This window comes from Polypterus senegalus, chromosome 7, assembly GCF_016835505.1.
Source record: "Polypterus senegalus isolate Bchr_013 chromosome 7, ASM1683550v1, whole genome shotgun sequence".
Classification (NCBI taxonomy): Eukaryota; Metazoa; Chordata; class Cladistia; order Polypteriformes; family Polypteridae; genus Polypterus; species Polypterus senegalus.
The window spans coordinates 116,779,976-116,852,064 of NC_053160.1; the positions used below are offsets into that span (position 1 = coordinate 116,779,976).

The 72,089-nt window shown below is 39.7% G+C and overlaps 3 long non-coding RNA genes across 3 annotated transcripts; 1 reads left to right on the forward strand and 2 right to left on the reverse strand.

Moving 5' to 3' along the window:
- Positions 1 to 15,213: 15,213 nt before the first annotated feature.
- Positions 15,214 to 42,188, forward strand: LOC120532181. Its single transcript, XR_005634240.1, has 3 exons — positions 15,214 to 15,283; positions 29,754 to 29,859; positions 41,985 to 42,188. It is a non-coding gene; the product is annotated as an uncharacterized LOC120532181 (long non-coding RNA).
- Positions 42,189 to 56,082: 13,894 nt separating this feature from the next.
- Positions 56,083 to 57,133, reverse strand: LOC120532182. Its single transcript, XR_005634241.1, has 3 exons — positions 57,109 to 57,133; positions 56,256 to 56,340; positions 56,083 to 56,139 (listed from the first exon to the last, which is right to left on the reverse strand). It is a non-coding gene; the product is annotated as an uncharacterized LOC120532182 (long non-coding RNA).
- A 1,234-nt stretch (positions 57,134 to 58,367) lies between these two features.
- LOC120532183 lies at positions 58,368 to 58,940 on the reverse strand. Its single transcript, XR_005634242.1, has 3 exons — positions 58,877 to 58,940; positions 58,541 to 58,683; positions 58,368 to 58,436 (listed from the first exon to the last, which is right to left on the reverse strand). It is a non-coding gene; the product is annotated as an uncharacterized LOC120532183 (long non-coding RNA).
- Between the last annotated feature and the right edge of the window lie 13,149 nt (positions 58,941 to 72,089).

Below are 72,089 nucleotides of genomic sequence, written 5' to 3' on the forward strand. Positions count from 1 at the left end.
AGAGTCCCGAGGCTTTGGAAAACATCTTGCATTACCCCAGTACCAAAGGTCCTAGTGAGCAGAACGACTTCCGGCCTGTCGCCCTGACGTCACATGTGATGACCATGGAGCAGCTGCTGCTTCACCACATGAGGCCACACGTCCGCCATGCCCTTGACCCTCTGCAGTACACATACCAGGAGAAGGTGGGAGTGGAGGATGTCATCATCTATATGCTACAACCGATCCCTCTCCCACTTGGACAAAGGCAGTGGTGTTGTAAAAATTATGTTTCTGGACTTCTCTAGCGCCTTCAACACCATCCAACCTCTGCTCCTTAGGGACAAGCTGACAGAGATGGGAGTAGATTCATACCTGATGGCATGGATCCTGGACTGTCTTACAGACAGACCTCAATATGTGCATCTCAGGAACTGCAGGTCTGACATTGTGGTCAGCAACACAGGAGCGCCACAGGGGACTGTACTTTCTCCGGTCCTGTTCAGCCTATATACATCCATCCATCCATTTTCTAACCCGCTGAATCCGAATACAGGGTCACGGGGGTCTGCTGGAGCCAATCCCAGCCAACACAGGGCACAAGGCAGGAACCAATCCTGGGCAGGGTGCCAACCCACCACAGGACACACACAAACACACCAAGCACACACTAGGGCCAATTTAGAATCGCCAGTCCACCTAACCTGCATGTCTTAGGATTGTGGGAGGAAACCGGAGCGCCTGGAGGAAACCCACGCAGACACGGGGAGAACATGCAAACTCCACGAGGGAGGACCCGGAAGCGAACCCGGGTCTCCTAACTGCGAGGCAGCAGCGCTACCACTGCGCCACCGTGCCGCCCGAGCCTATATACATTGGACTTCCAATACAACTCAGAGTCCTGCCATATGCAAAAGTTTGCTGATGACACTGCTATCGTGGGCTGCATCAGGAGTGGGCAGAAGAAGGAATATAGGAACTAGGATTGGGTGGTATCTAAATTTTGATACCGTCAAACCTCCTCCCTATTTTACCTCGGTATACTGTATTACCGTGAATAATAAAAAAATTGTGACGTAAGGCTCAGACAGCGTACCAAAATGTTGGCTTGTGCCTAAACCGTTCAGAAACTGAATATCAAACACTAATACTGAAACAATAACAAAATAACATGCAGAACAATATTAACAACTTTTATTAGCAACAAATAGCAGTTTATAAAAAGTGCAAATACAACAGTCAAACAGAATTAAATTAACATAAACATCCAGAACAGTTTTCGCGTGGAGACGTGCACACAAATCAATTAAATTAAATCACACCGCCTGAACAACTTTTAATAACAAAGAAGAGCAGCTTATAAAAAAGTGCAAATAGACCCACAACAGTCAACCAGAGTTGAATTAACATAAACATCATCCATATTATAAAAAGTATTGCAAAGCAATGGTCCTAAACAAAAACTTCTTCCAGTCTTCTTTCCAATATCGTTTTAACGTAAACCAAATAGAAATACCTGAATCAATTAAATAAATAAAAATAAACACAGTGCGAATAGGAATGAATGGCAAGTGGCATCAATCTATTCAAGATTTCTTGCTAGAAAAACCAGCATGTTTACTTTATCCGGCTTTAACAGGGCACGTTGTGGACCGAAAACTTTACCTGCGGTGCTGAAAACCCACTCCGATGGTGTGCTTGTGGCACAGACGCACGGGTACTTTCGTGCCACTCGCGACATCTAGGGAAAACGCCCGGCAGCATTTTTCCACCAGAGAAGTGGGTCCTCGTCTCCTTGAGTAACTGGCTCCAAACAGTAGGCTGTTATTTCAGCTCCGACTTGGTCCTCTACGGTGCCGATGCCGACGGGACCTGCCACTGCATCAGATTTTTTTTGCAGCATACTCCCCAGAGTCATCTTTTTTCGTGAGGGTGCAGGTTGCTCCTCTCCCTCTTCCACTCTGCTGGCCACTGGACCTGCTGCCTCTAAGATCACGATCTCAGCCTGTAATTCAGCCTTGGTCTCAGCCAATGCGTTGTCATCCATCTCATATCCTCCACAGTAACGAGGGTCAAGGAAAGTGCATTTTCTCAATATTTTGCGCACTGAATTGGATTCATACTTGGTCTCCAGCTTTGTTAGAATTCCAGTTTTGATTGACTTTGTTAGCTGGAGGTCATTTTCTGACGCAGCCAACACATTGTCCCTGCAGAGCTGTAGTATGGGGAGGATACAGGAACTGGTCACATAATTTTCTCCTGACAAAATATCAGTGAAGTCACCGACTGGTTTCAGTGCTTCGTGAACAGTTTTCAAGACGTCCATGTCCTGCCAGGTCAGGGACAGGCTGCTCCTTCTGTCATCAGACAGGACGTGTCTGATCGCTTGGGCCTGCTCGAGGATTCGCTCCACCATTGCCAGTTTGGAGCCCCAGCGAGTTGCGCAGTCCTGTCGACGGATGGATGGATGAATTAATTAATGAATGATGAATACACGATTAAATGAATGAATAGGCCTAAATAAACAAGTGAATGAATAAATAGGCATAAATAAACGAATGAATGAATAAATAGGCATAAATAAACGAATGAATGAATGAATAGGCCTAAATAAACAAAATTCATTTTATTTAGGCCAATTCATTCATTCATTCATTCGTTAATAAATGAATGAATGAATAAATAGGCCTAAATAAACGAATGAATGCATAAATAAATAAGTCTATTAATGTATATTATTCCATTTAGTCAGATTTGCATGCACATTTATTTTAGGCTAAATAAGTCCCTTATGCGCATCAAGCCTTACTTGACAAAAAATACAGGAAAAAAATTACAATTTAAAAAATGGTTTTCTATTTTAATATAGCCTACTTTTCAATATAATTTATTTATGTGATGCAAAGCATATATATATATATATATATATATATATATATATATTATGCCCCTTTTTTATATTTGAGCCCCTGCCCCTGAGGAACTCTCTGCACGTTTTATGTTTACCTTTATGAGACTGTGTTTTGGGAGTCCCAAGTCCACTTGCTTCTTGTGGAGTTCATGCTTACGTTGCCAGCTGTGTGAAAAGGCCCCGACAATATTACGGCATAGTCCGAGGGTGCGCTCGGTTTTTTGCCTCTGGTCATGCAATCCATTTGCGACAGCCAAGTTTAGATTGTGACCGAAGCAGTATAGCCACGGCCAATGCAGGGACCTGATTGCGGCATGAATGTTGGCAGCGTTGTCTGTGGTTATGGCTGAAAGTTTTTTCTCATCAAGTTGCCATTCCTGAAGTGCAGCTCTGAGCGCAGCAGCAAGATTGTCCGCTGTATGACTCTCAGGAAAATACGTAGTTTGGAGGCATTTGGATTCAAGTTTCCAGTCAGGTGTAATAGTATAGACAGTCAGAGACATATATGGTGTCATGTTAACTGACGACCACATGTCAGTTGTTAAGGAATAACTGTCTGCCGCTGACAGCTGCACTTGAACATTGTCTCTAACTTTACTATATAAATGTGGGACGGCTGTTTGTGAGAAATATTTCCGTCCAGGCAGCTCATACTGGGCATCTAGGACCTTTACCATGTCCGTAAAGGACTTTTTTTCCACTGTGTGGAAAGAGACCATTTCCTTCGCCAAGTACTTTGTCACTGCATCAGTACAGGTTTTCCAACGGACACTGTCCCTTTTGTACTTTGTTGCTTTCCCGAAGGCCCCCATTATCGTCGGCTGCGTACTGGCGGTGGACCTAAATGTTGTTGGTCCTGCATCGGGAGGCATTGAAACTGTTGCACTGAGTGAACTCGGGTCCATCCTCGCAGCAGTGAGTGGATGGTAGTTTCGTATATGCGACCTTAGGTTCGAGGTATTTCCATCTCTCGCGGTCACCTTTTTGTTGCACAATTTGCAAAATGCCTCGTCCGTATTTACCGCCTCTCCCTTCTCGTTCGGTCAAAACCCAAAATACTGCCAAACTGCAGAAGTTGTGTTCTTTTTTGAGACCAAGTCACTTGGTGCGCGACTCGCCATCTTTCCCCACCTCTCTCTTTCTCCTCCACGCTGTCACGTGATGACAACCACACATCGCATACGCATTTTTAGGCATTAAATAAATTATATTTAATATTTAATCCTTGTCTCCTATATAAGTGCATTGTTTTTATGACGGTATAACGGTATTGAAACTGACACCGTTGCTATTTTTAGATCCCGCGTGATACCATATTACCGTTTTACCGCCCAAGCCTAATAGGAACCTAATCAAGGACTTTGTTAAATGGTGCGACTCAAACCACTTACACCTGAACACCAGCAAAACCAAGAAGCTAGTGGTGAATTTTAGGAGGACCAGGCCCCTCCTGGACCCCGTGATCATCAGAGGTGACTGTGTGCAGAGGGTACAGACCTATAAATACCTGAGAGTGCAGCTGGATGATAAATTGGACTGGAATGCCAATACTGTGCAAGAGAGGACAGAGACGAGTATACTTCCTTAGAAGGCTGGCATCCTTCAACATCTGCAATAAGATGCTGCAGATGTTCTATCAGACGGTTGTGGCGAGTGCCCTCTTCTACGCGGTGGTGCGCTGGGGAGGCAGCATAAAGAAGGACGCCTCACACCTGGACAAAATGGTGAGGAAGGCAGACTCTATTGTAGGCATGCAGCTGGACAGTTTGACATCCATGGCAAAGCGACGGGCATTGAGCAGGCTCCTGTCAATCATGGAGAATCCACTGAACAGTATCATCTCCATACAGAGGAGCAGCTTCAGTGACAGACTGCTGTCACTGTCCTGCTCCATTGACAGACTGAGGCGATCGATTTTCCCCAACACTATGCGACTCTTCAATTTCACCCGTAAACGTTAACATTATACAAAGTTATTGTCTATTTTACCTGCATTTTTGTCACTCTTTAATATTGATTTTTATCAGTATGCTGCTGCTGGAGTATGTGAAATTCTCCTTGGGATTAATAAAGTATCTATCTATCTAGTGTAATATTCTGAGAGGATGCTGAGGACATTGGTAAGTATCTTTTGGATATCTTGGAAGGAAACAGACTGGGAGAGATCATCTGCGGAAATGAACCTCCTAATGTTGGTGAACACAGGCTGGTCATTGGTATAGATACTGAAGAGGAGCCAGCACTGAACCTTGAGGAAATCCATTTTTCGGATTCCTCCAGTGTCTCTTTTTACTGTCCATTTCTACATAGAACCTTCTGTTGACCAGTAATGACTCGATTATATGAATCAATGGACTGTTTTGTATGGTTCTAGCAAATTTCTTAAGAAGTGCTCTGTGGTTCTCTATATCATAGACAGTGGAAAGGTCTACAAACACTGTCCCGTAATTAGTTTCTGCTGAAATCCATCTTCAATGTATTGAGTTAGGTTCAAGACATGTCCACAACAAGACGGGGGCGAAAGCCCACTTGGTCTGGTGACATTTGATCCGCGATGGTTAGGGATATGTGTGCCAGTATCATCCTTTCATATACCTCATATAAGATGCATGACAGTGAAACTGTGTGGTAAGTTTTGGATATTCTGGGTTTTTTTCAGGTTTCAGTAGTGCCACAACTTTTGCTGTTCTCTAGATCTTTGGGATGCGATATGATGCGCCACAGATTTAGTTTTATCATCGAAGTGTAGGATGATCTCTGTCGTAATCCCGTCTAATCCATCATCTTTACCAGGCTTCAGTTGTTTTAAAGCGTTGTTTAGTTCTTCTATGACAAATGGATCAAAGTGGCCGTCACTGGTGGTCATGAGTCAACCCATGTCTTTTTTAATTTTTTTGATAACCTTTTTCCTTACTTGGTGGTTTACCATTGAGTAACAACTAGTGTGCCACCTCATTAGGTGTTACAGCTGCTGCTAGTTGCAATTGACCGGTCTTTTTTGGGTAATCCTGAGAAGAGTGCATTGCAGTAATCTACTCAACCAAAAACAAAAGCATGAATTAAGTTTTCAGCAACTTGCAAAGTTATAAGGCATCTAATTTTTGCTATATTTCTTAAGTGAAAAAATGTTGTGATTTAAAATTTAGGTCATAGTCAATAATTACCCCTAAATTCTTTACCTCTGTCTTAACTTTTAAGCCTAATGGATCAAGTTAATATCCATTTTTACCAATCACTAAGATTTACAATTTGTCCTTATTTAGAGAAAATTACTACTCATCCATTCAGAAACACTAGTAAGACATAGTGCCAGTGAGACAAGAGAGTCTGGGTCATCAGGCACTATTGATAAATACAGTTGTGTGTCATCAGCATAGCTGTGGTAGCTCACGTTATGCCTTGAGATAATCTGACCTAATGGAAGCATGTAGATTGAACAGCAGTGGACCCAGGATAGATCTTTGTGGAAAACCATATAGGATATCATGTGTCTTTGAAGTATAAATACCACAACTAACAAAGAATTTTCTACCTGTCAAGTAAGACTCAAACCAATTTAAGACACTGCCAGAGAGGCCCACCCGCTGACTAAGGTGATGTACTGTATAAGAATATTGTGATCAATGGTTACAAATGCGGCACTCAGATCTAAGAGGATGAGAACAGATAAACAGCCTCTGTCTGCATTTACATGCAGATCATTTACTACTTTAACAAGTGCAGTTTCTGTACTGTGATTTGTTCTAAAACTTGTCAAGAACAGCATGTTTATTCAAGTGATCATTTATCTGAATAATGACTGCCTTTTCTAGCATTTTACTTAAGAAAGGTGGGTTAGAAATAGGTCTAAAATTTCAAAAACAGGAGTCAAGATTATTTTTCTTGAGCAGGGGTTTAACTACAGCTGTCTTAAGCCAGTCTGGGAAGACCCCCATATCTAATGATGAATTTACTATGTCAAGAACACTCTCAGTTAGCACATCAGATACTTCTTTGAAAAAACTGGTAGGTATTGGGTCAAGGACACAGGTGGAGGGTCTCAGTTGAGAAATTATTTTATATAAATCGGGTAAATCTATCCAGGTGAAAGAATTTAATTTGCTTAAAATGGAATACCAGTGTTTAAGAGGATCATTATTGGGGGGATGTACTATATTATTTCTGATATCATTCATTTTGTGATTAAAAAATATAGCAAAAGCCTCCAGTTTCACTCAAGGTTTTTCGGAGGCATTCCATTCAGTAACCTGGGTTTAGCAAATGATCAATTGTAGAGAATACAACTCTGGGAATACTAGCATTGTTATTTATAATTTTAGAGAAATAACACTGCCTCTCAAGACGGACTATGTTGTGGAATTCTGTAGCCTTCAGTATCTCATAGTGGATAATCAATTTAGTTTTTCTCCATTTACACTCAGCTCTCCAGCATGCTTTCTTTAAATCAGACACTCTTTGGGTCTTCCATGGTGTAACAGTGCTGGAGGATTTTTTTAACTGTCTTTTCAGGAGTGAATATGTCAGCAGTAGCTCACACTTTAGTATTAAAATTTTCCGCCTTACTATTTACATTATTTTTCACTTTTGTAGTAAGCATTACAATCGGACTGGTTGCTTAAAACGTTTGCAAACTTTGAAGCAGCAGATGAATTAAAGAAGTGTTTTTTAAAAATATGTTCTTATAAATTCATTATCAGTACTTCTATATTAAATAGTAAGAGAAAATAGTCTGATAAACCGATATCCAAATTCTGTCTCACATTAACTTTAGTCCTTTAGTAATCACCAAATCCAATGTGTACCCTCCTTTGTGTGTTGGCTAACTAACATGCTGGCGCAGATCAAAAGAGTGTAGGAGTTTCATGAATTCTTTTGCTTTCGGGTGACACTGGTTATTGATATGAAAATTAAAGTCGCCAACTATTAGGAATCTGTCATAGCTGGTAATTATAATTGACACTAAATCTGAGAATTCCTCAAAGAAAGACGTATTATATTTAGAAGGTCTATACACGGACAACGTTAGAGACTGAAAAACTCCATGAATAACAACAGCAAAATACTCAAAAGAGTTGAATGTATCAAAGCTGACATCTTTACACTTTAACCAGATCGAGTAAATATTTGTTAAACCACTGCTTTTCTTACCTTGGCAAGCCGCATGAGTAAAGCTGTAATTCGGAGGTGCAGATTCAATTAAAATAGCCACACCATTAGAGCTAAGCCACGTTTCACTTAATGCAATAAAATCGATTGTCCCATCACTAATAAGATTGTTGATGGAAAACGTTTTTTTGTTTAATGCTATAACATTTAATAAGGCCATATTTGAGGTCTCGGAAGAGCAGAACTGAATTGTCGGAGAGTTACAGTTCAAAATGGTAATTAAGTTATTTATATTAGCACCGCTTTGTTCGATTTATTTATTTAATCCATAGTCTGTTTTTATAGTTTTAGTAAAGTGCACATTTAGAGGTGAAATGGTAATTAAATTATTTGCATTTATGCCACACTGTCTAGATTTTATACATGAACTTATAAGTTCTTATGAACTTCTTATTTGTAAATGGAAAACTACTTTAAAACGATACCATCATCTTTTGTTTTCACAGCAACTGTGGCTTGCCAACCTTTAAATCTGCTCAGACTTTCTCCTTTCTCTTTCTCATCTTTACCTTCTTTTAAATTAAACTAGCAAAATACCCGCGCTTCGCAAGCGGCGAAGTACTGCATTAAAATTTTTATTAAGAAGTAAATTAAACCTTTTTAAACTGAGTGAAAATATGCCAATAATTATTTGTTAAGGATCTCTTTGTATACCATGGTGTCAGTTCACTCCAGTTGTAACATGACCAAGCTGTGCGCTGAGCTTACTCTTGAGCATGCAACTTACAGTTGGCCATGTGAACAGTAATCTTGTCTCAAATCTCACAGCTTGGATTGCTGCTGTCTTAATCGGTTTGAGTTTCATGGTTTGTTTCAATTATGACAGTATTTGCAGGATTTGTTGTGTTAAAGTGACATTCGGCATCTGTCAAGCATTGTAAGCACACAACCAGTTTCATCGATAACTTCACATCCAGCTTTTGAGAGTTTAAACATTCATAAACATCAAAGTGTCCACTACTGAAATCGTCACCTGTGAATCTAAGATGTTTAAGAGGCATTGGCGGTTGTCGAAAGGTGTAAAATATTTGGCCATTTCGGTACACTTGAAAGCGACAACCGAACAATTCAGCGGCAGCCATCAACTCATATGCAGAACCGTAGGTGAAGGGCTTAAGCATTTCACACTTATAGTGTTCCTGTGTAGTATAATTATCTCCTGTACCGTCATCAGTCCACACCTTGAACCTGTCCCAGTCATTCAATACATAAGACACAATGTTCTTCCGGATATCAAGAGTGAGCCTGATATGGCCGTGCAATATGTAACAAAGAGAATGGAAAAGGTAGGTGCCATCTCCGGGCATGGAAACCACTCGGTAAGTGACAGTTCTTTGATCGATAGTGATCACCTTGATAGACATGGTAATGGGGGTTGGAATGATAAAGGAAATGGGTACCTGAGCAATGTAAAGTAAGTCTAAAATACCTATACAATAACTATAATTGTAATAAACAAACAATAAAACAGCGGAGAAGCCGCGGATTAAACAAAAAGGCTGTAGTTATCATTAGGGAGATGTGAATCCCAAGCAAGGAAGGGAATGTAGAGACCGGAGCGACGGACGGTCTTATATAGGCAGGCAGCCAACAACGTGGGAGGCGTTGGGATGGGGGACCCAACACCAGCTCACACGGTGACTGAGCTGCAGGCTATGGATGTATATATGTACGTAAGTAGGATTCAGTTAGCGTTGGGAACCCGTGTACCAAATATCTTGAAGATGGGCCCATAAGTAACAAAGACTGTTGAAAAGTTCGATATGTCGGCCGACAGTGGCATCATACCATCAAAATAAGTACGTACATTGGTTTCGGTTAGTGCAGGGAAGCCGCCTACCAAATTCCGAGAAGATCGGGCCATAAATAAGAAAGTTCAACATGGAGGACGTTGTTGACCATTATGACCATTACGCGTAGAATTTCAAAATGAAACCTGCTTAACTTTTGTAAGTAAGCTGTAAGGAATGAGCCTTCCACCTACACGGAAAGTTGGAGAATTAGTGACGTTGGAAAGTTCAATATGGCGGCCAACAGTGGTGTCATACCAATGAAATAAGTACGTACATCGGTTTCCGTTAAAAGTTCAAAATGGCGGCTGACAGTGGCGTCATACCACCGAAATAAGTACGTATATCGGTTTTGGTTAGCGTAGGGAAGCCACCTACCTAATTTCGTGAAGATGGGGTCAGCCTTCTACCTACACGGGAATTGGAGAATTAGTGACGTTGGAAAGTTCAATATGGCGGACGACAGTGGTGTCATACCATCAAAATAAGTAAGTACATCAGTTTCGGTTAGTGCAGGGAAGCTGCCTAGCAAATTACGTGAAGATGGGGCCATAAATAAGAAAGTTCAACATGGCGGACGTTGTTGACTGTTATCGACTGTTATGACCGTTACGTGCAGAATTTCAAAATGAAACCTGCTTAACATTTGTAAGTAAGCTGTAAGGAATAAGCCTGCCAAATTTCAGCTTTCTACCTACATGGAAAGTTGGAGAATTAGTGATGAGTCAGTGAGTGAGTCAGTCAGTCAGTGAGGGCTTTGCCTTTTATTAGTATAGATTTAAAAACATTTTTTTTTTAAATGTCTTGTCACTTCTTTGAGTTTACTACAGACCTTATGGGGACAGATTTGGAGAGGACACAGGAAATGACTTGCATATTTGTTCTTTTCCCCTCCAGCCAGGAACTTTATAACCAGGATAAAGAACAGTGGTGTTAAAAAGTGCATACCAGATTATGAAGACCGATCTGCACTTGCCTATGTCAACCTTACAGGCAGCCTGTGATAACCACTGCAGCAAAATCATAATCTTACCAAAGAAGCCCTATAAAACATAAATATTTCAATTCAATGTAGGCTGCAGAAATGCAATTACAGTGGTGTGAAAAACTATTTGCCCCCTTCCTGATTTCTTATTTTTTTTGCATGTTTGTCACACAAAATGTTTCTGATCATCAAACACATTTAACCATTAGTCAAATATAACACAAAATGCAGTTTTTAAATGATGGTTTTTATTATTTAGGGAGAAAAAAAATCCAAACCTACATTTTTTCACACCACTGTATGATCTCAATATAATCACAAAATTCTGTGCAATCAATATGTATCAAAATTGGTTCCTGTTAAAATATGATTATTAATGTTCCTTGCACCATCACCTTCTGCCTCCTTTGTCTTAGTAAGTTTTGCCCCAGTCTATTTACTCTGTCTTGAAGTGTCACTTCTATCTTTCTACACAATTCCTACTTGCAATACCCTTGTCAATGTATGCAGAGAATGATATACCACCCACTCAATGCACGAGTTTTTCAAAAAACAAATCTACTAAACAGTACTTTTAATGAGCCATGAGTGAATGTAAAGAATATCATCATTTCATGGATGGTCATTAACAACAGAGGATGATATTTGCTTAACACAATTTTTAAAGTCAATTTAGGAGACATTTATATTTTGACTTTGAATTAAGGAAGTGCATATACTCACATTTGACATTTTTCAAAAGTCATTGTGCACTGAAATTCTTAAGGACTTGGAAATAGCAGACAAAAAGAATGGTCAGGCTGATCCAAGTAACTATAGGCCAGTAAGCTTAGCATATATAATGGTTAAATTAATTATTAAGGTAAAGATTAAGAAGTACATGGCAAGAACAGAAATATTCATGAGCAGTCAGAATGCATTTAAATAGGGAGGTAATTTTTTCCTAATATTCTAAAATTCTATTAGGAAGCAACAAAAGGATATGGTTAGAGAGGTAGTTACTGTATGATATTTATCTTAATTTTCAGAAAGCATTTAATAAGGCCAAATGTCAGAGATTGGGAATAAAACTAAAAGAATTGGGAATTCTGGGTGTAGTGTGTTGATGGGTTCATAATTGTCTTAAACAAAGTAAGCAACAGATTTTGATGGCAGGGACATTATCATAATTGAGTGGTGTTCACTCAGGACTCTGTGCTGGAGGCTGTTGCTATTTTAAATATTTAAATGATCAGAGTAGAGATATACCTCGATCGGCCACAACATTAGAACCACTGACAGGTGAAGTGAATAAAAAAGGTCATCTTGTTACAATGATGCTTGTCAAGAGGTGTGATATATCAGGCAGCAAGTAAACAGTCAGTTCTTGAAGGTGATGTGTTGGAAGCATGAAAAAAGAAGCAAGCATAAGGATCTGAGTGACATTGACAAGGCTCAAATTATAGTGGCCAGATGACTGGGTCAGAGCATATCCGAAATGGCAGGTCTTTTGGGGATGTTCCTAGTATGTAGTGGTTTACTACCAAAGGAAAGTGGTCCAAGTAATGATAACAGGTAAACCGGCAAAAGGATCAAGAGTGCCCAAGGCCCATTGATGTTCTTGGGGAGCTATGGCTAGACTGTCTGGTGAGGTTTGCAGATGATATCAAACTAGGTGGAATGGTAGATAATCTAGAATCAACTGAATCATTACAGAGATACTTGAACAGAATACAGGGGCAGATTTGTGGCAGATGAAATTTAATGTAAGTAAGCATATGGTATGGCATGAAGGAAGTAAAAACGTTATATTTGAATACACACACAATAAAAGGCATGAAACTTAAAAAGTATCCCCTATGAGAAGGACAGAAGTCACAGTGGATTTATCACTATCTATCTACATCCATACAGTGTGCATAGGCTAATGAAATGGCTAACAAAATAATGGTGCATATAGCATGATGTATAGAGTATGAGTCAAAGGAGGGTTTTTTAAACTTTAAGCACTGTTGAGGCTGCTTCTGGAGCAAAAAAGGTCGACAGATGAGCAACTAGGCTAATTCTGAGAGGTACAGTCATAATGAAAGATTGAAGGTTACATTTTATGAAGAATTTCCTATTGGATTTCATAAATATTTGGCAACAGAACAATTAATTAAGCTTTCTGCCAATTAATTTTATCTTTATTAATGGCTCTCTATAAACTATATGCTCTTGGATTAATCTAATTTAACTCTTTGAGGGCTGAATATTTTTTCCAAAAAAGAGAGTTTTCTGAAAAGCACACAAAGCAATAGTTTCATACATAAATCAACATAAAACTGCGATGCTGTTGGTGCAAGTTCGTCATCTCTGGCAGCAGTGGCTGCGCAGGAGCGCTTTGATGGCCAGCAGGAATGCACGATGGGCCGGCTACCTGGCTGTCTTCGAACAGCAGGTGCACAGTGGTGTCAGTCGCATTGTGACACAATATGGTTTGTATCTCTTGTCACCCAGGTGAATGCTGCTGTGGGCGTATCAGCACCACGGTCAGCTGGGGACTGATCAGCCAATGCTTGTACCTCACTTTCGTTTTTGATCTTCAGATCACTTGCATCAAATTCCAAGTCCGACAAGTCAGAGTCCGGTTCAGTGATAATATGTGAAGCATCCATGGAGTATTTTAATTTGCACATTTGCATTAGTTTCTCGCCAGATGCTGATGCCATTTAAGAGGCTGTTTGCTGTTCGCTACTCATGCATGCACAGGGAATCAAGGTTAAATCAGCGATGCTACTTAACTTTCCTTCTAGCAAAGAGAGTCGAACTAAAACATAAGGGCGTGTTTTCTCACAGTTTAGAGCCGATTACCATCGTCTACCCCTGAATTTCGACAAAAGTCGACATCAGCCCTGAAAGAGTTAATAAAATGCATATGAATCTTGGCAAAATATTTACATTTTTGTTCCAGAACAGAGTGCCAATAAATAGGAAGGCTTGGAACAATTATATAAGAATGCTTACATAAATAAGTTTAGTGGAATACCATTTGAAACAAATTCTGGAAATGATCCAAAGAAATCATATTTTGATATAAATTTGTGGTAATCTAAAATACTGCCACCAATATCAAACATATCCCAAATAGAAATAACATTATTAGCCTAAGCATTTAAAAGTACAGACTTATTTATATGCAAAATACATCTTATATTCCAGTCAATTTATTTTATTATGTGAAAGCACAGTTTTGCTGCCATTAGTGCTTCAGCATTAAAATCTAAAAAAGGACCTGGGAGTTTCTTACATTTAAAGTCTCATTGAAGAAAGATAAGGCCCCTATATCTCTTATTATTCCTGGAATATCAGTCTAATTTGACTCATTATGCAACAATATCTTCTTGATCCACATAATTTGAAATGCACTAAAATACTGAAACTTATAGGTTAATCCCTATAAAAGGAGTTTTAGTTTTTGCCCAAAAAGTTTTCTCTTTATTATAATAAAAAAATCTTGGGAAGAGAGATGAGACGAGACTTTCTCAAAGAGGCACTTTCATGTCCCGCAAGATGAGACTTTGAGACAAAGAGCAAATGACAAAGTAGAATGTTGTAAAGAATTCAAAAATGTTGGCACAATACACATGCAGAGCAGGTTAGAGATAATGAAAGTACGAAAATTCAAAAGTCTCAAAAAAATAATAGTAAAGATAGCATTAGCGCAAACACACGGAAATTACTCTGAAATAACGGAGCAGCAAAAAGAGATCGAATATATTGTTCAGATTTAAACTTTAAGTTGGAGACTTGTAGATCATCTAATTTGTGTTGCCATCAGGAAAAAGTAGCATTTCTTCCCAATGAAGAGGTGAATCTGCGAGAATTAAAAGATTTGTTGTTTGGTGAAAGTGAAATCCACATACACGAGCAACAAAGACATGAAGTTGCCGGCGCGTAGCACAGGCAGGAGGGTTGGCAAGCAAAGCGAGCAGGGGGCAACACCCCCTACTAAGTTAACATTAAAAAGCTGTCTACCATTAAAACCTTTTGAAACAGAAATGTGTTGTTTTCTTTTAACTGTGATAAAGCACATTTCTTGTGAATTATTTAATAAAAAAAATATGCATCCATGACTTATTCAAACTGGTTTTTAATTAGCCATTTTGATCTTTTGGTTCATGGGTTAGGTAACAAATGATTCTGCAAACCATTTTGTTTCAGCATATATGGAGAATGGACTAACGTTAATAAACTGACCTTTCCCTGAGAAAAACTGAGTGACCTACTGCTACAGCTTCCTTGTTTAAAGTTGCCTTTCCTTTTTTTCTGGAACCAGGAATTTGGCTTTAACATTTCAATTTAAGCAAAACATGCATCTAATGCTACCTAGTAAGTCTGTAGAACTGGATTTTCCAGTCTACGTTTCAGACAAGTGAAGAACATGCCTGAGATTGCCTGGATTGTTACTTTTGGCAAAAAAGTTTCTAAATTGTAAGTAAATGTAACTTTAATAACAGGCTTGTAAATATGTGTAGCTGCGTTTACCTAAAATTATCAAATTTCTGACGCTTTAGTTTGTTTCATGGGACTCTGGCAATAACCTGACACATTGAAATGATTCCACAGACAAAATATTTTGGTTTTTAAAAGCTTTAGTAAAAATGCAAAGTAAAACAGTTCACACAAAATTAGAGAAAAGTTGGTATTGTGAAGTATAGAAAAGTTTTTAAAAAATTCTATTTAAACCTTTTATATTTGTTTGTTTCTTAAGTTTTCTACAGTTGAAACATCTAAATGATCAGAAAACTGTATGCCTATCACATTTGCAAACTGCCAATGGGTCCTTCAGTCCCTGCTAGCAGTTGGACCTATTCCTAACATACTGTATTACAGATACAACTTACAGGGGAGAAAGGTTATACCATAATCTATAGCTACTGTATGAGAGAGAATTATATTCTCTTCAATTAAGCAAACACTAATATTACTTTAACTTAAAGCATTAACTTCTAAGATTGGCTCTTACAATATTTTTGAGGGCCTCTGTCAGTCACAGCCCCATGAAATCATCATAACAACCCCCTTTATTATAGCACTTCTAGCTGTATATTCTTTCTCCTGGTAGACCCTAATGAACAAACTGTCTTATTCTTTTGAAAGTACTAGGCATATTTTGTCTGTCCCCAGTAGTGGTGGATCTGGGGCTTGGGATCTGCACCAGCAATCGGAAGGTTGCTGGTTAAAATCATGTAAATGCCAGAAGCGGCTCTACTCCTTTGGGCCCTTGAGTAAGGCCCTTAACCTGCAATTGTTTTGTTCTGGGTATGATGTTAATCTGCATCCAGCCCTACAAGCAGGTCCTCCAACTTAAAGGGAAAACTTGGGGGCTGTTAGCAGGATTGGTACTCCAGTGTGGTGCTGAGATGTCACCTGCTGCACTTGGGTCCCGATCCAGGTGGTTCATTATGTGGTGGTTGTGGCAACATGCTGTAAAATCAGTGTATGCTCCCAACCTATCTCCCCAGAATTCATAACTTTTCTACCTCTAAAAGCCATATGAGAGCCAGACAACCTCTTACAATAGACTTTTTCCTAATATTCCTTAGACGTAATAGTATAATTAACTTTATCTTAGTTTCATGCAAAGGTAACTTCATTTTCATTGCTATATGACATTGCATAAAATGTAATACATTTATCCAGTATTTTGGATAGCATATGGAGTACTCTTTAAATTTTGTGCATCATATGAGAAGTGGACAAATTTATTTTTGAAACATTATAGCAAAGTATGAATGTATTGTAACAACTTCACAAGATCTTGTCTTCCATAATCCAGTTTTCATCTAGAATATTTTCATTATGTTAAAGAAGGCAGTCTATAATTCTTTAATATACAGACAAATAAAATTAATTTAGAATCAATTTATATTACACTCCCATGTACAAAAGCATAACACTGTATAGTCAAAATAAAATTGAAAAGGGAAGAAATAATAAAAAATAATGTAATATGTTCACACCAAAACAACTAGACATTGATTTAACTGTAGACATTTTCAATACATTCTTACAACTTTCCAGATTAATAATATAAGCAAATATGTACAAATTAATTAAGCTATAGACCTTGGAGAAAGGAAAATAAAACTATAATCCATATATCTTCCAAGGAATGTAAACCTCTAGGGTCTGTGATCAATAGCTAAAGGCAAGTCGAAGTCTGACCTAAGCCAACTAGGCCTTCCTTAATATATGATACAGACTAAAACGCATGATTTCAGAGATTGGGTCTGCTGCTTGAAATGTTAATGTCTGCCATTCAGTCTGAGACTTAGAAACTCAAAGCCTAGGCAAAGTCACAATGACTTAAAAAAAAAAAAAAAAGTGTTATACAATGAAAAGGCTCATCAGCAGCCCAGTAGGAGTATGCTACACTGAAATAATGAGACTTCAGTTTTGAGTTATATGATGATGTGGATGGGTATATCTTATTTTAGCAGACGGGTGCATTTGACTTCTAAGTTAATATTACATAAACTAGGAATTTAAGAAAGGCCTATGTTTTGTTGCAAATATGCAAATGATGATCAGTTTTTATTTATTTGTTTTTGTTGTTATAACTGAGAACTTTTTATTGTAACTTTTATGAAGTAATTTTAAGGGAAGTGATAGAAATCTTGCTTGTTCTGCAAGGGATTAAGAGTAGTTTTGTCATACTAACTGCAGAGATCAGTAGCCAAAGTTCACAAAATAGCATTATACTCAAAGTAAGCCTACATTAACACTCACACAAGCTCCTGGATTTTTAACTCCCTAACAGAGAGTTTATGATACTTTTAACAATGTATCATATGGACATCTGGTAGTTTAATGCTGTGTTATATTTCCCAATATTGTGTTCAGAGTATGGATACTTGATAGTTTCATTGTGTTTGTGTAACTGTGATACTGTTGGTCAAATCCCAGAAGCTTACTCAATTTCACCAATGATTTATCAAGCAGACTTCATTAGAGTTGCCCTCAGTGGTATTATGATTTTTGTGAGAGACAGAATACTTATTAAAGAAATTTTAGAGAAAAGGACAAGGAAATTTAAGATTTAAGGCAGGGATGTCGACCTCTGGTCCTGGAGGGCTGCAGGTTTTCATTCTAAGCATCTCCTTCATTAGTGACCAGTTTTTGTTGCTAATTAACTTTTTTGCCTTAATTTTAATTAACTTGACTCAGACCCCTTAGTTGTTTCTTTTTCTTTAATTAGCAGCCAAACAATAATGAGACATAAAACCAGCTGCCACATGTCCAGCACACCTGTGCCCATCTCACAATATCTGAAAATAAAGAAAACTGAAGGTGGTCTCAGTAAGGTTGATCTCTCAGGTCACCAAAACATTTTAACAGTGGTCTTAGAAAAAAACAGAAAATCAACAGTTTTGGAAATGTCTACTGTGGCAGAATGAGAGCAGCAACAAGCTTTCGAATTAAATAACTGCTTTAATTACCAGCAAGAATTGGCTTCTCGTTAAGAGATTGGTTGGAGTTTGAAATCCCAGTTTAGCTGGTCATCTGTCGGCTCATTTCACATCTCATTTGTGTTTGGCTGTCATTTAATGAAGAAAGGAATCAATTCAGAGGAATGAATCCGTAAAAACAGGTCTATTAAAATGAAGGGAAAGGAAGTTAATTGGCAATGAAAACTGGTCAGTGATTAGGAAAAGGGTTAGAATGAAAACCTACAGCCACTGCGGCCCTCCAGGCCAGGAGTTAGACACCCCTGATTTAAGGGACAAGACACAATAGTAGCAAAGAACATTGAGCAGAATTGGTACAAATGAAGGCCAAAGTTCTAACACCAAAGCCAAAACAAGCAAGACAATTCTTGTCATGGCCATTGACCCCAAGTACTTTTAAGAGTGCACTCATGAAAAGTGACCGAATATAGAGGAATATAAAATATAGAGGTATGACAAACGTCAATAACCGGTTCCTTGGTTTTGCTGATGTTGAGATGCAGACATTTCTCTTTGCACCTAGAAAGTAAGTTCTTCACCTGACTCCTATACTGTGTCTTCCCTTGTCAATACACCCCATAAGTGCAGAATCATCTGAGACTTTCTGAAGAGTAATTTGAGAATTTTCCTGATGTTCTTTATAGTCAGAGGTGTATAGAGTGAAGAAAAAAAGTAGACAGGATTGTTTCTTGTGATGCTTCAGTGTTGCTCCTATCCATATCAGAAACACAGTACTTGAGTCTCTCGCAGATAGTCCATTATCCAGGACAACATAGACTTGTTCACCTGCACCACAATAGGATTCCTATATTCCATGACAGGTACCCTCAGAGGTCTTCATGATATGAGACGCTAATTACCACTGGTTTGTAGGCATTAAGGAAAGAAGTGCCTGCCCTCTTTAGAACAGGAACAATGTTTTCCCAAAGAAGCTGCACTTTCTGAAGCCTTAGAATCAGGTTGAACAGGTGACAGAGGATACAACAAAGTCGGACAGCACAGGCCTGTGTAAACAACAATTATGAATAGCTACTCTCACCATCTGATCTCTTCATTGCTCAACAAAAGAAAAATCTTCAGATTTTTTATTAGTTTGGATTTTGATAGAACATACTGTACAATCTCATCTCTGTCGAAGAAGGGGATGAATGGAAGACTGCATGTAACATATCAGATATTTATTATCCCAGTCTTTGTGATTTAATCAGCTTTTTCTAAAAACTGTGGGGAGTGATTGAAATGGGGAAAGGTGTGAGGTTTCTTCCTCTGTAGGACTTTCCCTTGATTGGTTGCATAGGCAAAAGTTGTTTTTAGTTCTTTCCAATGATGCCAGGTTCCCCTTCCACCAGGTAGGAGCATGGGAAAGGATATACTGATATCACAGTCCCTTGGGACTCTCTATCAGTGACCCCACACCTCCTGCCTTGTCAATTGTGAACTCTAACTTCATGCAAAGGGGTCTCTTGTTAACGACACATCTCTCTCTTTCTCCTGTCTCTCTGTGTTTGTTGTCTTGTCTACCGCCTATAAATCTGGAAGTTCAGGGACTGAGCACGGCTGTAAACATTGGTCATTTGGGTTGTTCTATATACAGAGAGAGCCAAATAAGAATTTTGTGCTTTATTGAGCATTCTTTTGATTGCCTGGAAATGATGATCTGCCACCCCATTACTATTAGTAAACTTTGGGCAACCAGTGATTTGTTAGAACCCATACGTATTTGTAAACTGAGCTAAATTATGTCCAAAAAAAACCCCAGGCACATTATTGAATAAAAGAATTTAAGGAATACCATGCCTTGTAAAATAAACTGGTAAAATCTTCTGATCTAGTGGGAGCCAGTTTGACTTTCACAAATTGTGAGAAATAGTCAAACAATATTAAGCTGCTGTGACCATTCAGTGAAAACATGTATGCAGCCGGTTTTTGGCAAAGTTTCTCTAGTAGTTCACCAGACATCACTGTCTCTTCAGTATTGACCCACCCTTGACACAAACTCTGCAGTTCCACACCTGTTTATTTAACTGCTTGCTTAGCTGAGGCCACCACACAGTCTTAAACCTTCTCCCTACATTTTGCAATTGATAGCCTTCATGCAGTTTCTCTAAGATGTTATTCTACATGGCAAAGAGTATAGTTAGTCTTGAGCCTTTTAGCAGGAGGCCCTGATGAACTGTAAGGGGTGACCCATCTGGGCAGTACAATTTAATCTTACTTTTAGATTTATTGCAGTCTGGCATAATGCCACTACCTAAGAACATTCACTGTTATTTTGGAGCTGCTTACAAAGCTCATCCAGATATTGTGATCTGGCAGGCACAATGTCCACTATAACATTCACATACAGCTGTGCTTGAAAGTTTGTGAACCCTTTAGAATTTTCTATATTTCTGCATAAATATGACCTAAAACATCATCAGATTTTCACTCAAGTCCTAAAAGTAGATAAAGAGAAACCAGTTAAACAAATGAGACAACAATATTATGCTTGGTCATTTATTTATTGAGGAAAATGATCTAATATTACATATTTGTGATTGGCAAAAGTATGTGAACCTCTAGGATTAGCAGTTAGTTTGAAGGTGAACTTCGTGTCAGGTGTTTTCACTCAATAGGATGTTATTTAAAGAACAGGGATCTATCAAAGTCTGCTCTTCACAACACATGTTTGTGGAAGTGTATCATGGCACGAACAAAGGAGATTTCTGAGGACCTCCGAAAAAGAGTTGTTGATGGTCATCAGGCTGGAAAAGGTTACAAAACCATCTCTAAAGAGTTTGGACTCCACCATTCCACAGTCAGACAGATTGTGCACAAATGAAGGAAATTCAAGACCATTGTTACCCTCCACAGGAGTTTTCGACCAACAAAGATCACTCTAAGAGCACGGCATGTAATAGTCGGCGAGGTCAAAAAGGACCCCAGGATAACTTCTAAGCAACTAAAGGCCTCTCTCACATTGGCTAATGTTCAGTTTCATGAGTCCACCATCAGGAGAACACTGAACAACAATGGTGTGCATGGCATAGTTGCAAGGAGAAAGCCACTGCTCTCTAAAAAAACATTGCTGCTCGTATGCAGTTTGCTAAAGATCACGTGGACAAACCAGAAGGCCATTGGAAAAATGTTTTGTGGATGGATGAGACCAAAATAGAACTTTTTGGTTTAAATGAAAGCGTTATGTTTGGAGAAAGGAAAACACTGCATTCCAGCATAAGAACCTTATCCCATCTGTGAAACATGGTGGTGGTAGTATCATGGTTTGGGCCTGTTTTGCTGCATCTGGGCCAGGACAGCTTGCCTTCATTGATGGAGCAATGACTTCTGAATTATATCAGAGAATTCTAAAGGAAAATGTCAGGACATCTGTCCATGAACTGAATCTCAAAAGAAGATGGGTCATGCAGCAAGACAACAACCCTAAGCACACAAGTCGTTCTACCAAAGAATGGTTAAAGAAGAATAAATTAATGTTTTGGAATGGCCAAGTCAAAGTCCTGACCTTAATCCAATCAAAATGTTGTGGAAGGACCTGAAGCAAGCAGTTAATGTGAGGAAACCCATTAACTTCCCAGAGTTGAAGCTGTTCTGTATGGAGGAATGGGCTAAAATTCCTCTAAGCCGGTGTGCAGGAATGATCAAAAGTTACCGGAAATGTTTAGTTCCAGTTATTGCTGCAAAGGGGGGTCACAGCAGATACTGAAAGTAAAGGTTCACATACTTTTGCCATTCACAAATATGTAATATTCTATCATTTTCCTTAATAAATAAATGACCAAGTAATATTTTTGTCTCATTTGTTAAACTGGTTTCTCTTTATTTACTTTTAGGACTTGAGTGAAAATCTGATGATGTTTTAGGTCATATTTATGCAGAAATATAGAAAATTCTAAATGGTTCACAAACTTTCAAGCACAACTGTAAATGTTTGAAGTCTCCATGCCATCATTTGATGTACATACTGTACATCCTCACAATGTTTTACTGATGACAGAGACAAGGGGTCTGTTAGCAATGTCTTGCCTGAAACATGACTAATCTGATAAGCCTGACATGGAACTTCTGAATCCTCAACAAGGGCTTAGACAGATCCCTAGCAAACTTACCAGAGGCTTGCTATCTGTCTATGAATATGTTGCTCTATGAAGAAATCTCTGAACCATTCACTTCCCCAGGTTTTGCCCATGGCTTACTTTTCTACTTGAGCATGCCTGTGTTTCATCTAAAACTATGCATATGTCACAGGTCTCCAGTGCCTTTTGTCATTTTGCAGCAAAACAGCCCTGAGGCCAAATGAGAATGAGTCAGTTGACAGGTCCAGTTCCTTGTTAATGTTACACAATGCCAGTACCTGTAGGTATTTGTGTCTTAAAGGTAATGCTTTTATGTATGGACTTGTATGTGACCTGTGTTATATGTGAGCGTACCTCCTTAAAAGTGAACAAGCAAAAGCATCAGGTAAAGAAATAAACCATCTATATATTTGGTCTCAGAGGCGAGTACCAACTTACAAATCTATGGGGGAAAGCCTTAATGAATTCATGCTTCCTGTCTTATGGCAGTAGCAGACAATTTACTGGTATTTCTTTAATTTAATTTCAAGGAGGCACTATCTGGTTAAGTGGATAGCACTGCTGCCTCACAGCTGAGGTCACATTTTTGGTCATTATAATTGGTCCAGCATAATTCGCAGGTGGTTTTCTTTCCATAAAGGGCATTTAAAAGACTACTGTACCATTATAATCCACTCAAAAATACTTAAAATCCCTTCCCTATTGACTTCAATGCATTTCGCAGATTTCAGGGAAGTTCTTGAACATTTCCAGTTTCATTGAATTTAAGACAAGGCAAAGTCAGTTTACTTTGCTCATCACTAGTCTCCATACTACAAAAAATGATTTGCAATGCTAGGGAAATTGCAGAGCCGACTACTGTATGCTGACTCCAGAAGTATGAGGTACCGCATTAGCTATATGAGGACAGTTTGAAGGAGCTGAACTTTTTCAGTTTAAGCAAACAGATTAAGAGGGAACATGACTGAAATGTAGCATATCATGAAAGGAATTAGTACAGTAGATCCCAGTTGTTACTTTAAAATCTGCAGCAAGCACATAGGGACATGGTTGAAAATTTAAGGGCAGATTGCACACCAATGTTACATTATTCTGCTTGGAATGCCCATTAGTGTGGTGAAGAGCAAGACTTTAGATCTCGGTGTGATGTTATTTTGGGAAATCTAGTTGGATAGGATGGAAAACCATACTGGCTGAATGGCCTGTTCTCATAATAGTGTTTCTAATATTTTCTACATACCATTATTTTTGGGTTCTAGCACCATATCTAAGCACCAATACATTTGCTTCTCCACTTTGGTTCTGACACCTACGTACTCCATGGAAGGAACTTCCACTCTCACTTTGCCCCACTGGGGATCACTACTTATCTGGGTGGTTTATGTCTTATACACCTTACACAAGCTATTGAACAAGTGATGGAAACTTTTAGTGTTATAACATCAGTGGCTTTTAGTCTGGGCTCAAGGTTCAACTTAACTATTGCTGGTCTACCAAATAAGGTGGTGTGCAGACCTTTACCAACGTAAACTGAACTTTTTTTTTATTATATTTCAAGAAAATAACATTCCATATGATCAAGCCTAACTTATACAACAAAGAAGATAACATTACATACTGTATAATCAGGATAAACTTAACAAAACAGAGTTCAACCCCCCACCCGAGAGTAGGAGAGGAGAGCCAACAGCAAGAGCAAATTTTTAAATCAACAAAGAAGGGAAAATGTCCTTTCCCTCAATATAAAAGCTTATTCTAAAATGTTATCAATTAGATATGGAAGCTCTGAACCACTCAGTGGAAAGAAATTATGGGATAGCCCTTGTTTCGTATGTATGGGATACTTTTTCATATGTTCAAGATATTTTCACGCACATATAGTATACTATCAGTGCCTACGAGATGAATATAGATTAAAAAATATTACAAAAATATGCATCAGGGATACCTAAGTACAACATTACCAAGGCCATGGTGCTTCAGTTTGACATCACTTCCATCTCTTGTAGCATGGTGATATAAAAAGCAAATGGGTGGGCTTTTATTTATCAAAGGATTGGATGGTTTAGGTACATACTTATGTTTACACCTATCTGTTTGCACACATGTACAGAGCCTGTGAAGGGACATGGTGTATTTTGTTTTCCCTTGGAAACAATTTGGTGCGTACAACTTACTATCTCATGCTCACCATTTTACCATTTTCTAACTGGTGCCCACCACTTGCTATAGCCAGCACACCAGACACTTTAAGGTCACACCAGCAATTATTGCTTGTGTGCTGCATACATTCAGATGAGCACCAAATATCGTGTGTGACTTTACATTTTCTGGAAACCGGTCAAATCGTTGGATTTTTTTACTCACACAGTTACATTCCCCACTAATTTATATTGTCAGGTTTAGAAAAGCAGGCAATACATTCAAGCCCAGGTTGTTGGATCCGTAAAGCAGCAGCGCTAGCCACTGCATTAATGTGTAGTGAAAGGAAATGACATTAATTTGTTAGCTAACTGCTCACATCTGCTTAATAGCTCACAGCCAGATTATTATTCACATAAGTTATGAAAGGAATTCATATTTCACATATTAATTGTTTGTGATTTTTGTCCAGTCCAATGAGGGTACACTAATTCTCTGGTTAACATGGCACACTCTCTTATCTACACCAATGGACTGTGGCATTTAACATGTATCTAAAGAGTTAAACCCAAATCAGGCCACTTTATTTCTCATGTTTTTTTTGACAAGAGAGATGCCCTTTTTAAAAAGCCAAACCTGAATATCCTAATCAAATCCACTGGCACACTGTGTCATCTGTTGCACTGTGCAAAACAAATGGATATTTAAAGGGCACAGCAGAGAGCTAAATTGTGTTGTGGTTGTTTTTATTGTCATGTTAGTTCACCAGGTTAAATTGTGGGTTATTAGCCCAAACATAGGTACTCTTTGTATATGAATTGGTTATTCAAGGTATTTGAAAATTTCCTTCTAATCTTTACTGAGTGGCACACTTGTCTCCAAAAGGACAGGTTGTGGGGCACCACCTGGTGAATAAAGTTGTTTTTGGACTAAATATAAAGAAATATTTATTCAGAATCTGACATATGCATCTCATTCATACTTTCTGGCAGGCTCCAAACTTTCTTTTGTAGAATCTCCACCTCTTTCCCTTAGTGATAATATATCATTGTGGTATTAACTCATGTAACACATTTTCAAAAACGATACCACCACAAGTTTCTCCAGCCCTCAGTACTTATTTAGTAAGATTTCCAGACATAGATTAAGTATGGACACTGCTAAAGTTTAGGTACACTTTGTATTGCAGTCAGCTCTGAAACAGTTTGTTTTGTGTTATACAGTATAGTATATGTTGTAAAATTAGATGAAATAACCCTCTACAAAGATTTGGTGTGTCAAAGGTTACCTTGATTAAATTGACATTGGTATTATGTCTGAAAGAGAAAAACGCTGACAGCTGGTAAGTGTAATGCCAAAAATCCTCTTTTATTTTGTTCACTCTTCACTCCTCAGACCAAAGCAATCAAACTGATCTCATAAATGCAGACCAACAGCACATAGCTAGATAATTTAACCCTGTAATAATCCCCCACCCCAAACAGCTAAACATTGAGGATCATTGCTCCCCAAAAGCAAAGAAAGTATATAACAGAACAGCCTCCAAGTGCCTAGGGAATGAACACACCCATGTGGGTCATGGTGATGGCTCCTGGGGTAAAACAACAGGCTCAACTTCATTTTGTGCTGTGTCAGACTGGACACCAGGGTTACCCGGCCTTGTTTTAGGAATGGCCAAGGATTTTGCATTGCGTTCATTAGTAGGGTGAAATTTTACAGTCGATGATGGTGGTGCTACCCTTTGATTACTTGTGGCATGCCACTGAGAACCATCACCAAGATCAAATGTGGCTGGGCCAAGCTGTCAGGTGACTTAAGCTGGAGAGGATCAGAAAGGCCATTTTGTTATTATAATTGTTATTGGGAACTCTTACCTAATCTGAGACTGTTATGCTGACCTTCTTGACCTGTTTTCATTGATAAAACCTTTGTTTTATTCTATATTGCTGCCTAGTGACAGATAGCTTATCATTAGATATTGAAGGCAGGGCACAAGGCTTACACTGATCAAAAATGGGATGATGCACTCGAGACTCCAGTCATTGTATGCTGGGATGATCTGTAGTGCAAGAGAGTATTAAGCAGAGCCTGATGAAAAGAACACCCTTGTGCCTGGAGTGCTCTGAAGCCATTTTTAAATGTCTGGTTTAAATATTCCTCTCCTCCGTTGGCCTGCGGAAGGTAATATGTGGTGCAAACATGCTGAATGCTGTTTGATTCCAGAAATGACGACAATTGGTTACGGGTGAACTGAGGCCCATTATCAGTAGTAATGGTCTTATGAAACCCCCAGCAAGAAAATAGTGATTCCAGATTGTTGATGATGACACAGGATGTGACTGGGTCAGCTGCAGGAACCTCTGGGCCTTTTGAGTGTAAGTCTTACACAACAACCATACATCATTAGTGGTGAGGGATGCCATGGATTACTCTAGAGATGTCCATCTGTTTGTTCCCAGGGTTGGATGGCCCAGGCAATAGGGTACAATAGAGGAGGAGCCTGGCCACCCTTCTTGCCACTTACCAGACAGACCATAATCTTTAATCAAGTCACAACATCTGTTTTAGTTTTACTATACCTAAATGGATCTCACGAGCCACTGACAACACATGTGTATGAAGCACATTTTGCACCACACCATGAAACCTCATACCACACAAGAACCATTCCAGCAGGAGAGTTCTTCTTTCACTCCATAAAAGTGTAACAGTTCTTTGGGTACAGTGCTAGGCTGACCATTCCTGAACTGGAGAGTAAAGCAGTACTGGTGAAGGTGGAAACCCACAGTGTAAGCTCAATGAGTGGTGCCCAGTGCCAGATGCTGACAGCAGATTAGTGAGAGCCTGATGGCCTGTTCTTAGTGTAAAGTGTTGACCATACAGGTGTCATCTTTCACTTGCAAAGACACACACTAGTGCCTCATGTTCACCCACTGAGTATATCTGCTCAGTTTCAGTGAGGGCTTAAGAGGTAAAAGCTGTGGACTTCTCCAATTGACCCTTACTTTGTGACAGCACAGCCCCCTCTGCTGTAGCAGATGCATCACAGGTGACAAACGTGGGGTAGAGATGTCAAAGCAGGCTAGAATCAGAGGGGAAGTCAGCTATGATTTCTGGAGGTAAACAGCCTTGGGACAAGGGGACCACACCCATGGCTTATGCTTCAGCAGGAGCTGGTGCAGAAGTAACAGAATACTGGGGTAAAAACTTCAAAGAGTAACTGGCTTCCTCAACTGCACCTAAAGAGCTACCTCAGCTGCAGATAAATGGCAATGGAATAGCATGGATTACTTCAACATTTGATTGGTGAGTAAATATGCTGGCAGCTGACACATGAAATCCAATAAACTCTGTCTCTGGCACTGCAAAGATAAACCTCTCCACACTCAATGCGAGTCTGTGTATAGGTGGAGCTGAAAGAAGTTGTGAAGAAGTTTGTCATGAAAAGAGATGGTGGGCCAATGTATGTACACCAGTTTCTTCTAAGTATATGACCACTCCTGGAATGCCAGCAGGCACTGAGAACTATCTTTTTTGAAAGCAGATTGGTGCTGAACATAACTCAAAAAACATGCTATTATGTGTCACAAAACCTGTGAGGTCTCTGCTGTTGGAGTGAAGAGTCACTTGCAAAGAGCCTTGTCTAAGATACAATTTAGGAAATAAGATAGAACCATAAAACTGAGCTGTGAATTTTTCTGAAGTGGAAAGTATATATTTGTCTTGAATTATGTGTTGGGATATGTTGGAGTGGCTGTATAACTGAGGTGACAGTGGGGTTGAGTGAGGCAACTCGAACCTGTAAAGAGTCCCAGCCATTTTTGTTGTTGTGGTGAGGTTACCTGCAAGATTTTCATGCCACTTTTATCCAAGACAGAAAATCCCAGGGCAAAAAATAGATCTAGTCCCATCAGATTCACCCTTTTTTTTCGTAACATGAAAGCAAACATTAGGCAGAACAACTTTGCCATACTGAACAGCGAGGTTGATTGAACCTACCAGGGATATTTGAGAGCCTCCATAACTGTTGGCAGTAGTGATAGGTGGAGACAGGGCCATAGAACTAAAAAAACTATATATGAGTATTTTTAAGAGGGAGATAGTAGCACCAGTGTCCAACAAAGGGGATGGGGGGAGGGGGGAGAGAATGTTCTATACCGTTTAAACTGACCATGCATGACTTGAAAACTGCTGGTCCTGAAAACACATTGTGAATTAAAGCTGCAGTCTGTCCCTGCACACTGATTGGAGAAGATTGACCTACCTTACCAAAATGGTTTCATTTACCACAGTTGTAACAGGTCTTGACTGCGTGCTGGATAGCTTTGAGCTCTGGTAATGTGTGATTGTGATTCACAGTTTCCACAGTGCTGCTGAGGATGTTTTGAATGCCTGTGTCACACGAGCTGCACTCTCTGTTATCTGTCTGTTGTGCTGAGTTAAGGCCCTGTGGAACGGTCAGCCTGAGGGTGCCACCAGTAACTGTCTGATGTGGAGGCAGAAGCAGAGCGTTTCGAAAGCTCCACTGCACAAAGTGCTGCAGATTCCACACTTAAACCAAAAAAGTCAAATCTTCTTTTCCAAGCAAAAGCCTTTTGTGAACGTTATTGTTTCTTGTGCATTCAATTAGCTGGTAGAGGATCATCTCATCCTGAGGGCCTACAAACTTGCACAAAGTAGCCAGTCTCCTTAAGTTTGCAACATACTGATGCACTATCTGAAAAGAAATCTCAGTAGTAGAACACTTTGCAGGGCAGAGAAGTGAGCATTCAAAAGTGCAACTGCAGCATCATAAGTATCAGCTGGTTCCAAAGTGTCAAGCACTTGCTGCCCTTCCACTTCCAGGCAGTGAACGAGGGGTATCCTTTTGCATTCAGCCAAAACATCCTTAAGCCCCAAGGCAGTGACATAGACCTCAAAGGACTGTAGTCAACTAGTCCATGGAATCAAAGGGTCACTGCTTAAAAGTAGAAAGGGAGGTGGTGGTGTTGAAAGAAAACTCAGCCATTCTTGTCACCAAATATGTCTGAAAGAAAGACTCATCAGACCAAAGCAATCAAGCTTATCTTACAAATGCAGACCTACATCCCTTGGCTGCATAATTGAACCCAGTAGTTCAGTTGACACACTGCGCATATATAAGAATTGGTGATGATAGAAAGGAAAAGGAAATTGTCACACAATACAGATCTGGTTTCTTGATTGGTCAATTAATAAATTAACGCCATTTTGCAGGGCGTGTGGAATCTTACCAAGTCACAAGAGGAACTGGTTACAGCCAGAGCCAGGAGAAACTCGGTCATTGGCCCTCTTCAATGCTGAGTGTAGAACAGAATAATGGGTAAGTAAAGATGTTACATCGAGTTTATCCAATGGGTTCAGGTGCTATTCAAAATGCTCTTCCCCCAGTGACGATGATCTAATGGAGAAGCTTGTGTGCCTCAGCATTGGATTCTGATTTGTCTGGAGATAAGTGCTCAATTTAGGGTTACCCTAGGCAAATTGATCTAACTTGAAGAGTCAGAATAAGAACAATTGATAACTGACTTAAGTGAGTGTTTTTAATCTATATTAATAACATTTCAATAACCCCTGTTTGTCTTACGTTTTTTCATCCATTTCACGCACTAAGGACCTCATTTCTATCCTCAGATCTCACCTTATCTGTTTGTTTGCCAATCATGCTGAAACTGTCCAACTTAAAATGTAGGCTGTATAGGCTATAATAGATTCTCAGCACTCTGAAGCATGCCTGTGGAGCCCAAGAACAATAAAGTGTTCATAATTAGAATAGTTAGAATTCCAATCTATGTTAATCTAGCAGTTGTTTAATGCCTCCAGGGATGAATGTATCTGACATTGAGGCTAAATTGGATCTTCTGGTAGATAAACTATCTACCTTATTGCTGCATTTCAGCACTAACAATATTTGTTTACAGCAATCTGAGGTTTAAAAGAGAACTTCATCTCTCTATGCGCCAAACCAAAAAGAAAATGTCAGAATTTAATTGTCTGGCCCCTTTCCAAGACTATACAGAGGGGATGTGATTTATGCCAACTTGTGTTCTCTTCACTGTTGGCTAGAAACCTGGTAACAGGATAGACTTTGTGAACAACTGGGATGATTTTTGGGAATCATCCTAATTGGGTGTAAACTTTTGTTTTATCCCAAAATATGGCAGCAAAACTGCCTGGCTGACTGATCAGAGCACCATCTAGGCTGTAGTCTTGTGATCTTAAATTCTTAGCTGTTGTTTATCCCACCTGTTACTGTCTTGTAGTTGTTAACCATAATCCCAGTTATGGGGCATCTTATAAATTTAGTCTTGATTCAAACCATAAGTTACTTGATGGCCAAAAAATAAGGTATTGAATTAGACCAATAGATAAAACCAGATCTTCCACCTGGGCACCTGTAATAATAAATTAATTCAAATTAAAACAAAAAATATCACCAATTCAGAAACATGTATGCAGTTTTAAATGCTGCTTATTAAACTTTTGGTCTCTTGAAAGTAAAGAGGCTTTGATAAATGAAATTATATTAAGTACAAAATCTGATTTGTGTCTTCTCACTGAAACCTGGCTTAGTAAATTCTATGACACTATTCCAGATGGACATATTCCTTCATACATGTAGAGATTCTGGTTTGGAATAATTCATTGTGACAAAATGCAAGCTGCTTCTAAAAGTTTAGGTGACTTAACATCCTTTGAGGCAGTCATTTTAAATATTAAAACAGATTCCAGCACAAATGTACTGCTAATCTACAGACTACCAGAACAATATTCATTTTTCATCACTGAATTTGGCGACCTTTTATCTGATTTGGCTATAAATTATGATCATGTAGTGTTGATAGGGAGATTTTAATGCACACGTTGATATGGAAACTAACACTTTTAACAAATATTTTACTTATTTGTTAAATTCAGTAGGGTTTTATAAGGTTGTCATTGGCCCAACTCATAATCATAACCACACATTAGATGTAATTATAACTCAGAGTTGAAATTCAAAATTTAAACATTACTCCATTAAGTACTTAATTACATTTGATTTGGTTCTGCCCTTACCAATACACTTTCAGATTAAAACAGACAGTGCAACATCTACATTGTAACTCTGTTTCAAAATTTGTAGATGTTTTTAATAAATCGAGAGTAATCATGGGAAAAAATTAAGACCAAATTATATTATCAAATTATAATTTGACCTTGAGAGAGGCTTTGGACACAGGAGCTTCCCTTAAAAGTGATCAAAGCAGTTTGGTCTCGTCCGATGCGAGAGATGGATGTCTGAAGTGGAGCTCCGCTAGCAGTGGTGCTATTTTTCATATTATTTGCTTATTATTCTGAGATATCCTGTATTTATTCAACCCAAAAGGGACCGCTACAGTATATGTAAACACATATAAACATGGCCAACAAGAAGGGGGGTCCGAAAGAATCGAAGACTAAAGCTACATCCAAGCTGCGATCAGCAAGCCCTAGTTCGAGATACGGCCTCTCAGAGACAGACCTGGATCAGATGGGCGAAAGTACAGACTCCTCGGGACCACGGTCCGCTACATCGTCGCCAGCTGAGAGCGAAAAGGGGAGCGAAGGTGCGATCGTGAGTGCAGATGTGGATAGCTCGCCGATTGGAGAGGATTACCTGAAACTGGAAAAGGCGGGAGGTCCGCGGCTTCAGTTACGCAATTACGCTGGACTGGAGCAGCGGGACACCGGCTTCAGCAGAGTCTGCTGCTTCATCTACGGTACAAGAAGGCACATTTGAGCTATCTGAACTGAAAGTGTTGCTCGCTGAGCTCAGGCAAGATATAAAGAAAAGCGAGAAGGCTAATGAGAAAGCAACGGCAAAGGCACTTGAGAGACTGAAACAGGAATTAAAACAGGAAATCCAACAGGCAAATGAAAGGCTGCGACAGGAATTCCAACAGGCAAATGAAAGGCTGCGCCAAGAGGTACAACTTGAACTTCGACAGGTGCTGGGTAAAATCGAAGAGCGCATTGAGAAAAACTCAGTTAAACTGAGCACGCTTGCTGATCGATTGGAGCATCTTAGTGAGACATTCACGAATCGGATCGAAATAGCCGAACATCTAGCTGCCAGTGCCGAGGAAAGAGCAGTAAATGTCAGTTGAATGTAAAAAACTCGGAGAAAAACTTGGAGACAGACTGGCTGCTTTAGAAGATGGGAATAGAAGGTATAATGTCAGAATTGAAGGCCTGCCGGAGAATCGAAAGTTTAAACCCGTGAAATTCGCAACTGAACTTTTTCTAAAATAATCGGGGCGACTTTAAAGCAGAATCTGAGATAGCAGCGGCTTATCAGCAGACGCGATCAAACACCGTCAGACCCGACCAAGATCTTTTATAGTTCGTTTTGAACGATTATCATTTAAGTTAGAGGGTGATGGAACTCCTCAGGAAAAAAAAGGAAGATATTATATATGAAGATTGCCACATTCGTCTTCCCTGACTTCTCTCCAGCAACAGCTATTAAACGCCGCCTTCTATAATATTAAACAGCTGCTACGGCAAGCCAATGTCAAATACGGCCTCCTGTATCCGCAAAACTGAAAGTGGAATGGCAGGGTCATTTCTATGTTTTCGCTAGCAAGGAGGAGGCAGAAAATGAGTTAAGAAAGCTGATCCCGGACTATTCTGATACATAATTGTGAGTCATGGCGGTAAATGATAATGCTAGGATTAATAATCTACTGTCTGATCTATTTGTTTTTAAAATACGGGTTTTTATCAGCATATATTCTCATATTCTTATATTATTATTACTTATTACTTATCATTACTTAGTATTACTAGGGCGCTAAATGTTTATGTTTTATTGTGCTTAATTACGTTTTCCTCCTCTTTTTCTTTTCTAATTATTTCATGTGTACCCTAAATGAGACTGTTCAATATCATACCCTTGGTTTGCTGTTATTGCTATTACTGTATTAAGACTTGTTATGCTTGTTTTGGACACATCTTTAACACCATCACCTGGGTTTATTATCTGGGGATATCATCTTAATGCACTAAAATTGATGAAGATTATATGTATATATGTATGTATATATGTATGTATATATATATATATATGTATATATATATATGTATGTATATATTTATGTATATATATATATATATATATATATATATATATATATATATATATATATATATATATATATATATATATTGTCACGCAGCTATTAGGAGGCCGCGGACTGATTCGAGAACACCTGGGAAAACATTTGCCGCCAGGGAATGGCGGGTATTAACTTTCTCCTCTGCTTCCTTGTAGAAAAAGAGACCTTCCAGCACCATTGGCCTGGTTTGACCGCAGCGGCTCCGCCTCTTCCTCCGCCATCTTGCCCTGACGCCATCCTTCCCATCCTCCCTTGCGTCCTTCCCAGCTGTCCTTCACTTCCGCTCCACCCCTATAAATGGCATGACGCCAGGAGACGGCGCTGCTATGAACTGTTTAGTTTATACTTTTGACCTTTTCGCTTTGGAAAATTTCTGTGTACAATATACGGGCTGGAAAACCCCAACCCTTATTGCTGTCTCCCTCGTCCTTTTAATATATATATATATATATATATATATATATATATATATATATATATATATATATATTAAGTGCAAAATTCTTTTCTTTTTTTATTTATTTTTTTTCTTTTTCTTCTTTAAAGACTATATTGGTAACAGATATCTCTATCTTTTAACCTTAAAGCCACTGCATGGGGGCTTGATGTGCTTTGGACGTGCTCTGTCTCTGGGTATGTCAGAGGACTGGGACTGCATGAAGTGGGTTTTAGCCTCACCTGGGGAGGCAAAAAGGAGGGTGGGGGTTAAGGGGAAGAGAAAGAGAGCAGGCTTGATCTATATCTAATCTATCATCTCAATCTTTATAATTATAACTATCAACGTAATAATAAGCTGCATGGCAACAACTCTTGGGGAATAGGAAATTAAGACCTAAACTATTTCACTTCCAGTTAAGACTATAATATGACACCAAAAACTCAGAATCAGTGTCTCCATGATGGGACAGTTAACTTCGTAAGCTGGAATGTTAAAGGCCTGAATCACGAATTAAAGAGAAAGAAAGTACTTTCTCACCTAACAGGTCTAAATGCTAAAATAGTATTTTTACAGGAAACCCACTTACTAAGTAAGGATCAGTTCCGCTGCAAAAGACTGGACTGGCCAAATGTTCCATTCTAGTTTTACAAAGAAAACTAGAGGGGTGGGAATTCTCATACATAGAACAGTACCATTTGTAGCATCAGATGTAGTATTGGATCCTGAAGGGAGATATGTGATGGTCATGGGAGACTTATCTAACTGTAAAATGATTTTGATAAATGTTTATGCACCTAATGTTGATGATAAGGAATTTATACAAAATTTATTTGCATCCATTCCCAATCTGAACACTCATAAACTTATAATGGCTGGGGACTTTAATTGTGTTCTAAATCCACTTTTAGATAAGACTTCCTCCACAGGGGAACGGCAACTAACACCGCAAAGATAATTACAAAGTTTATAACTGATCACAACTTATCAGATCCCTGGAGGTTTTTAAACCCAAATTCAAGAACATATTCTTTCTACTCACCAGTACATCATTGCTACTCAAGGATTGATTACTTCTTTATAGATAATAACTTCTTGCCTAAGATTAAATCTTGTAAATACGATGCTATTGTTATTTCAGACCATGCTCCGATGATCTTGGAGCTGAAATTACTAAGCCCCATACACTCACCCTGCAGATGGCGCCTCAATCCGCTTCTATTAGCTGACGAGAATTGTACTGAATTTATATCCAAACAAATTGAATTCTTTCTAGAGACAAATACATCCCCTGAGATCTCTGCAGGAATACTCTGGGAAACTCTTAAGGCCTTCTTAAGAGGACAGATTATCTCATATCTTTCCCACAGAAATAAATCCGCAAGAAAGTAGCAGAGATAAAAGCGAAATTACTAAAATAGATGAAGAACATGCCAGACTACCAAGCGAGACTCTACATAAGAGGAGGCAGGCTCTACATTCAGAATTAAACCTCTTGACAACTAAAGAAACCGAACAACTAATTTACAAATCCAGACATCATTATTATGAACATGGAGAGAAAGCTAATAAGCTTTTAGCGCAACAAATCCACAAGCAAGATGTACGCAACGAAATCTCGGTAATTACTAACACGAACGGAGATAAAATCATCGAACTGAGTTTAAAGAAGACAATATACAATCTAATACATTTCTGGATAAATTACAGATACCACAAATTGACGCTATTAGTGTGGAGGAGCTCGATAAACCTCTGTCATTATCAGAATTACTGGATGCTATAAAGTCACTCCAAGGTGGAAAAGCAGCAGGCCCTGACGGCTACCCTGCAGAGTTTTACAAGAAATTCTCCGCTCAGCTAGCTCCCCTCCTATTAGCAACATTTACAGAAGCCAGAGATAACCAATCTCTTCCACAAACCTTTCGCCAAGCACTAATCACTGTCTTCCCAAAACAAAATAAGGACTTATTACAATGTGCATCATACAGACCAATTTCACTTCTGAATAACGACGTTAAAATACTCTCTAAAATCATAGCTAGAAGGATGGAGAAAGTGCTCCCTCAGTAATATCACAAGACCAAACTGGATTTATTAGGGGCCGACACTTATCTTCAAATCTTCGACGCCTGTTTAATGTAATATACTCACCAACTAAATCAAACACCCCAGAAATATTATTATCATTGGATGCAGAAAAGCATTGACATGATTGAATGGAAATACCTTTTACTATTTTGGAGAAGTTTGGGTTTGGCCCGAACATTTGTGCATGGATTAAATTACTGTATACTAACCCAGAAGCTTCAGTTTGCATCAATAACATTTGCTCAGACTACTTTAAACTAGAACGTGGCACAAGACAAGGATGCCCTTTGTCACCACTGCTGTTTGCAATTGCCATTGAACCACTGGCAATACATTGTCGAAATACTGATCAGATAAAGGGGATTAGCAGAGAAGGACTGGAACAGAAAATCTCATTATATGCAGATGACATGGTACTGTATATATCGGACCCAGAAAATTCTGTGCCTGCAGTCTTAGCAGCACTCACAGAATTTCAAAAGCTCTCTGGTCTCAGAATTAATCTGAATAAAAGTGTACTCTTTCCGTGAATTCAAGCATATAATATTAGATTAGACACCCTTCCTTTTATCATTGCAGAACAGTTTAAATACCTCGGGGTAAACATCACAAGTAAACATAAAGCTCTTTATCAACAAAATTTCGTCGTCTGCATGGAAAAAATTAAACAAGACTTGCATAGATGGTCAACCCTTCATCTCACACTAGCTGGAAGAATTAACACTGTTAAGATGAATATTCTTCCTAAGCTCCTTTTTTTATTTCAAAACATACCAATATACATTAATAAATCGTTCTTTAAGCAATTAGATTCAACAATAACCTCATTTATTTGGAATTCTAAACATCCACGCATCAAAAGAGCGACCCTACAAAGACAAAAGGCAGAAGGCGCATGGCTCTACCTAACTTCCAGTTTTATTACTGGGCAAATATACAGTCGATAAGAACCTGGACACAAATAGAAGAACATACACAGGCATGGACCGCAATAGAAGTAAAATCCTGCAGTACTTCTTTGTATTCCTTGCTTTGTGCTCCAATAAACACACGTTATCGGCAATACACTAATAACAATTGTGCTCCACTCACTTAGAATCTGGAACCAATGTAGAAAGCATTTTAAGACGGAGAAGCTTCTTTCTGTGGCACCCTGCAAAAGAACCACCTCTTTCAACCCTCACAAACATATGCAGTTTTAATATCTGGAAAAATTTGGAATTAACTTGCTTAGAGATCTTTATATAGACAACGTCTTTGCATCCTATGAACAATTACATTCCAAATTTAACATTCCAGCTACAAATTTCTTTCACTATCTTCAAATCAGGAACTTTGTTAAACAGAACCTTCCAGATTTTCCTCATCTTGCACCCTCATCCACGCTGGAAAAATTATTGCTCAATTTCAAGGAGTTAGACTCCATCTCTACAATATATAAAATCCTTTTACAATCCCTTCCTTTCAAAGATCCAAGAGGACACTGGGAAAATGACCTCTCAATTAATATATCAGAAAAGGAGTGGAAAGTAGCAATGCAGAGAATTCACTCAAGCTCCATATGCAAAGCATACAATTATACAACTCAAAATTATATATCGAGCACATCTGTCTCGACTAAAACTCTCAAAATGTTTCCAGGGCATGATCCAACCTGTGAACGCTGCAAAGCCCCAGCCTCACTAGGTCACATGTTCTGGGCCTGCTCCAAATTAACATTATTCTGGACAAAAATTTTTAATTACCTCTCAGACAGTCTTGGACTCACAATCCCTCCTAACCCATTAACAGCTGTGTTTGGGGTTCTTCCAGAGGGTCTTAAAGTGGAGAAAGACAAACAAATTGTGATTGCATTCACTACACTGTTGGCACGCAGACTTATTCTGATAAACTGGAAGAACCCAAACTCTCCTCTTTTAAGTCAGTGGGAAACTGATGTGTTATATTATTTAAAATTGGAAAAAATCAAATACTCAGTTAGAGGATCTGTGCAGACTTTTTTCAAAACATGGCAGGATCTAATCAGTAATATTTTGAAATGATTTTATAAAGCACAGAGAATTTGTTGATTTAGGTATTTTTACAAGCCTTAAATTTTACACCGTTTGGCTTGCTCTCTCTCTCAAGGGTGGGGATCGATCTGTTTTTAGCATAATTCTTTTTTTTTTGTAAAAACGTGATTGCTATGTATTGATTGTAATAAAATTAATAAATAAAAAAAAAAAAAAAAGTGATCAAAGCACAAAGAAACTCACCCCAGTTTAATGAGAGCACTCAAGCTCTTAAATTAGTGTTGAAAACTGGAGTGTAGGTGGAGAACAACAAAGCTGCCGTTTTTTTTTAATTACATGGACAGTGAGTATTAAATATAAAAAAATCTCTCTTTAAAGCCTGCTCAGACTATTATTCTAAAATAATAGATAACAATTATCCTCATGTACAGTTTAAGACAGTGGCTAATTTAACAAATGGGAATTCAGAACTACAGTGCGAAATACCTAAAGACATTAGCAGTACAGACTTTATGAACTCCTTTAATGAGAAAATCAAAAATATAAGATCCCAGATGTCAGTATCATAGTGCAAACCTAATACTAGCTTGGCAAGCCCTGTCTCACCTTGCATTCTACACTTTAGAAATTTTAATCTTGTAATAGAGCAGGAAGTCTTGTTCCCTACATCTAGCACCAACAAAACTTGCAAAAAACACAATGGATGTTATTGCAGCACCTATTTTTAGCATTATCAATAGTTCATCATTGCAAGATGCATAACCTTATGCACTAAAAAGTCAGTTATCAAACCATAACTTAAAAAGTCAGACCTCCACCCATATATACTTAATTATACACACACTTAAAAATTTACCCTTTCTCTTTAAAATACTTGAAAAGTTATGTCACCAATCAGCTTCAGTCTTACCTTACACATACATTTTTTAGAAATTTCCATATCTGGTTTCCACACCGGTCATAGTACAGAAATGGCACTAGCATGTGTCGTAAATGACATTCTAATATCCTCTGAAGGAAATTCCACTGCAATTATTCTATTAGATTCAAATGCAGTGTTTGATATCATTGAATATTCTGTTTTACACAGGATGCAAACTAACATTGGGCTTACAGGCAATGTTCTTTCCTGGTTCAGTGCTTATTTATCAAATAGTTTCTAGTAAGTACAAAAATGTTTTGATGGTACTCCACTATACACATAATATGATTATAGTTTCCCCCAGGGCTCAGTACTGGGACCTTTACTATTTTCACTTTACATGCTTCCACTGTGATTTATCATTGGAAAATATAACATCAAGTTTCACTTGTATGCAAATGATACCCAGTTTTACCCTTCTTTTAGACCAAATGGTGTTTATTTGACGTTGTCTTTAATTAATCTGTTAGTGAATTAAAGGTTAGGATGGATGAGAGCTATTCGTCTTTAAACACAGATAAAATAGAAATGTTAATTATTGGATGGATTGTTGCTGATACATTGTCATTATTTAACTCAGTTGGAATCAACATTAGTTTTACTGAACCAGGTGTAATTTCTTCATAATAGTAACCAGAACCATTGAATGGAAATAAAATTTAAATATATTTACAGCTTATTCAACATTCTGCTAATGAGTATAGAATTTGATTGGTATATACAGCTGAATTCACTTATTTTCTGAGTTTAAATTAAATTTATGAATGACAGTTCCCACAGAAACCTAAAAAAATTGACTAACGTAAACCAGGATTTTTATAACTGTAGAATGCCTGTGCCAGGCTTTTGCTAATCTTCTTTTAGTTGTTTTCTTTCCAAGCACCCTAAAGTACTTGAAGAATTTTCATATTGTATCAAGCCAGTTACCTGTTTAGTATAAAACCTGGACACCCATAAAAGAAATAGGGAAACATGGAATAGAAAAAGAAACAATACAGTAGATCTTGCACAAACTTAAGTAACTGAGAATCCCTGCCACATTCAAAAGAGTTTTGAGTTGAAGGGGAATCTGAGATGGTGAATGATGATGAATACAGTAGATGTAGCTCTACACAAAGAACAACACTTACAAGGGATGAAGATAAGAATCAGTACTTGATTTGAACCTTAATTTATGTGTGAGCAATGTGTTCTGTACCAAATAATTTATGAATGGCTCTGAACAAAAGTAACAGTATGAGTCCTGTAACTTATGGGATTTATTAAACAGATTACTGCTCTTCAAGGTCTAAAGTTGTGCTATATGTGTAATTATAGCTAAGACAATTGTCTTGTTTTAATACATGTATATATTTAATTACATTATTATTCAATGCTGAAAAAAACTTTCAGGATTGTGGTTTACTGTTTTATTAGTAACATGTTTGCCTAAGGTGTCATTCAGAATTCCTAATTCTTAAGTGCTATGATGCCCCTTTGTTTCAAGATGGCTGACTGTTAGCTAGGACATTGTGTGGAAGAACTGGAATCCCTTGAGATACAGATCCAAAGGCTCAAAAGTATCTCAGGGAACATAAACCTCTCCCTTTCAGATTTCATCTATGTCCAGGATCGAATTTGCTACTCCAACTTGACATAGTGACACTTGTACCATGAGCAGAGTCAGCTTTACTCCAGTTCCTGGTCAAGAGACAGTAGAACACCCTGAAGCTCAACTTACTCAAACATCACTGCTCACAACTGCTTTAACCTTCTCTGCTACCCTGTCATGGCTGAAGACACTAATGATGTTATGGGAGACTCGATCGTGCTTCACCTGAACTTTCAGTTACTGAACCATAAAACTTTTCTGTCTTGTTTTCCTGGAGCATGAGCTAAAGATGTAGAAAGAAGTCCCTTGAAAGTACTTGAAGCACAAGGGCAAGACTGTTGGGATAATTATGTTCCACTCCAGCATCAACGACATTTGACATAAACATGGGAACTCCTGAAAATGGACTCCACATTCCATATTCAGGCCATGAAATACAGGAACCTAGCTCCAAGAATCCACATATTAGGACCATTACCCATGCTGAGAAGATCGGATGAAGCGTATAGTGGATGCCTGGCTGTAAACGTCTGGATTAGAGCCTTCTGTGAGAGGCAAAGCATCTCTTACATAGACAACTGGGATTTTTTTGGGGGGAAAAGACTGCTTTCCTTCCTTTCCTTAATAGATTCAGCACTAGGGTCCTCTCTGACAATATCTCGAAGGTAATTTGACATTTTTGACTATGGAATTTTAGGCCTAATGTTAACTATAACCTCTTGTTAGAATATGATAAATTCTGCAATAGGTTCACTTTTACATGTGCATCATACTAGCACTATAGTAATGGACCATAGTTTAAATAGAAGGTCTGGACAAAGTGGTATGATTGCAAATATAACTACCATAGCATTCTGATACAGCTCTGCTTCTCTGAGCTCTCAAATAAGGATATACTAAGTATTACGGGCAATAACCAATAAGTTTTTTTTATCATCTTATCAGTGATAAAAAAAAATAGCCTTTCTTGCACTGAGTGAAACGTTATTCTGCAGCAACAGTGCTCCAGTATTAATTGATGCAGTGCCCTTGAGGTATACTTTTATTTTTTCTGTTAATCAAGATAAGAAATGTGGCATTTTAGTGAGTATTTTTTAAGCCAATTAATGGCCAAGCCAAAGATACTAGTTTTGGTACTTTTTTATGTTGTCACACACGTGCGAGTTGGAGGCAGTCAAAGGGCCTAAAGGTGAGTGAAATCTCGCGAGACAAGGGAATATCATGTGGTACTTACCTAAATCTCTTTCTACCTGCAGAAAACTGGAAGAAAAATAAAACCTCTCCATTTCCAGCTTCAAAATGGCTGCAATGGCATCACTTCCAGCCCACTCCAAATGATGTCACTTCCGGTTCCACAATCCATTACTTCTGTCTACTCCTGATGACGCTGGTTCCGTGTTCCCGCCTCCAATTGTCACTTCCTGCCAACCATTTCCTCTCCCATCATACATTCTGCTATATAAACGCCATCTTGTCTACAGTAATTCATTCATTTTGTACTGCAAAGTCATTCTGAATCACTTCTTTATTTCAATTGTCTGGACGACAATATATGGGGACGATCCCCTAACCTTTTTCTATTTTGTGAAGACTCTTCTTTATCACAATGTCTTTCAAATATCTTGCTGTAGTTAGCCATAGAGTGATGCTTCTAGACCATTATATAGACTTCCAAAATATAAAGTGCAGCTTATCTATGAATTCTCAGACTTTGAGTTCATATTGATAAGTACTACAACTATAAAGCTAGAGAATGTATTAACTTACTGAGATCTGTTGACCTTAGCCAGCATATCCGCCATCCCACACAAACGAAGGGACACATACTGGATTTATTAATTTCAAAATTATTAAAACTTGATGCGAGACAAGTCATGGATATTGGTATATCTGACCATATCTGCATTTTACTTGATGTATAAATGCTAGTAATTATGAAAAGCAATAAGTAAGAGCAATGTATTGTTAAACATTATTTTTATATATCAGAAGCCTCTAGGTTTGCTAATATTCTGAATAATCAGTCTGAATTTAGTGCTTGCCCTAGTAAGGCCAGCAATGTAACCAGTAAGGTGGAAAATCTGAATGCTAAGGTGAGAAGTTCAGTTGACATACTGACCCCTGAAAGAAAATTGTTAAAGGAAAGACATTCCTTAGACTCGTATTGTTTGAACTTGCCACAGAGCTGAGCATAAATGGAGGAAAACTAAATTAACATCCACTATGAAATATTGAAGGCACATACTAAGTGAATATAATAAAGCATTCCATTTTGACGGGGTCCTGGTTTTCTAGAATTTTAAATGATAATGCTCGAAATCTAACAGTTTTATTTTCGACTATTGATAGTCTTTTAAATCCAGCTAAATCAATGGATTGCTGCCTGAAAACCTCTACCTGAACTTGTGAGACTTTTGCAGCCTTTTTTAAAAACCACATAAAAAATATAGGATGTAACACTCCATACAGATAACTTGAGTTTTACAAAAAAAAGAAGAAAAAAGAAAAAGGTTTAAAACAAATCAACCCCACCCCTGAGAGAGAGCTAAGCCAGCAGTGTAAAACGTTATGTTAGTAAAGACAAACGAATAGATAAAATTTATGAATAAAGATAAATGGAGTAAAAGAGGGGAGAGAACCTGCTTCCTCAATTTAAATGCTTATTCTAAAATGTTATTGATTAGATCCTGACAGGTTTTGAAAAAGTTTTGTACAGATCCTCTAAGTGTGAATTTGATTTTTTCCAGTTTCAAATAGTATACATTATCAGTTACCCACTGACTTAGAATATGTGAGTTAGGATTCTTCCAACTGAGCAAGATAAGTCTATGTGTCAATAGTGAAGTAAAGGCATTTACAGTTTGTTTGTCCTTCTTCACTTTAAGCCCATCTGGAAGTACACCAAACACAGCTGTTAGTGGATTAGGAGGGACTGTGATATCCAAGTTGTCTGAAAGGCATTCAAACATTTTGGTCCAAAATGATGTTAATATGGTGCAGACCCATAACATGTGACCCAGTGAGGCCGGAGGTTGAATGCTGCGTTCGCAGGTTGGATCTTGCCCTGGAAACATTTTGGACAATTTTAAATGAGAGAGATGCACTCGATATATAATTTTAAGTTGAATAATTCTATGCTTTGCGCATATGGAGCTCAAGTGAATTCTGTGCATTGCTACTTTCCGCTCCTTTTCTGAAATATTAAGAGTAAATAGTAAGAGATAATTTTCCCACTGTTCTCTTGGATCTTTGAAAGGGAGGGACTGTAAAATAGTTTTATATATTAGAGAAATGCTGTCTGAGTTGTCGAGACTAAGCAATATTTTTTCTGGTATAGAGGTTGGTGGGAGGTGGGGAAAATTGGACAGGTTCTGTTTAAGAAAGTTTCGAATTTGAAGGTAGTGAAAGCAATGTGTTGCTGGTAAGTTAAATTTTGAGTGTAATTGTTTGTAGGATACAAAAACGTTGTCAATGTACAGATCTCTAAGTAATTAAATCCCGGATGTTTTCCAGGCATTAAAAACTGTGTACGTTTGAGAGGGTGGGAAAAGGTGGTTCTCGTGGTGAAGTGCCACAGATAAAAGGTTCTTTATCTTAAAATACTTCCTAAAATGGTTTCATATTGTGATTGTGTGTAGCACAATTGGGTTGTTAGAATATTGATGATAACTTGTATTTATTGGGGTACAAAGCAAGGAATATAAAGAAGTACTGCAGGATTTTATTTCTATTGCGGACCAAGCCTGTGTATGTTCGTCTATTTCTGTCCATGTCCAGGTTTGTTTAATTTGTATGTTTGCTGCCCAGTAATAAAATTGAAAGTTATGCAGAGCCATGCAGCCTTCCGCCTTAAGTCTTTGTAGGGTCGCTCTTTGGAGAAGCAGATGTTTTGAATTCCAAATAAATGAGGTTATGGTTGAGTCTAATGGTGTATGCTTGAGAATTCACTGGAAAGAGCACACTTTTATTCAAATTAATTCCGAGACCAGAAATCTTTTGAAATTCTGTTAGTGCTGTTAGGACTGCAGGCACAGTATTTTGTGGGTCTGATATATACAGTACCATATCATCTGCATATAGAGAAACTAGATAGGTCTTCTGCTACCAGGCCCGGTCTTAGGCATAGGCGGCTGTCTATAAAAGCGGAGCGGTTTGAGTCAAGATCTCTATGGGTCATCAGTGAATCAGCCCTCAACATCATTCGTCGAAGAAGAAAGAGGCAGTCAAGATCTCATAAATCCTTCCACCTCGTCAGTGGCAGCAGGTGGCACGGGAGCGGGAAGGCAGAACCACAATCTGAGTTGCGAGAATGAACGAAACCCCTATCTGTCAATATGTCCTTGAAGCATAAATACGAATCTGGAGCAGCTAAGCGAAAGAAAAAAGCCGATACTGATGCTTTCATTGCGTCTCAGAGAGGAGCTTTGCTCAATTTTGTGAGAGTTGGTGCTGGTAACAGCGGTAGTCGCAGTATGGAGAGCAATGAAGGCCCAGGCTGAGGCCCCCACAGAGAGAGTGTAATTTTCACGCATTTCGCAGAGCTTCCAGGGGGCTCCGTCCCCCCTCAGGGGGCACCTGGACCCCTTTTCGCCTAGGGCCCCAGAATACCTAAGACCGGGCCTGCTGCTACAGAGGCAATGACATCTAACATTGCAAAGACAATTAAACAGTTTGTAACTGATCACAACTTATCAGACCCCGCAGGTTTCTAAACCCAAACTCAAGAGCCTATTCCTTCTACTCACCAGTGCATCATTGCTACTCAAGAATTGATTATTTCTTTGTAGATAACAACTTTTTGCCTACGATTAAATCTTGTAAGTACGATGCTATTGTTATTTCTGACCATACCCCCTTATTTTTGGCACTAAAATCACTATGCCTCACATACTAATCTCCCAAATAGTGTCTTAATCCACTTTTATTAGCAGACGTGAACTGTAAAGAATTTATATCCCAATCAAATCAATTTTTTTAGAGACAAATACACCCTCAGAGGTTTCTGCATGAACAGTCTGTGATACCCTGAAAGCCTTCTTAAGAGGACAAATTTTCTCATATCTTTTCCACAAAAATAGATTGGAAACCAAGAAGGTATCAGAGCTAATCAATGAAATTACTAGAATAGATCAAGAACATGCCAGGTATCCAAGTGAGATGCTTCATAGGAAAATGCAGGCTCGACATTCAGAGCTCAACCTCTTAACAACTAAAGAAATTGAACAACTCATACTTAAATCAAGACATCATTATTAACATGGAGAGAAAGCTAATAAGATCTTTGCTCAACAAATATACAAGCAAAAACTTCACAATGCAATCACCAGCACAAATGGAGACAAAATCATTGACCATAAAAATATAATGCACACATTTAGAGACTACTATAAATCATTCAACTCTATTGAGATTAAAGAAAAGACACAATCTAAGGCATTACTGGACACATTACAGACACCACAAATAGACACTCTTAGGGCAGAGGAATTGGATAAACCTCTGGCACTATCGAAACTACTAGATGCTATAAACTCACTACAGAGTGGGAAAGCAGCAGGCCCTGATGGCTATCCTGCCGAATGTTATAAGAAATTCTCAGCTCAGCTAGCTCCCCTTCTATTAGCAACATTTACAGAAGCTAGGGACAATAAAATTCTACCTCAAACACATATCACAAGACCAAACTGGATTTATTAAAGGCAGACACTTAGCTTCCAATCGTCAATGCTTGTTTAATGTAATATATTCACCAACAAAGTCAAACACCCTGGAGGTGATATTATCATTGGATGCAGAAAAAGCATTTGATATGGTTGAATGGAACTACCTTTTCACTACACTGGAGAAATTTGGGTTTGGTCCGAACATTTGTGCATGGATCAAATTACTGTATACCAATCCAGAAGCTTCAGTTTGTATTAACATCAATTCAGACTACTTTAAACTACAGTGTGGTACCAGACAAGAATGCTCCTTTTCACCACTGCTTTTTGCAATCACCATTCACTGTCAAAATGCTGTTGAGATAAAGGGGATTATCAGAGAAGGACTGGAACAGAAAGTTTCTCTATATGCAGATGATATGGTACTGTTTTTTCAATATTTTGATGATTACTTGAACAAACATTTTATTCTTGACGCACTTCATTCAGGTTTTAGAATGAATCATAGTACAGAAATTGTAATGGTTAAAGTAGTAAATGACTTGCTGTCAATGTGGACAGACGCCACATATCTAAGGCCACATATGGCGGAATGATGATGCTGTGCCTAAGGATCTGTGCTGGTATCTGGAAGGTTTCCAGTTACTGTCAAATAGGATTCCACTATGAGCGAGTCCCTTAACCTGAAAATTGCTTTGGGGTGCTGTACAATGGCTGACCCTGCATTCTAACCCCCAAGGGCCATGTGAAAAAGAATTTCCCCTCTGGGATTAATAAAGGGTATCAAAAATCAAATCAAAATATCAGTTCTTGTTCTCCTAGACCTAAGCACAGCATTTGACACCGCAGAACACAGTAATCTTATAAATCAACTTAGACAAAGGATGGATCTATTTGGAACTATTTTAAATTGGTTTGTCTTATTTAACAGGTAGAAAATTGTTTGTTAGTTGTAATAATTGTTGTTTGAAGGCTAATTATATTGTATACTAGCTGTTCCCCGCAGCTCCGCCCGCATAGTAGTGAAACAGGATAAACTTAAAAAATCAATAAACAAAAAGGTATCGTTGGCTAAGCGGAAGCAAGTTATGCTCCAAAATGCAGAGGTAAACTGACTTCCTACTCCTGACATTACACTTCCTCTCCCCTCAGCCCGCAGCCTCTGTCTCAAATTAGCACTAATATATCACTCCTGCAACCGAACTATGATTCTTAGCGCGATGACAGAAGTGGCATATTCAACCGGAATGTTCAAGCAAATTCTAGAAAAAAACATGATCTACATTCGTTAAATAATTATCTTCTCTAATTCATATTTTTTAGTTCACTACATTAGGGAAGGCATCAATCACTTCCAGTTAGTTCAGAACGCAGCAGCAAGAATCTTAACTAGAAAAAGAAAATTTGGTAACACTTTACATTAAATGTCCATAATTACACTGCAACTACTATGTAATTACCTGTTGTCAGATATGGCTGGGGTGGTGACCCGGCCGGGATGCCCAGGAGGACCGGAGGAGGGCTTGTGCCTTCCCCAGACCATGAGGGGGCGACCGCCCTGGTACCTTTGGAGGCCATGGGTACAGAGCTTTGGAGCTCCACCCTGTAGGGGCCCATGGTCACCGCCAGGGGGCGCCCCTATGCCTTTGGAGCCCTGGACCTCAGCACTTCCGCCACACCCGGAAGTGCTGGAGGAAAGAGGAACAGGGACACGCGGAGTGCTTCCGGGGATGCAGCCAGCACTTTCGCCACATTGGGGCATGTCGTGGAAGATTGCCGGGACACACCTGGAGCACATCCGGGGGACCATAAAAGGGGCCGTCTCCCTTCATTCAATGGCTGGAGTCGGGAGAGAAGGAAGTAGACGAGGTCTTGAAGGAGACAGCATGAAGAAGTGAGGCATTATTGTGTTGTGGCCAGGACTTTTGGGGACTTTGGAGTTTATGTGCTGCACTTTAACTGTAAATAGTAGTATGCCTATTAAATGTGTGTTGAGTGACATGAACGTGTCCGCCTGTCTGTGTCTGGACCAGCTACCACACTATATAAGTACAGTGGAACCTCGGTTTGCGAGCATAATTGGTTCCGGAAACGTGCTCGCAGTCCAAAGCACTCATATATCAAAGTGAATTTCCCCATAAGAAATAATGGAAACTCAGTGTGGTAATATGCACTACTGGCATTACCATTAATTAAATGAAATTAGTTTAGCGTCCTCTGCTGTGTAAAGAGGGAGGCTTTTGTTTGGAGGAAAAAATGTATAAAGAAAGGAAACTTACCTTTTTTCATTTATATAGTGCAGAAAGACGTCTTTGTTGACGATATTAGCGTCTTTTGGGGAGTGTCACAGCGGGTCTCATGTAGACTGGAGAGACAGCCTTGCCATTGACCGGCCGGGATGGCATTGTCGGTACCCCACTCCTACACGCGTTTCCCGCGACCTCATTAACTCTAAAGGAGTAAAAGAAAGTGCAAAGCGTCGTAGTATTAGTTTACCGCGGTCTAGTAAAGGGATCCCTTATTCGTAGTTGTCTGGGCTGTAGCTCAGGAGAAGGAGGAAAAGAATAGAAAGTGCTTACTTTCACTTTATGGCAGAAGTGCCGTTGGCGTCTCAGAAGCCGGCACAGCTATACGCGGCGCCGGCAGCTCCATTTTATAGTAATTGTGTGGGAAAGTAGACGCCGCCAAACGTGTTCACGTCATCGCGCACCTCGGGAGGGATGACGTACAGCGTTTAATTGGTCAGCGAGGGGCGCCGAATACAAAAGGGAATCGTGGCCTCTAGAGGGGGTTCTTTCTGAATAGATCTTCTTAGAGAAAGGTACCTGACAGAACAGCATTACGGCTTGTGCTTTGTTTTTGTAAATATTTTTTTCATATAAATATCTCTTGAATAACTTTGGTGGAGGTATTTATTGGGTTGTGGTTAGTGGTGCACTGTTTATTTTTGTATATACACTTTTTCTATATTTTTGAATATTTTTGGGTGAATCCTGTATTATACACTGTTTGGAGGAGCAGCTTCCTGACTTGGATCACTGTGGAGGAAGACAGCTTCACATTTTGTTTTTGTGTATATATTTGGATTTCATTAGTTTGTGTGTATTTTACTTTTCTTTTGGGACTTTCAAGTAGCACTGTAAATATTGTATACAGTCATTTCTGGGCTCCATTTGATTGTTTTTGTGTGTCCTTTGGCATTGGACTGTGTTTTAATATATAAATTCCGCAGGACATTATTTTTGATTATTTTCTTTAAGTGCACCTGTAAATAAAACCTCACTTTATTTTTCAAAAAACCCAACCCTTTTTGTGTCTGTGTCTCCCTGTCTTACACCATCATCCTGGTCACGCTCGGTCCCACATACTAGACACCTAGAGTGTAGGCTGGTGATTCCAATTCCCACTACACGGGTGTCACATTTTGGTGGCAGCGGTGGGATCTGATCAGGTGTGCTAAAAGTAAGACAGTATTTTTGATTTTGGAGTACGGACGAAGACAGTTTTGGCAGTATGGCTCCAAAGAAGCCTCAAGGAGTTGGCACTCCAGACCGCAATACAGGAGTGGTCTCCGAGCAGCACAGGCAGGGAAGAAGTTCAAGTCACTGGGGATATCCGTACAGTGGAGACACTCTTGCGACAATTCATCGCTGTGCAGGAAGACAAAGACCAACGATTGGAACAGCGATTCAAAAGTCTGCAGCACCAGTTTGCCCAGCTACAGGGACAGGTGAATTTGGTGCAACAGTCGCAGTCCTCCAACCCGATGAATCTGTAGAAAGAAGTAGAGGAGCCTCAGCAAGAACTTGGGAATACCCTCGCCTGATGCCCTTCCAGGAGCCCGAGGACATCGACCATTACCTTTCACCATTGAAAGGGTGGCTACAGTGTGTGACTGGCCAAGAGCAGATTGGGCAATCCGTCTTGTTCCTTTACTTACAGGAGGGGCCAGGGCGGCATTTTTGGCCATGCCAGTAGAGGAGTCCCTGATCTATGACTCATTAAAAGCTGCCATCCTAGAGAAGTACGAGATCAGCACGAAACGTACAGGGTGAGGTTCCGTTCTCTCGAATGGGAGGAAGGTCAGTCTCCTAAAGAACTTCTGACACTGTTGAAAGAATTATGCACTAAATGGTTACAACCCCAGAAACACTCAATAGACCAGATAATTGACTTTATTCTGTTAGAACAACTTTTGCAGGTATTTGATATTAAAATCCGTACATGGGTAGAGGAGCATCGGCCAAAGACTTCCAAAGAAGCAGCGGAGCTGGCTGAGGTATTCCTGGCTGCCCATCGTCCAAGGAACCTGCGGAAGGAGGATAAAGTCATTCAGAGGCCCAGAACAACAGCTAAGCCCACAGGTATGTCTCGGGTGAAATGGGTCGTGGTCCTACAAGATTAGTCAACCCACCTGCAAAGCCAGATTATAGGGAGGGTTGGTTGTGTCATGGTTGTGGACAGAAAGGCCATCTAATTAAGTTTTGTCCAAACAAACGTAAGGAGGCAAAATTTTGTTTTGTTCCATGCCCCCTACCTGAGAAGAAGACACCTTTTAAGAATAGGGAGAAAATTCTAAGGGTTACTATGGCAGGTAAACTGTACCCTGCATTAATAGATACAGGAAGCACCCAGTCTCTGGTGAGGAAAGACTGTTTGGTCGACCAAGTGGTACAGTCAGGTCAGCAGGTAGTATTGAGGTGTGTCCATGGTGAAGAAGTCACCTATCCTCTTGTCCGGGTGAACCTGGAGATTCAAGGTTTGGGATATGAGTTGCCCATGGGCGTATTAGACAACATGCCTTACCCAATTCTACTAGGGTTGGACGTGCCGGGGATCGAAGATCTCTTACAGAGTACTCTGCAGGCGGAGACTCTGATGGTCACAAGGGCCCAGGCGGCAAGGCAAAAGCAAGATGCCCAGGATGGCTGGGATGTGCTGCCATTTGGGGAAGCTGACAAGACAGGCACGGTCCGTAAAGCCCGTAGTCAGAGAAGGCGTGAGAAGCTCTGGGGCGTTCCCAGAAGCAGGGTGAGCTCATATTGCCTTTGGATCTCACAGGAAACAGTAGCGACTTACCGAGTGATGTGGCTTCCGCTCAGCGGACGACCCCAGTCTGCGTGTCTGCTTTGACAAGGCCACAAAGGGTTCGCAGTCTAAGACAGGAGAGAAATTTATTATTAAAGATGACCTCCTGTATCATCAAGATGACCATGGGCAGAGATTGGTGTTGCCATCTAGTCTGAGGGCAAAAGTGTTACAGATTAGCCATAGCATTCCCTGGTCAGGTCATTTGGGGCAAGTAAAACATCTGATAGGCTAGCACGGCATTTCTATTGGCCAGGATGGACTAAAGACGTAACAAATTATATAAAAGCATGTGCAGAGTGTCAGAAAGTTGGACCAGTGAAGAGAGGAGACAAAGTTCCACTAATACCTTTGCCTGTAGTGGAAGAGCCTTTTTCCAGAATAGCGGTTGATATTGTGGGTCCTGTCGAGCGTAGCGCACTGGACATAAATATATTCTGGTAGTGTGCGACTACGCAACCCGGTTCCCAGAAGCCTTTCCCTGAAGAAAACAAATGCAAGTAACATTGTGAGGGCTCTAATACAGCTATTTGCCAGAGTGGGGATCCCAAGAGAAATGTTAACTGACCAGGGGTCCAATCTAACAGCAAAATTGATAAGACAGGTGAATAGTTTGTTAGGAATTGGGTTTAAGGACCACACCCTATCACCCGCAGACGGATGGGCTAGTGGAGCGATTTAATGCCACCTTAAAACAGATGCTGAGGAAATTTGTTAGCGTGACTGGATCAGATTGGGATCAGTGGCTACCATACCTGTTGTTTGCTTACCGGGAGGTTCCGCGAGGCATCTACTGGATTCTCTCCGTTTGAGCTATTGTATGGTCGGCATGTGCGAGGACCCCTTTCTGTGCTAAAGGAAACCCTAGAGGGAGATAGAGACAGAACTGAGTCACAAAATGTGCTAACTTTTGTCCTTAAGTTGCAGGAAAAATTCGCCAACCTGTCGCAGTTTGTTAAAGCAAATATGGAAAACGCACAAGCCAAGCAGAAAGCGTGGTATGACAAGGCAGTCAGAGACCGAAAACTTACAGTTGGACAGAAGGTACTATTATTATTGCCTACTTCAGAGAGCAGTCTTTTAGCCAAGTGGCAAGGGCCATACACAGTAGTTGCTCAAAAGGTCCTGTCACTTATGAGATTGATATGCCTGATCACCCTAGGAAATTAAGGCAAACTTTTCATATTAATATGCTGAAGCCATGGCAGGAATATACTAACCCTTCAAGTCAGCTATTGATTCGTAACGTTCCGGAAGAAGAGGAATCGGAGGAGCAGTACTTGCCATCTTGCAGAGAAGTCCAAGTGGGACCATCATTGGAACATCTTGAAGAGACAAAAAGAGCAGAAGTACAACAATTGATTCCAGAGGGTCTGTTTGGATCTTTGCCTGGTAGGACTCCTCTCATACATCATGATATTCGCCTTACATCCCCAGGTCCTGTGAGAACATCCTACTGTAGAATTCCTGCACGCCTACAAGAGGTTTTCGAGAGGAGCTGGAACAGATGAAAGATTTAGGCATCATCGAACCTTCAGTGAGTGACTGGTGTAGTCCTGTGGTACTCGTTCCTAAAAAGAACGGACAGATGAGATTCTGTGTGGATTACAGTAAGCTTAACGCCATCTCAGCTTTTGATACCTACCCAATGCCTAGAGTGGACGAGCTGGTAGAGCAGCTAGGTCCAGCAAAATATTTAACAACAATTGATCTTTGTAAAGGTTATTGGCAGGTCCCACTCACCGATGAGGCAAAACCACTTACCGCTTTCAGGGCTCCCGGAGGTTTGTACCAGTTCACGGTCATGCCATTTGGGTTGCATGGAGCGGCGAACTTCCAGCCTCATGGACAAAGTGCTGCAAGGAGCAGAGAGGTATGCTAGAGCCTACATAGATGATGTGGTAGTATACAGTAAGACCTGGGAGGAGCATCTAAAACAACTGGCGGATGTGTTTGAAAGGTTAAAAACAGCTGGGCTTGTGGTTAACCCTGAAAAAACAGTCATTGCCAAAGAGGAAGTGCAATACCTTGGTACACCATAGGGGGCGGTTTGATCCGACCCCAAATTGACAAAATGGCCGCTATAAAGGATCGTCCGTGTCCTGGAACAAAGAAGCAGGTCCGGTCATTCCTTGGTTTGGTGGGGTGGTACAGAAGATTTATCCCCAATTTTTCGGATATTGCAGCACCCTCACCGACCTGCTTAAAGGATCTGCACCACGAAACGTCAAATGGACAGAGTCATGTGAAAATGCCTTTCAATCTCTGAAAAAAATATTTTGTAAGAATGTTGTATTGCATTGTCCTGACTTTGCAAAACCTTTTACTTTGCAGGTTGATGCCTCGGGGGAAGGTTTGGGAGCAGCCTTGATGCAGGGAGAGGGTGACGAGAAGAGGCCAATTTTGTTTATTAGTAGGAAGCTGTTTGACCGAGAGAAGAAGTACGCTACCTTAGAGAAAGAAGGATTAGCAATAAAATGGGCTGTAGATAGCCTTAAGTATTATCTACTGTCCAACGAATTTATTGTGGAGAGCGACCACCGAGCATTGCAGTGGATCCAAAAGATGAGGCATTCTAATGCTCGTGTGGCCCGCTGGTATTTGGCTCTCCAGCCATACAGGTTTCAGGTATGCGTTATGTTGCGGGAAAAAGAATCTAGTGGCAGATTATTTATCCCGCACATATGACCTGAAATCTTGAGGGGGAGGGTGTGTGGTAATATGCACTACTGGCATTACCATTAATTAAATGAAATTAGTTTAGCGTCCTCTGCTGTGTAAAGAGGGAGGCTTTTGTTTGGAGGAAAAAATGTATAAAGAAAGGAAACTTACCTTTTTTCATTTATATAGTGCAGAAAGACGTCTTTGTTGACGATATTAGCGTCTTTTGGGGAGTGTCACAGCGGGTCTCATGTAGACTGGAGAGACAGCCTTGCCATTGACCGGCCGGGATGGCATTGTCGGTACCCACTCCTACACGCGTTTCCGCGACCTCATTAACTCTAAAGGAGTAAAAGAAAGTGCAAAGCGTCGTAGTATTAGTTTACCGCGGTCTAGTAAAGGGATCCCTTATTCGTAGTTGTCTGGGCTGTAGCTCAGGAGAAGGAGGAAAAGAATAGAAAGTGCTTACTTTCACTTTATGGCAGAAGTGCCGTTGGCGTCTCAGAAGCCGGCACAGCTATCTGCGCGCGCCGGCAGCTCCATTTTATAGTAATTGTGTGGGAAAGTAGACGCGCGCAAACGTGTTCACGTCATCGCGTACCTCGGGAGGGATGACGTGCAGCGTTTAATTGGTCAGCGTAGGGCCGAATACAAAAGGGAATCGTGGCCTCTAGAGGGGGTTCTTTCTGAATAGATCTTCTTAGAGAAAGGTACCTGACAGAACAGCATTACGGCTTGTGCTTTGTTTTTGTAAATATTTTTTCATATAAATATCTCTTGAATAACTTTGGTGGAGGTATTTATTGGGTTGTGGTTAGTGGTGCACTGTTTATTTTTGTATATACACTTTTTCTATATTTTTGAATATTTTTGGGTGAATCCTGTATTATACACTGTTTGGAGGAGCAGCTTCCTGACTTGGATCACTGTGGAGGAAGACAGCTTCACATTTTGTTTTTGTGTATATATTTGGATTTCATTAGTTTGTGTGTATTTTACTTTTTCTTTTGGGACTTTCAAGTAGCACTGTAAATATTGTATACAGTCATTTCTGGGCTCCATTTGATTGTTTTTGTGTGTCCTTTGGCATTGGACTGTGTTTTAATATATAAATTCCGCAGGACATTATTTTTGATTATTTTCTTTAAGTGCACCTGTAAATAAAACCTCACTTTATTTTTCAAAAAACCCAACCCTTTTTGTGTCTGTGTCTCCCTGTCTTACACCATCATCCTGGTCACGCTCGGTCCCACATACTAGACACCTAGAGTGTAGGCTGGTGATTCCAATTCCCACTACACGGGTGTCACATTTTGGTGGCAGCGGTGGGATCTGATCAGGTGTGCTAAAAGTAAGACAGTATTTTTGATTTTGGAGTACGGACGAAGACAGTTTTGGCAGTATGGCTCCAAAGAAGCCTCAAGGAGTTGGCACTCCAGACCGCAATACAGGAGTGGTCTCCGAGCAGCACAGGCAGGGAAGAAGTTCGAGTCACTGGGGATATCCGTACAGTGGAGACACTCTTGCGACAATTCATCGCTGTGCAGGAAGACAAAGACCAACGATTGGAACAGCGATTCAAAAGTCTGCAGCACCAGTTTGCCCAGCTACAGGGACAGGTGAATTTGGTGCAACAGTCGCAGTCCTCCAACCCGGATGAATCTGTAGAAAGAAGTAGAGGAGCCTCAGCAAGAACATGGGAATACCCTCGTCTGATGCCCTTCCAGGAGCCCGAGGACATAGAACATTACCTTTCAACATTCGAAAGGGTGGCTACAGTGTGTGACTGGCCAAGAGCAGATTGGGCAATCCGTCTTGTTCCTTTACTTACAGGAGGGGCCAGGGCGGCATTTTTGGCCATGCCAGTAGAGGAGTCCCTGATCTATGACTCATTAAAAGCTGCCATCCTAGAGAAGTACGAGATCAGCACCAAACGTACAGGGTGAGGTTCCGTTCTCTCGAATGGGAGGAAGGTCAGTCTCCTAAAGAACTTCTGACACTGTTGAAAGAATTATGCACTAAATGGTTACAACCCCAGAAACACTCAATAGACCAGATAATTGACTTTATTCTGTTAGAACAACTTTTGCAGGTATTTGATATTAAAATCCATACATGGGTAGAGGAGCATCGGCCAAAGACTTCCAAAGAAGCAGCGGAGCTGGCTGAGGTATTCCTGGCTGCCCATCGTCCAAGGAACCTGCGGAAGGAGGATAAAGTCATTCAGAGGCCCAGAACAACAGCTAAGCCCACAGGTATGTCTCGGGTGAAATGGGTCGTGGTCCTACAAGATTAGTCAACCCACCTGCAAAGCCAGATTATAGGGAGGGTTGGTTGTGTCATGGTTGTGGACAGAAAGGCCATCTAATTAAGTTTTGTCCAAACAAACGTAAGGAGGCAAAATTTTGTTTTGTTCCATGCCCCCTACCTGAGAAGAAGACACCTTTTAAGAATAGGGAGAAAATTCTAAGGGTTACTATGGCAGGTAAACTGTACCCTGCATTAATAGATACAGGAAGCACCCAGTCTCTGGTGAGGAAAGACTGTTTGGTCGACCAAGTGGTACAGTCAGGTCAGCAGGTAGTATTGAGGTGTGTCCATGGTGAAGAAGTCACCTATCCTCTTGTCCGGGTGAACCTGGAGATTCAAGGTTTGGGATATGAGTTGCCCATGGGCGTATTAGACAACATGCCTTACCCAATTCTACTAGGGTTGGACGTGCGGGATCGAAGATCTCTTACAGAGTACTCTGCAGGCGGAGACTCTGATGGTCACAAGGGCCCAGGCGGCAAGGCAAAGCAAGATGCCCAGGATGGCTGGGATGTGCTGCCATTTGGGGAAGCTGACAAGACAGGCACGGTCCGTAAAGCCCGTAGTCAGAGAAGGCGTGAGAAGCTCTGGGGCGTTCCCCAGAAGCAGGGTGAGCTCATATTGCCTTTGGATCTCACAGGAAACAGTAGCGACTTACCGAGTGATGTGGCTTCCGCTCAGCGGAACGACCCCAGTCTGCGTGTCTGCTTTGACAAGGCCACAAAGGGTTCGCAGTCTAAGACAGGAGAGAAATTTATTATTAAAGATGACCTCCTGTATCATCAAGATGACCATGGGCAGAGATTGGTGTTGCCATCTAGTCTGAGGGCAAAAGTGTTACAGATTAGCCATAGCATTCCCTGGTCAGGTCATTTGGGGCAAGTAAAACATCTGATAGGCTAGCACGGCATTTCTATTGGCCAGGATGGACTAAAGACGTAACAAATTATATAAAAGCATGTGCAGAGTGTCAGAAAGTTGGACCAGTGAAGAGAGGAGACAAAGTTCCACTAATACCTTTGCCTGTAGTGGAAGAGCCTTTTTCCAGAATAGCGGTTGATATTGTGGGTCCTGTCGAACGTAGCACTGGACATAAATATATTCTGGTAGTGTGGGACTACGCAACCCGGTTCCCAGAAGCCTTTCCCTGAAGAAAACAAATGCAAGTAACATTGTGAGGGCTCTAATACAGCTATTTGCCAGAGTGGGGATCCCAAGAGAAATGTTAACTGACCAGGGGTCCAATCTAACAGCAAAATTGATAAGACAGGTGAATAGTTTGTTAGGAATTCGGGGTTTAAGGACCACACCCTATCACCCGCAGACGGATGGGCTAGTGGAGCGATTTAATGCCACCTTAAAACAGATGCTGAGGAAATTTGTTAGCGTGACTGGATCAGATTGGGATCAGTGGCTACCATACCTGTTGTTTGCTTACCGGGAGGTTCCGAGGCATCTACTGGATTCTCTCCGTTTGAGCTATTGTATGGTCGGCATGTGCGACCCCTTTCTGTGCTAAAGGAAACCCTAGAGGGAGATAGAGACAGAACTGAGTCACAAAATGTGCTAACTTTTGTCCTTAAGTTGCAGGAAAAATTCGCCAACCTGTCGCAGTTTGTTAAAGCAAATATGGAAAACGCACAAGCCAAGCAGAAAGCGTGGTATGACAAGGCAGTCAGAGACCGAAAACTTACAGTTGGACAGAAGGTACTGTTATTATTGCCTACTTCAGAGAGCAGTCTTTTAGCCAAGTGGCAAGGGCCATACACAGTAGTTGCTCAAAAGGTCCTGTCACTTATGAGATTGATATGCCTGATCACCCTAGGAAATTAAGGCAAACTTTTCATATTAATATGCTGAAGCCATGGCAGGAATATACTAACCCTTCAAGTCAGCTATTGATTAGTAGCGTTCGAAGAAGAGGAATCGGAGGAGCAGTACTTGCCATCTTGCAGAGAAGTCCAAGTGGGACCATCATTGGAACATCTTGAAGAGACAAAAAGAGCAGAAGTACAACAATTGATTCCAGAGGGTCTGTTTGGATCTTTGCCTGGTAGGACTCCTCTCATACATCATGATATTCGCCTTACATCCCCAGGTCCTGTGAGAACATCCTACTGTAGAATTCCTGCACGCCTACAAGAGGTTTTCCGAGAGGAGCTGGAACAGATGAAAGATTTAGGCATCATCGAACCTTCAGTGAGTGACTGGTGTAGTCCTGTGGTACTCGTTCCTAAAAAGAACGGACAGATGAGATTCTGTGTGGATTACAGTAAGCTTAACGCCATCTCAGCTTTTGATACCTACCCAATGCCTAGAGTGGACGAGGTGGTAGAGCAGCTAGGTCCAGCAAAATATTTAACAACAATTGATCTTTGCAAAGGTTATTGGCAGGTCCCACTCACCGATGAGGCAAAACCACTTACCGCTTTCAGGGCTCCCGGAGGTTTGTACCAGTTCACGGTCATGCCATTTGGGTTGCATGGAGCGCGCGAACTTCCAGCCTCATGGACAAAGTGCTGCAAGGAGCAGAGAGGTATGCTAGAGCCTACATAGATGATGTGGTAGTATACAGTAAGACCTGGGAGGAGCATCTAAAACAACTGGCGGATGTGTTTGAAAGGTTAAAAACAGCTGGGCTTGTGGTTAACCCTGAAAAAACAGTCATTGCCAAAGAGGAAGTGCAATACCTTGGTACACCATAGGGGGCGGTTTGATCCGACCCCAAATTGACAAAATGGCCGCTATAAAGGATCGTCCGTGTCCTGGAACAAAGAAGCAGGTCCGGTCATTCCTTGGTTTGGTGGGGTGGTACAGAAGATTTATCCCCAATTTTTCTGATATTGCAGCACCCCTCACCGACCTGCTTAAAGGATCTGCACCACGAAACGTCAAATGGACAGAGTCATGTGAAAATGCCTTTCAATCTCTGAAAAAAATATTTTGTAAGAATGTTGTATTGCATTGTCCTGACTTTGCAAAACCTTTTACTTTGCAGGTTGATGCCTCGGGGGGAAGGTTTGGGAGCAGCCTTGATGCAGGGAGAGGGTGACGAGAAGAGGCCAATTTTGTTTATTAGTAGGAAGCTGTTTGACCGAGAGAAGAAGTACGCTACCTTAGAGAAAGAAGGATTAGCAATAAAATGGGCTGTAGATAGCCTTAAGTATTATCTACTGTCCAACGAATTTATTGTGGAGAGCGACCACCGAGCATTGCAGTGGATCCAAAAGATGAGGCATTCTAATGCTCGTGTGGCCGCTGGTATTTGGCTCTCCAGCCATACAGGTTTCAGGTATGCGTTATGTTGCGGGGAAAAAGAATCTAGTGGCAGATTATTTATCCCGCACATATGACCTGAAATCTTGAGGGGGAGGGTGTGTGGTAATATGCACTACTGGCATTACCATTAATTAAATGAAATTAGTTTAGCGTCCTCTGCTGTGTAAAGAGGGAGGCTTTTGTTTGGAGGAAAAAATGTATAAAGAAAGGAAACTTACCTTTTTTCATTTATATAGTGCAGAAAGACGTCTTTGTTGACGATATTAGCGTCTTTTGGGGAGTGTCACAGCGGGTCTCATGTAGACTGGAGAGACAGCCTTGCCATTGACCGGCCGGGATGGCATTGTCGGTACCCACTCCTACACGCGCTTTCCCGACCTCATTAACTCTAAAGGAGTAAAAGAAAGTGCAAAGCATCGTAGTATTAGTTTACCGCGGTCTAGTAAAGGGATCCCTTATTCGTAGTTGTCTGGGCTGTAGCTCAGGAGAAGGAGGAAAAGAATAGAAAGTGCTTACTTTCACTTTATGGCAGAAGTGCCGTTGGCGTCTCAGAAGCCGGCACAGCTATCTGCGCGCTACCGGCAGCTCCATTTTATAGTAATTGTGTGGGAAAGTAGACGCCGCTTTTAACGTGTTCACGCCATCGCGTACCTCGGGAGGGATGACGTAGCGTTTAATTGGTCAGCGTAGGGGCCGAATACAAAAGGGAATCGTGGCCTCTAGAGGGGGTTCTTTCTGAATAGATCTTCTTAGAGAAAGGTACCTGACAGAACAGCATTACGGCTTGTGCTTTGTTTTTGTAAATATTTTTTTCATATAAATATCTCTTGAATAACTTTGGTGGAGGTATTTATTGGGTTGTGGTTAGTGGTGCACTGTTTATTTTTGTATATACACTTTTTCTATATTTTTGAATATTTTTGGGTGAATCCTGTATTATACACTGTTTGGAGGAGCAGCTTCCTGACTTGGATCACTGTGGAGGAAGACAGCTTCACATTTTGTTTTTGTGTATATATTTGGATTTCATTAGTTTGTGTGTATTTTACTTTTTCTTTTGGGACTTTCAAGTAGCACTGTAAATATTGTATACAGTCATTTCTGGGCTCCATTTGATTGTTTTTGTGTGTCCTTTGCGGCATTGGACTGTGTTTTAATATATAAATTCCGCAGGACATTATTTTTGATTATTTTCTTTAAGTGCACCTGTAAATAAAACCTCACTTTATTTTTCAAAAAACCCAACCCTTTTTGTGTCTGTGTCTCCCTGTCTTACACCATCATCCTGGTCACGCTCGGTCCCACATACTAGACACCTAGAGTGTAGGCTGGTGATTCCAATTCCCACTACACGGGGTGTCACACTCAGATGATTCCTTCCACAACCCAAAACTATCCATATAAAAATGATTAATACAAAATATAAAGTAAAAATACATAAAACAAATTAACCTGCATTTTACCTTTAAAAAGAATCATTGCTGGTGTGAGTTTCTAAACTCTTGTGGGATTCCACCCAATGGGATGACACGCGGAAGAGTGTCCCAAAGCAATCACAGTCTCCCAGCGCTGTAGCAGTTCGCTGTATAAGCGTATCCAAAAAGATTGCGGACATGCAGACGGAGAATAGGAGACGATTGCCCTCAAGAGGAGAGAGAGAGAGAAAGAGAGACAGGGAGTCAGGGAGACAGAGAGACGGAGACGCGAGCGACAGAGAGAGATAAGGAGAGAGAGAAGAACCATCAGCTCAGTTGTGATCACATGATGCTCAGCAGACAAAGAGTATCCATACTACTCGTATTGCAAGACATCGCTTGTTTATCAAGTCAAAATTTATTAAAAAATTTAGCTCGTCTTGCAAAACACTTGTAAACCAAGTTACTCGCAAACCGAGGTTCCACTGTACAGTGTAACTACGAGTTATTACTCCATACTTACTGTGTAATGCAAAGTAACTCTATAGTTAATTACGCAGTTGTCATTGTTATTCCACAGTTTATATAATTACAATGTAACAATTTATCACTGATCCAAAAAAAAAGTGTAATTACATAGTTACATTATATCTGTACTTTTCAAAATGTAATAAAAACATCAGGGTATGTAACTACAACTATGTAACAGATGTTCCATGGTCTGGGCAATTGTAATGGAGAATAACAGTGATAACTGCATAGGTTTTTGATGATATTTCAAGATCTTTTTTAAATGGTGAAAACACCTTTGCAAAATGTTTAACGCTTTTGTCTTACGGATCCATTATCCTGAGATGGGATTCTGACTGGAGAGTTGTGTAAAATTTGTAATTTGTATGTTCTACCCATGTCTCCCTATGTCTTCTTCATGGGTTTTACTGCGACATCCCAACGACATGTAGGTTGGGTTACGTGGCCATATTTGTGAGAGCGTGAGTGCTGGTATGTTTGTCAGTGGGCCTTGCAATGGGATGGCACCCCATCCTGGGCTGTTTACTGCCTTGTGCCCAGTGATGCTTGGAATGGCTCTGCGACCATGTCTAAATTGATTGAATGATGCAAGTTTGGCAGTATTATGTTAGGGATGGGTATAATAATAGGCCAAAAAAATTCAACAAAAAATAGTGTAACACAACTACAAGAATGTGACAAATGCTTGTTTAAGCAAAACATGTCAAGTGAGGTGCCTCTCTAGATTTTGCATTTTTCAGCAATAAAGTCATCTTTTGGAAGCAATTGTACCAGCAGGATCAGTGACAATAATATAATTGTCTTTTGGCAGTATTACAGTGGAAAGGTATATTAAGGTCCATAAGAAATCACCATCTGATTTATGAATTTGTTACTCCTTAAGATACCATTAACAAAGCACACAATCCAAAAGTGGTATCTAACTGCAATTACATATGTTAGGATGCAAAGGATTACTCGGGGGGTTTTGGAGATGGCTGCAACATATTTGCAAGCAAATAAATGTCTGCTCTTTTCATTGTGATTTTCAAGTATTGTTGGTTAGTTGTCTCAAATGTCGATACACATCCAGGTAAATTCATTTTTCCAAAATCTGGTAATCAATGGTAAAAAGTCTACAAGCAGAGAAGATCCAAACATAACATGGTTTAAGCATATGCACCAGTGTTTAGACTCAAAAGGGACATCAAGATTGCTGACAATCAGACACTGAAGACATCTAAAACACACAGCATAAACAAGAAATGCTGGATTGGAAGAGGATTCAAGTACGCTGTGGTTACATAATACTCAGAAGGGACTTGCAGACTGGGGAGTAAATGTCAGCATGTTGTGCTTACACATTACTTACCTAGGAACTGACTACTTGTAAAATGTAACACCTTTGGGAACAGAATGTGCTTACCATGTATTTACTCTGCACTTACACAGGAATGGCCTACTTGATGTAAAGTGTACTTTGGTAACAGCACGTACTTACCATGTATTTACTCTGTACTTACATGGGAATGGCCTACTTAATGTAAAGTGTAACTCCTCTGGGAACAGAATGTACAGTACTTACCATGTATTCAATCTGTACTTATGCAGGAATTGTTTACATGTAAAGTGTACTCCTTTGGAAACAGAATATAATTACCAAGTACTAATTCTGTACTTGCATTGAATACTTGAAGAAGTAGTAAAAGAACATACTGTTTTTATAATTCTGTATGATACATTATTCATGATTATTCTACAAATTATATTAAGGTTGTCAGGTATGAATAAGAATGTAACATTTCAAAATGTTTACAATTATAAAAAGACAAGAAAACTAGAAGCCATGAAATCTGTGTACTTTTTATTGTAAATTCACTTTTCAGAAACACATTAATCCAACCGTCCATTATAGAAATAATATACAGGATATACAGCATTAAACAACATATCAAATAATGCAGGCCATGGATGAAGATGTTTTAACCACAAAACACCAACTATATAATATTGTAAAACTTTTTAATAAATCAAAAGAAAATGTAACAACATGTAACTAACACATTTTATATTGTATAGGTTTTATTTCCTATTATATAGGTAATGGGCAAGACCTTTGTTCATCTTTCATTTCTTTAATAATCTGTTTTATTTCTGGGGTCATGCAGCCTGAACATTGCTTTGCATAATCTAGAAGTTTTTCCTGTGATGGCTTAAAACTATTTATTTCTGACAAGAAATCAGGTGCCACTATCATAAGTTCTGCCAATGGTGCTGTTAATGCCAGAGTATTTCGGTCAACATTTACTTTTCTAAAAGCTTTTTTCATACTTCCCTCAGATCTAAAGTTGCGAAGTACTTTCTTTTATCTTCTTAGTACATCCTCTGGTGTTTTAGCTATTCAGGAAAAAAAAAGAAGCAGCAAAGTTAGAACTGTGAAACACAATCTGGAGAATACACGAGTGTTGTGATGTAGGATTTTGCATATAACTTGATAAATGTTTTGTATGTCTTTATTTATAATTTAGGCAAACCAAGTGGTGAGAGGTATTCATGTTTGCCTTCCCCCATCCCCCTTTTTACGACTGTCTCTTTGTAATTTTATGACAGGATTTGGGGGGATGTGTCTTAAACCAGTTTGATCTCCCACACAAAGCCAGGTTAGCTTAACATATGGTCTTGGGGGGGTTGAGGTGTTAAATGTACTATTGCTCCCATTGGTCTGAGGTAGGGCTGTTTGGAATTGGCTAGTCTCAGAGGCCTTTAAGTACCATGATGTCCTATTGGTTCTAGGAATTGGAGAGAACATCTATAAATGTACATGCTCAACCACATTCTCGCTCTCTGACTGACCCACATATGATGAAGAAGCATCTCTTGCTCTGACTGACATATGATGGAAGAAGCATCTCTCTTGCTAACCTGTGATGATGAAGACAACACAATGAAGAGCACAGCTCAGCAGCCATATTGAACAGACATGTGGCTGAAAGCTGAGCACCAACGATGCCTTAACTAGAGACATTTTAAGTAACTGCAAGTCTGTGTGCCACCTGAATTACACATCACCATTTTATCAGGTTGTATGGTTGCCAATATTCAAATGTACTTTGCATTTTGTTATTATTTATGAATATTATCAGTAATACATTATTTTATGTGTAACTTAACTCCTGCTTGTCTTTTTACTACATCTAATTGCCTGAGGTTATAGATATAGAAGGGAAGGTGGGGATAAATTATATACAGTGGTAAGTCTGTGAGATTAGGTATTCTAAGGCTACATATTAATAATACAATAGGAGACAGTAGAGCAATATATATATTACTTTACCAAGATAAAACAACGAGGATCACTTTCTTTTAATTTATTCAAATCAGTTTTTGCTATTTTGCATTAATGAATAAGAAGAACCAAAATTATATCTATGAGTTAACTACCTTATATAACATGTTTTTTTATGAAATGTCATAACTCTTATGCTGTAAACTATATTTTAAAAATATAAATATGTTTTCACTGTATTTAAAATATTTGTGGAAATCTACCATTATACATCAGGAAACATAATAAATACCTGGCATCAAAAAATGTTTAATAAAAAGTTGTGAATTACATTAAAGTACCAAGTAAATCTATTATAGCAAAGAAAATGTGCTTCATTTTGAAAAATAAAAATTATACATGACATAATTCTAATGCATATCTAAACAAAAAGATCTCCAAAAATCTCATGCTGGTTGTGTATCCTTGTAGATAATACGATGGAACTTAAACCATATGGTTTTAGAGTCAAAACCTAACTTTGAATAACAATGTGACCTTTGGAGAGCTTTTAAACTTCTAGCATTGTGACAGCATTTATCATACCTCGTGTTGAAACTTACAACTCTTTTCTTTGATTTCTTTTTCTTTTCTTCTAGACTTATATCACTTGACGAAGTAGAAAATGAATCAGATGTAGATGATGTCAATGAACTTTAACTTGAGCTGTCATATTTTCCCCTTTTGGCACTTGGTTTGCCTAAAGATAATTTAAAGCTTCAATAGCATACTCATAATTCATATTTTGACAAATTTAAACAACCATTTCATTATATTATACTATTAAGTATATAAAAAGTACTAAAAAAGTAGCAAATTATTCATATTAATATGGAATTTGTTATTGCAATACATAATTTGAGAAATCTGATACAAACATAATTTAACTAAAGCTTATAGTAGTTTCGTCAAATGCAGTTTGCTATACAAAAAATATAATTAAAAATAAGGAAGTAAAGTGGTATGGGAAAAAACTAACTGGCATTAGCTGTTAAACGGTCCAAATTCTTTCGTAGAAAGCCCCGCTCCACCTGAAGCTCTAATACTTTCTTATCCATCACAGCAAGCTTATTTCGGAGCTTAACATTTTCTCGCTTCACACGGAGTGTAAAGTGCAGTAGCAGTCGGAGCTCCATCATCAAGATCTATATTGAAACAAGGATATATATAATTATAATTATTCATGAAAAGGCATCAAAAGTAAAAAAAAAAAAAACCTACAAAGAAAATTGCAAATATTTACATTGTAATACAAAACATTAAGACTAAAATATTGCTCTAACTTTGCCTGAAATTCAGTTCAGAATTTCTAATTCTAAAACCACCTCAATATAACATATCTGAATGAACTGCAAAAAATTTACATTACCTTTATCTGATTCTGCAGGAGTGACCATTTTATCTTTTTCTGTTGGCGTATGTTCGGCATCTCCCACAATTGTCTCCTCATTAACAGTACATGTAGTTACTTCTACAGTATCGCTGATGTTTTTGAGACAATCTGTTTATTTTTTCTTGATGACTTCTGTGGAACCATTGAAACTACATGTAAAGGCAAAAAGGTTAAAGAAAGGGTCGTTTTTTTACCCGCGTAGCCTACTGTTTAAATGTGCTTTTTCCCGTTATTAAAGTACGCATCCACCTGCGGCAGAGCAGACGCCAATTCAATATACTTAACCAGCAGTTGCATAGTTATTGAGAATACCAATAACTGGCATGACTTAGGTTTATTGGTGAAAATCCCTACAATGATGCCACCCGAACTGCAAGTTGAGTAATATGACCTCAGGTGACTGCGCCTTTATAACGCTGTAGAAGTACATTTTTGTCTTAATCCTACATAATTTAGATATGTTTCCAGACTACGCCATACTGACTACAACTAAAATAAAAACACATTTTATTATAAAAACTCACCTTTTCTATTCAAAGTTTGCAACTCGTAAATTACAACACTCTTCCCACCGCTAAACTATCAAATCCATATGAACATGAACATGAACTATCATGTACAGATTGCATTGCTTTCACCCTATTGGGCAGAACTGCGCGGGTTTAGGAGATCCAAACGGAAGTAACACCTTTAGGAGTGTTTAATAGGAACATATAAAGTTAAAGATGCTTTTAATGCATTATTGTTACATACTTTAGAAATCATGTACTGCAAGCATTGTACCTATTTACCTTTAACAAAATGTTGCGTTAATATGAAGCAATTTAATAAAATGCCGTCTCTTGCCGACGACCACAACACATACTGTATTTGGTTGGCGGCAACTTTAATAATAAGAATTTTATTAAGTGGTTGCAACGAAAAAGATTGCCATGTAAAAGCATTCGCTGCTAACTTTTCGGGCAAAGGTTGAAACTGTCACATCATTCGTGTCGGTATGGCTATATTTGGTAAGGTTTTTTTTTTTGTTTTTTTAAGAAGTCCATACGATCCGTACGTTATAGTTCCATTTCTAAGCATTCTCTTGTTTCATTGGAAAATTGGATGAGGTTTATACATCGGTAAGTTAATTGTTGCACAACAGATGATTCATAACCATCCTGATTTTTAAAAGCACTGCACTGACACTAAATATTTGTTAGCTTTTAAAGGGTCTTTATTTGAGGCAAATTGATATGATTCAGGATGGCATAGTGAGAAGCTCAAGTACACTGACTAAAATGACAAAGCGTCTTACTGTAGAAAGGTAATACTGACTTGTACAGTTGGTTTATTTATGTTTTGTTTTTACCTGATTAGATGATAAAATATTTAAAGACAACACCCAGAATATGAATATTCCCAGATATAAAATTAATAAATTTATGTTTTATTATTTTGTACTGTTGTTCCTTATTTGAATTTTATGCACTGGTAAATGTAGCAACTGTGATTATGTGCTGTGTAAAATATACATTTATTTGCTAAAAATAAAAAAATAAAAAATTGATTATTTTGGATTATCAAAATATTTTTCACTGTGGTGGGCCGGTAACCTGCCCAGGTTTTGTTTCCTGCCTTGCGCCCTGTGTTGGCTGGGATTGGCTCCAGCAGACTCCCGTGACCCTGTAGTTAGAATATAGCAGGTTGGATAATGGATGCATGGATGAAAAATAGTTTTCATTTTTTAAAAGGAAACATTTTTCATATTGACTGAAATTTGTAATTAAACATTTCTTGTTAAGCAGAGTATCAGTTTAATCTTTTTGCATTTTAGTTGGATTTTTAACCACAGTTAAGAGGTTAAACTTAGAATTTAGTTAAAATGGCCAGTGTGTTTGTAACACTAACAGTAAACAATTGTATCTTTAAATGCACAAACTTCTCCTTAGTAAAAATATCCATCCATCCATTTTCCAACTCGCTATATCCTAGCTACAGGCTCACGGGGGTCTGCTGGAGCCAATCCCAGCCAACACAGGGCGCAAGGCAGGAACCAATCCCGGGCAGGTGCCAAACCAACTGCAGGACACACACAAACACACCAAGCACACACTAGGGCCAATTTAGAATTGCCAATCCACCTAGCCCATATGTCTTTGGACTGTGGGAGGAAACCGGAGAACCCGGAGGAAACCCACGCAGACACGGGGAGAACAGGCAAAACTCCACGCAGGGAGGACCCGGGAAGCAAACCCGGGTCTCCTAACTGCGAGGCAGCAGCGCTACCACTGTGCCACCGTGCCACCCATTAGTAAAAATATGGAATGTAAAATCTTTCTCACTTCTTGAATTAAAATTAATTCATTTGTATTTGTCAATCAAACAATATACCAGCATCTAACACAACACAATATATGGGGTAGAATTTTTCGTTTCTTTGTTACCATTTCTTTCTAAGAAACTGATATCATTTATTAGTATTTATATTTATATTATTTTTATAAAAATATTTTTGATTAATTTGTTCACATGAATCATATTTTGAAGGTGTGTGTTAAAGCAATAAAGAGGCTTAAAAGGAAGAATTATCTAAAAATCGGGGGCCATAAAAGATTTGTTGTTATCGATGAATCAAAATTCTCTCATAAAAGAAAGGTATTACACAATGTTTTTGCTATGTATATATATATGTTTTGAGCAATTTATTTCATTTAGAATATATAATAGTATGAAGACTTCTGGCACCACCTAAAAGAGCTTCAATGAAATCAAAACTAAGAAAAAAATGTTTTACTGTTTTTGCATAGTCAAACAGCATTGTTCAAGGTGTTTTGCATGTGCAGTATAAAACAAATGCTTTGTCATCAACAACTGCACCTCTGGCAAATATCTATATATGTATACTGTATATATAATTCACTAAGGCAAGACAACCATGGAAAGCACGCCGGAAGGGGGGTGGATTCACTAAGCCGCCGACAAGTGAGACACCTATGGTGCACGCAGGAAGGAGCCACGCCCACCAACTCCAAGACCATTGGATACGATGACAACTCGCAGGGCCACGCCCACCAACTCGGACGTGACGACACAGAAAAAATGTCGTCATTTATATTCGTCTGTCATAGAGGCCACATGCAGTGCAGGTCAGGTTAATGTCATGTGCATGTCATGCACCTCCGAGCTACGTTGAGTGTTCGTAGAGGCATGTTTCTCGCGGAGGTGAATCACCATATGCAGCGTGTGAAACGGTTTGTGAGGGGTATCCCATGGGATCCTTAAAACATTCCTTTACAGCTGAGGTTAAAACACAATGAAGTGAGCAGTCTTTAAAAAACGAGTTTTCGGTTACGACGCACGACCGCGTGCACCATAGCAAACTGTTTTACACGCTACATACAGCAATTCGCTTCCGCGACAAACATGCGTCTTTTTAGATGCTCCTGCAGGAACACGAAAGACATTTCCCTGCCCTGGACGCAAAAACTCATGTTAAAAAAAATGTTAATTTTCTCCCTGTGCTTAAAAATCATTAAAAAATCATTAATGTAATAAATCAGCAAGAAAAGCAACATAACAATGCACAGAGCGAACCAACACAATAGAACAGTTTGCTATGGTGCACGGGGTCGTGCATCGTAACTGAAAACTCGGTTTTTAAAGACTGCTTACTTCATTGTGTTTTAACCTCAGTTGTAAAGGATTGTTTTGAGGATCCCATGGGATACCCCTTGCAAACCATTTAACACGCTGCATATGGCGATTCACCTCTGCGAGAAACATGCCTCTATGAACAGTCAATGTGGCTCGGAGGAGCCAGGAGTTGGTGGGCGTGGCTCCTTCTGCGTGTGCCACAGGTGTCTTACTTGTCGGCGGCTCAGTGAGTCCACGCCCCTTCCGGCGTGCTTTCCATGGTTGTCTTGCCTTAGTGAATTATATATTAATATAGCCAACCCGTGGCGTACCATACGCCGCATAATCAGGCCGGTTTTTTAATCATTTTTAAGCACAGGGAGAAAATTAACATTTGAAAAATCGGTAATGTAATAAATCAGCAAGAAAAGCAACATTGTAACAATGCACGGAACGAACCAACACACAATCATCCGTGCGGCGCTCAGGTGCGGAGGGTGGAACGGGAGGAGAGGAGGACATCCACTCGCTCCCTCCGTCATGCTAGTCTGCTGATTTCTCGTTCAGTATACACTGCCCACCTCCAACTCGTCACTCAACTCGTTGTCGTCTTTGTACAGTCTAGTTGCAGCTGTGACTCACGTAGACTTTTCATTGCTCTGTGCGGTTTTGGCTGCCTTTCTATATATAATCCACCAAGACACCCGACCACGGTAGCAGTGAGGTGGGAGGGGGGTGTGTACAAAGTGCAGGAGCATCTAAGAAGACGCATGTTTGTCGCGGAAGCGAATTGCTGTATGTAGCGTGTAAAACAGTTTGCTATGGTGCACGCGGTCGTGCGTCGTAACCGAAAACTCGTTTTTTAAAGACTGCTCACTTCATTGTGTTTTAACCTCAACTGTAAAGGAATGTTTTAAGGATCCCATGGGATACCCCTCGCAAACAGTTTTATACGCTGCATATGGCGATTCACCTCCGCGAGAAACATGACTCTATTAACAGTCAACGTGGGTCGGAGCTGCATGTGACCTCTATGACAGACGAACCGGAACGAACCAACACACAATCGTCCGTGACTGAAAACTGCCGGACCACCTCCACGCCTTCTCCTGCCAGACGGAGGGATGGGGGTGCATGGCACTCAGTCACGGAGTGTGGAACGGGAGGAGAGAAGGATGTTCATTCAGCTCCCTCTGTCAAGCTAGTCTGCTGATTTCTCGTTCAGTATGCACTGCCCGCTCATGTGCCCACCTCCAACTCGTCACTTGAGTCGTTGGCTGATTTTCTATATATAATCTACCAAGACGCAATACCACGGTAGTAGCGAGGTGGGAGGGGGTTGTGTACAAAGGGTAGGGACGAAAATAGTGGGAGCGTATGAGTCGCACTTAGTGGGAATTCCACGGTTTGCAGCCCGAATGGGGTTCAGCGGCTTACCCACGCCTAGACACATGCTCAATCTCATGCATAATTATTTATTAAATGCTAAACACTTCTGGAAAGACACGGTTGACTAAAACGGGTTGGTGTGAGAATACAACAGTAAGTGAATGAAAAGATGGAACTCTGGAGAGAGCAAAATACAACACAATAGTGAACCCGCGGCATAACAAACGCCGCATAATTATTTATTGATGGTTTAACACTTCTGGAAAGACACAGTTGTCTAAAAAGGGAGGGATTGCGGATACAACAGAAAGTGAATGTAAAGATGGAACTCTGGAGAGAGCAAAATATAATTGTCCGTGAGTGAAGAAGACACATGTTTGTCACAGATGCAAATTGCTGTATGTAGCGTGTAAAACAGTTTGCTATGGTGCACGAAGTCATGCGTCGTAACCGAAAAGTCGTTTTTTAAAGACTGCTTACTTCATTGTGTTTTAACCTCAGTTGTAAAGGATTGTTTTAAGGATTCCATGGGATACCCCTCGCAAACCGTTTTACATGCTGCATATGGCGACTGACCTCCACGAGAAACATGCCTCTATAAACAGTCAAGGTGGATCGGAAGTACATAAGGCCTCCACGACAGACGAATATAAATGACACTGTTCTTTCTGTGTTCTTACGTCCGAATTCGTGGGTGTGGCTCTGCGAGTTGT